The following is a 70,904-nucleotide window of genomic DNA, read 5'->3' on the forward strand; positions in this document are numbered from 1 at the left end:
ACTGGCAAATGGCAAAGCCCAAGTGCAAACCAGTGTGGTCAAACCTCAGACCTGGGCCACTCATAGCAGGAGCTGACTATGGGGTTCACCAGGGAGCTGGTCTGAAGGCATGTTAGCCTAAGTCTCAGAGGCTCCTGGGTACCTGACCCTTGCTTCAGTTCCACAGCTCAAGTTCAGGAATATTCTTGGACCAGGCTTTGCCAGCCTGGGGAAGTTGAGGTAATAAATGAAAGCTGCTCATGCCAGAGGCTACTGTATATACTGTGCCCTGGGGGGTATTGTGCATTGCTTGACTCAAAGATCAATGAGATAGGCCGGGCGGGCGCAGTGGCTCACACCTGTAATCCCAGCATTTTGGGAGGCCAAGGTGGGCAGATCACTTGAGGCCAGGAATTCGAGACCAGTCTGGCAAACATGGTGAAACCCTGTCTCTACTGAAAATACAAAAATCAGCCAGGTGTGGTGGCACATGCCTGTAATCCCAGCTACTCGGGAGGCTGAGGTACGAGAATCACTTCAACCTGGGAGGCCGAGGTTGCAGTGAGCTGAGATCGTGCCACTGCACTCCAGCCTGGGCAACAGAGAGAGACTGCATTTCAAAAACAAACAAACAAACAAACAAACAAAAACAAAAAGATCAATCAGATAAACTTAGCCAGACAAGCTGGTCCCCCTACCGAGACCACACTCCGTGCACAGAACTTCTTCAGGCCCTGGGGCCAAGGTGGGGGTAACTGGGCTTCCATAAAGTTTAAAGGGATCTTCATACCTGTAATTTGGAGTCTGGAAGGTTGTACCTCTGCCAATCTTCATGAGGATTCACAGTGCTGACGTTGGTCATAAGGATTTGGAGAGATAGACCCAATTTGGTTTTCTCAAGTAGGGTCTGATCAGGTCAGACCCTGGGTCAAACCCATCAGGGTCTGGTCTTTCTATTAATCCAAGCCAGTTCTTGACCTTTCTCAGTGGAATGGTCATGCACTCACATTTCTGGTTTCTCAAAGACTCATTTATTCATGTAACAAGTATCTATTGAGTGCCTCCTGAGTGCCAGGGAGATCTGTGATTATTTCACACATTCCCTACATCCTACTAGCACCCTCATACAGCAAATAGGAGCCAAGTGGAGCTGGTGTATGTGTCTCTGTTATTGCACCCTGAAAGTTAGACTCCAAACCCACATCCTCATTCCACGCAAAGATGTTATTCCAGAGACAGGGTCAGGTTCACTTCTGCATCTTGGATTTGGGGAAACCCAGATCTTCCTCAGAGAAGATAGCCTGGGTGGAGGGAAAAGCCTGGTTCTATCATTAGAGGTTCAAGGCACCCACCACCTACTAGCTGGGTGATCTCTGGCAAGTTACTGAGACTCAATGCCTCATTTGTAAAATCAGGGAATAAATAACCTGATGTTACAGTGTCAAGGGGAGGACCCAGTGGGGCCTTGTGTGTGAAAGTGCTGTGCAAGCTGGGAAAGGCAAAGTGGATTTGCTTTCCCTTGCTGCCCTGTTCTGAGCCCCACCTCTGCCACTCCCTTCTCTGAGCTCCAGGCCTGCAGGCTTGGCTTCTTTCTCCTTCACCGAACCTTCACAGTAGCTCTGCAAGGGATTACTGTCCCTTCTTTACAGTTGAGAGAATTGACGCTCAGGGAGATGCTGGGACTTGCCTGAGATCACTTGACTAGCAAATAACAACTGAGGTGGGACCCAGATCTCTCCGGCTCCTGAACCTCTATCCTCAGTCCTCAGTCCAGGAAACTCTGAGAATTTCATATTTTCCATTCTGTTCCCCTCCTCCTTTGCCTAGATGGCTGAAATTGATGGACCTTCCACCATGAGCTCCACCCAGGCAGGCTGCCACTGGATACTTAGTGGACAGAGCCCCTTCTTGCTGTGGATCCTTGGAGCTCAGGGAGAAGATGAGGGATTTAGTGAGAGGGCACGTGGGCTTGAGGGGGACAGAGCTTCAGTGAAAGAGGAGAACTGCTAGATGGGGGAACAAGGGCTCTCTATGGGGCCCTCCTATCAAGGGAGGGCAACAAAAGTTCTGTGAAGGGAGCGAGAGCTTGGTAGGAGAAGGGCTCAGGTGGAAAATGGGAGTGCAGTGAGGAGACTGGGGGATGAGTGTGGAAGGTTGGGGAGCTTGGGGAGACCCATCAACATCCCCCCTGTGTCCCCACCTCTCTGCTGCTAACAGAGCAGGGGAAAATACCTAAGGGAAATGCTGAGGCAAGAGGCTGGAAAAGGACAGGCTGAGGCTGAGCCTCAGGGAGGCGGGGTGCAGCTTCCTCTTCGCGGAGAGGCTGGACTTGAACAAACCCAGCCTCCTACACAACCGTGGAGCCAGGGCGAGAGAGACACAGAAGGAGCAAGTGACCCAGGGAGACAAACACTTGGAGATACTTGGGGCTGAGTTTGAGCAAGACTCCCTAACCTGTGCCTGGACGAGTCTGATGTCCTGTGTGGCCCAAGAAGAACTGACCCAGTGTCTGGAGCTCCCACCATTATTGCATCCCTGCTGTGGCTCACCTGCTGCTGTCTCCAGGAGCCCATGAGAAGATTTGCTTCCTCTCCCCTGCTAAGCTCCAGGTCCTGAGATTGAATTAGGGGCTGGAGCTCACTGCACTCCAGTAGTCATGGGACCCAGGATAGGTAAGTCCGAACAAATTAAGGAAGGGGCATGGAGAGCGAGCCTGGGGGACATGTTCCCAGAGAAAAGGGTGAGGCCGTAGAGCCAGAGTGGGTGGGATGGGTGCTCACAGGTGTTGGCACAGAGCCAGGCACATGGCCGGAGCTCAGTGAAGGTGTGTTAAATGAATGAGTGAATGACTGGAGGAGCAGGAGGGGACACTATTTACTCAGCTGGAGCCAGGGAACCCAGCCAAACCTCGTTGATGAGGCCGAGACTTAGAGGACAACAGAAAGACAGGCCCCTGACCCCCTCTTCGAGCCCTGTTTCCCCTCTCGAAGGAGACAAAGATAGAGACAGACAGAGCAGAGAAAAAGAGAAAAGTGTAGTCAGACAGTGCAGACAGGCAGGCTCAAACGAAGAGGCACACAGGAGGTCGGAGAATGCAGTATCAACAGGTATCAGCGGGAGAATGCAGGGAAAGGTAGGGAGGTCAAACCGGGAGATAGGGCTGCGGCAAAGACTAGGAGAGACAGAGAGACAGGAGACAGAGCAGGAAAGAGAATCAGACAGGGACAGGTGATGGAGAGCTACAGACAGACCTGCAGGCAGAGTCAGAAGATCCACCCAGAAGACCAGGGGATTGAGAGTGACCTGCAGAGACCTGCATGGGTCTCTGTGCAGTGAGGTCTCTTACTGTAGAGTGGGGAGGAGGCTGCAGGAAAAAGGTCTTGAAGCTCTGCCTGCAGGGTGACAAGGAATCACCTTGTAGCGAGGGCAGTGTTTCTGGGAACAGAGCACCTGGCCCAGCATTTCCTGGGAAGGCAGTATGGGTAGAAGAAACAAAGGATCTTTCTACTGGGAGAACTCCAGATTAGACGCCCTATAGCGGTCACCTTTGGCCTCTTTCCCAGCTATTGATCCTCCCCTGGGCTGTGTGAGCCTCACAGCCATTTGGGCAAGGCCCCACTTGCTCCCAGAAGCCCAGCAGGGAGAGCTTCATAGGCCATGGAGACAGACCCGGCTGAGGAGCAGCTGCAGGGACTCCAGGAGAACGCAGCCATGGCTTGGGGACTGCAGTATGGCAGGAAGGGTGGGATAGATGCCTCCTCTTAGGGCACCTCACAGGACAGATTAGAATGAGGTCAGATTTGGGTGGGATAGTTGCGGGGGGCGGTGTGAATGGGCCATTGACAAACCAAATTCCCCATCAGCCTTGGCTCAGTATGGATGGGAGGGATGGAGAGCTGGGGGGTGTGGGAACTAACTAGAGACTTTGGCTGCAATACGCCTCCCAACAAGTCCCTCCAGGACTATTTTTCTGTCCCCTGCAGGGCCCAGCTCTGGAATATTCTCCAGGTGCCCCCTGACCTCCCACACAGACAGCGGGAAGCTGACCCCAGCATCTGCCTGGTGGGCCATTGGGTGCCACCTCTAGCCTTGCTTCCCGAGACCCATTCTGGGCTGTGGCCAGGCTCACCACACTACTCTGAGGGGTGTGGGAATGCAGGTGGGGTAGGATACAGAGCCTGAAGCCTGGGAAGAGTCCCCAAGGGAGAGGGGGAAGCTGTCTCAGTCAGGGCAGACACCAGAGAGCAATGAAGGTCAGATCTGGCTCCAGCAGAGCCCCTCCACCCACTCACCACATACCCCTTAGGCAGCAGTTTCCCTGCCAGTGCCAGAGCAGCCATTCACACACACACAGTGTGACTCAGAGATTTCATTTTCCCACCTGTTCACCTTTGCTCAGGAAGCCCCTGCCCACATCCCATCCTGGTGATATTTGCCCTGTTTTCCAACTCTTCCAAATGCCAACTCCTCCAGGAAACTGTTCCAGATTCTTCCAGCTGGGGGTAACCTCTCCCATATGCTGTTTGATGACCATCTCTTTGAGGTTCATCCCTCCTTGTTTCCGGTATTGCTGTTCCTCTCTCCAGCCCATCTGTGTTCAAATGTAAGCCATTCTAGGGCAGACAGTTGGGGCGAGGGAAAGAACCAGCAGTCCCAGGTTCAAATTCCAGCACTGCATCACTGGCTTTAAGAGAACTCAGTGAAATGTCCTTCCCTTTTCAATAGGTGAGAAACCAGTGCTCAGAGAGGGCAAGCAAGGTCCAAGCTCACCCCAAAGTAAACAGCAGAGTGGAGGCCAGCCCCCAGGTCTGCCTGGTACCAGAGCTCTTCCTCTCCAGTACCAGAGCTCTTCCTCTCTGTGCCATTGCCCTTGTGCTTTCTCTTCCCTTCCACCAATCCTACACAGGGTGAGCATGCCAGGGAAGGAGATAGCACTGCAAATGCTTAGAAAAGTGACTACAACTCCATGTCTGTGGAGCTAGTGAGCTGCCCAGTACCGTTGGAGGAGCGGGGGTCACTGGGCAACACCTTGGGAAGTTAAGCCAAAGAAGCTGATGGGGCCCAGTCACAAGGAACTTGTATGCCAGGTTAGGCACATGGACTTTATCCTAAAGGCAATTGGGAGCTATAGAAAGTATCTGAGGAGGAAGTGGCCCTGCTTCAGTGGCCCAGAGAATCTGTGTCCTGGGAACATTCATAATAACCCCACTCATGTGTACAGTACTTTTTTTTTTTTTTTTTTTTTTTTGAGACAGAGTCTCACCCTTTCACCCAGGCTGGAGGGCAATGGCACCATCTCGGCTCACTGCAACTTCTACCTCCCGGGTTCAAACAATTCCCCTGCCTCAGCCTCCCAAATAGCTGGGATTACAGGCACTTGCCACCACACCCAGCTAATTTATGTATTTTTAGTAGAGATGGGGTTTCACCATGTTGGCCAGGCTGGTCTCGAACTCCTGACCTCATGATCCACCTGCCTCGGCCTCCCAAAATGTTGGGATTACAGGCGTGAGCCACCGCACCTGGCCGTGTGCAGCACTTTTGTGATGACAAAGCACTCTGGGCCCATTTTCCAAATGAGGGACAGGAGTTCGAGACAAGCCTGACCAACATGGTGAAACGCCCCCATCTCTACTAAAAAAAAATACAAAAAATTAGCTGGGTGTGGTGGCACATGCCTGTAATCCCAGCTATTCTGGAGGCTGAGGCAGGAGAATTGCTTGAACCTGGGAGGAGGCAGAGGCTGCAGTGAGTCGAGGTTGCACCTTTGCACTCCAGCCTGGGCAACAAGAGCGAGACTCCATCTCAAAAACAACAACAACAACAACAACAACAAATGAGGAAACAAAAGCTAGGAGGAGTTCTGTTACCTGCCCAAGGCCATGCAGCTACTCAGCAACAGAGCTGGGGCTCAAACTTGAGCCCCCCACTGGTAACAGAGCCCTTCCTGGCTTCCTCTTCCCCTCTTTCTGGACAAATCTGTACTGAAGGCTCCAATGTTCCCAGCCTGTGCCTGGTGAACATAGGCCTGAGGGAGCTGGCTCTGCAGGAAGCCTGCCCTGACCCCAGGGTCTCTGGTGCCAAAACAGCCTGAAGACGGTCATTTGGGTCACCTTGTGTTTGGAGCACTAGAGCTTCATGATCCCAGTGAGATGGGATAACATGGACCCCTTAAGGGGTCAATTTAAGCACAGAGAGAGATTAGCTGGGACCACATGGAGGGAACGGAGTATAGCCTTGAGACATAGCTGCCTATCACTGAGCCTCTGGCTCCTTGTTTTAGGCATAGGGAGACCCTCCCTCCAGGCCCTAGTTGCTATTTTTTAGGTCATCCTGGGTCTAGATGGGGTAACCAGGGTTACAACTAGGAACAGAAAGTCTCAGCTCAGGGTCCCTGACTGAGCTGGGAAACCACCAGAAAGTTTGCCTGGCCCCTCCACGACCCTGCCAGATCTCCTTCAAGAAACAACAGCTGGAGTCTCACAAAGCTGGACCTCAAGCATGCTATTGTCCTCCCAGCAGGACCTTGGGTGGTCTGCTGGGAGGAATTTCCCAAATATGACAGCCAAGCCCAATGCCTGGAGACACGCCCCCTTCCTGCCTTTGACTCTCTCTCCTCCAGAATGCTGGGCCAGGCCGAACAAGGAACTGGAGCATTCAAGGCCGTCATGCTGCCCGCATCCCAACTCATGTGCACCACCGCAGTCCCCACCCACAGACCCCGTGCTCCAGCCTTCTCTTCCCCTTCATTTAGTTTAGTTCAATTCAACAATCTTGTTCTTTTATTGAGATGAGTTTCACTCTTGTTGCCTAGGCTGGAGTGCAATGGCACAATCTCAGCTCACTGCACCCTCGGCCTCCCAGATTCCAGCAATTCTTATGCCTCAGCCTCCCAAGTAGCTGGGATTACAGGCACACGCCAACACGCCTGGCTAATTTTGGTATTTTTAGTAGAGACATGGTTTCACCATGTTGGCCAGGCTGGTTTCGAGCTCCTGACCTCAGGTGATCCGCCTGCCTCGGCCTCCCAAAGTGCTGAGATTACAGGTATGAGCCACCACGAGGCCAGGTGTGAGTCAGGCCTCGAAAGATAAGTGGTTTGCTGGGGAAGAAGGACACTCCAGGGTGAGGGTACAGCTGGTACAAAGGCTTTGAAGTGGAAAAGAACATGACGAATTTGGGGAATGGCAAGAATCTATTGGAGCCAGGGAGTAATGCTCACTACGGTGGGGAGTACATGGGATGGGACTGGCTTCCACTAGCCTTGACCTCCTTGGGACTGAGCCTGTACTCACGGTTTGCAGATGGAGCTGGAAGTTGGGGAGGGGCTAACCATTGTTGAGGACCACAGTATACCAGGCATAGGACATTTTCCTTTAATCCTAATAAAAACACTGGGAGATAGACACTGCTCACTCACTTACAGAGAAGAAAACAGGCTTAGAGAGGCTAAATCAGATGCCTTAGGTCACACAGCTACGATATGAAAAAACAAATATTTGAATCCAAAGTCTTCTCACCCAGAGGCTTTCAGCAGGGAACTAACATGATCCACCAGGACTGGGGGAGTACAAGACAACCTCTGCCCTGGGGGAGTTTATTGCCTAGTCAGGCAGATAAGAGGGAAACATAAGTAATGCAAGAGAGTGACCAGCAGAAATTGGCCTGGGAGGGGGGTTTTATGGAGGGAGAGATGAGAGATGAGCTGGGCTGCAGGAGCTTGGCAAGGGGATCTGTAGGCCCAGGGAATCCCAGGCAACTTAGGAGGTAGGAAGGGCCCAAGGCAGGGGCTTGTGGCTTTGAGGTTGGCTGCCTCCCACCCCAACACCTCTGGAGGGGGGTGTCTGCCATTATCATGAGGAATGCATTGCCCAGCATCTGCTGCTGGTGTTACCAGAAAGGGGTCTGGATCCAGACCCCAAGAGAGGGCTCTTGGATCTCGTGCAAGAAAGAATTCAGGGTGAGTCTGTAAGGTGAAAGCAAGTTTATTAGGAAAGTAAAGGAATAAAAGAATGGCTATTCCATAGGCAGAGCAGCCCCGAGGGCTGCTTGTTGCCCATTTTTATGGTTATTTCATGGTGATATGCTAAACAAGGTGTGGATTATTCATGCCTCCCCTTTTTAGACCATATAGGGTAACTTCCTGACATTGCCATGGCATTTGTAAACTGTCATGGCGCTGGTGGGAGTGTAGCAGTGAGGACAACCAGAGGGCATTCTCATCGCCATCTTGGCACTGGTGGGATTTAGCCGTCTTCTTTACTGCAAGCTGTTTAATCAGCAAGGTCATCATGACCTGTACCCTGGGCTGACCTCCTATCTCATTCTGTGACCTGGAATGCCTAACTCTTTGAGAATGCAGCCCAGTAGGTCTCAGCCTTATTTTACCCAATCCCTACTCAAGATGAAGATGGAGATGGAGATGGGTAAGAATCTCAATTCAACGGTTTTGGATTTTGTGGGGAGAGAGTCTGAGAATCTGAGGGCCACAGCCTCTTCCCTTGAAGGGCTGATCCATCTTTCAGGAAGTTTCTGTAAAGAACAATCAAACCATTTGCTTTGGACGGACAGTCTAGGAAGAGGAAAAGTATTGCTAATGAAGACAGTGAAACAGCAAATACCACCATGTGAATGTAGGCGGTAAGGTACAGTTGGGGTTTTTAGCTCTCAGGCTGAATGTGGGGATAGATGGTTTTCGTCCTCAGGAGATGCTTTCTGCACCAGGAAGGAGGGATTACAGTCCCTGCACTGTAGCTGGGGGCTTCAAGCCTGTATCACTGCCTCCTAGCCCACAGAGGGAGAGAGATGATCCAGAGCTGGATGAATGGCGATGTCAGGATGGAGGGGTTTACCTGGAGGAAGACCAGGTGTGTGTGGAAGGGGATGGATCCAGCTGGGCCGTATTGCCTCAGATGTGCTTGAATATTTATCAGGAAAAGAGAGCAAGGGCCACCTATATGCCAGGCCAGCTGCCCCAGAGGCCTTACCTCTTTGAGGTCGTGTAGAGGAGAAGAGATTTCTTGTCCTCACTCTTTGCTAGGCTGGTGGCTGAGGTCCCTATAACAAAAGAGAGCTTAACGGGAGAAAAGTATACACATTTATTTGGCTTTTAAAAATTTAATTTACTTTATTATTATTTTTACATACAGATGGGGCCTCACCATGTCACCCAGGCTACTCTGGAACTACTGGGCTTGGTAATTCTCCCACCTCAGCCTCCCAAAGTGTTGGAATTACAGGTGTGAGCCACCGCGCCTGGCCCAAATTTATTTAATATAAGTTTTACATGACGCAGGGGCCTTCAGAAATGAAGACCCAAAGAAATGGGAAAACGTGTGTATTCTTAAACTTTTTAGTTTTTATTATTTTGAATTAAATTAAATTAATTAATTAATTAATTTTTTGACACAGGGTCTCACGCTGTCGCCCAGGCTGGAGTGCAGTGGCATGATCTCGGCTCACTGCAACCTCTGACTCCCAGGCTCAAGTGATCCTCTTGCCTCAGCCTCGCGAGTAGCTGGGATTACAGGCCTGCACCACCATACCTGGCTAATTTTTTGCATTTGTAGTAGAGATGAGGTTTCACCATGTTGCCCAGGCTGATTTATTATTTTTTAATCATCTAGCCTAAAATGTCAAAAACTTTTGACTTTTTATGCCAAGTTTGATGAAGAAGTATATAGTTGTGGAGAAGTATTGCATGAAGAGGGTGTGAGCTAATGGTGATACACTTGGGGGAAACTAGCAAGGCCTGTTTGTTCAGATTCTTCTCTGTGTCCTTGCATCTTTAAAGTTAAGGCTGTTTCTTTTCTCCAGGTAGAAAGAGAGCAACTCTCAAATGAGGATTTTATGACCTGTTTCAGGGTGAAAGGCGGGAGAAGGTCAGAGTGGGGTGACTATCCTAGGTTTTATGACCTGCTTCTACTGTTTTCTCAAATGTGGCCAAGGTGCCATATTTGGGGAGTAGTGTGTCCTGAATTCCATCAGTAAATACTGTTATTTTCACCTTAAAAATGGGGAAACTGAGGCTCAGAAAGCTCAAGGGATGTGCCCAGGCTCACACGGTGGGCTTGTAGCACAGCTGGAGTTCCAACCTAGGTCTGAGGCCTTAAAGCCTATTCTCAGCCTCACATTTCCCTGAGATCTGCCCTTTGCAGCTGGGAGGCAGCCAAAGGAGGCAGAATCCTGGGCCTTTCCTGCAGAGAACAGTTTAAAGGAAGGTGGTCCTTGCAGTCAGGCTTGTCTCTGAAACCTTCCTCCTCATCACCCAGACTCAGGTGGTGTGGAGAAGGCTGACTCTACCCATGAAGGGCAGCCCCTTGAAGGGTGAGTCTCTGACTGACCAGATACCTGGGAAATGAAGTTTGTGGCTGACAGACTTTCAGGAACTTGTCTGATTGTCTTATGAGGAGCTGCAGGCGGGTGGCTGACTGACGGCCTGAATGGACAGCTCTCCTGAAAGACAGTAGCCCGCTGGCTGGCTTACCAGCAGGTGGACACGGTGTGCCTGCCTGAGTGATTAGCCAAGTGACCGACTGACAGTCAGGCACACAGACCTATTGCGGGTCAGCTCAGGCTGCAGGTCCCTAGCCCCTGGAGCCACCTGGCCTACCTGGGACCCCAAAACTTAGCTGCCCACCTGGGAGAGAGGGACTGGGTTTTTTAAACTGGGGCCTGGCTCCCTGCCCCCAGGTCCCCTCATTCCCACAGGCGACCACCTGCCCAGCCCAGGTTCAGTCCCATGGCCGTCCCCTCCTCCTGTCAGGGGTGGCCCCTGACAAAGGCCCCACAGAACAGGGCAGGGCCTCAGTGCCCTTCCACAGGAGGACATGCAGTCCTGGACTCGACCATCCTTCCAAGGGGAGTTCCGCCCTGAGTCAGGGAGGCGAAGGTTTGTTGTCAGCGCGTCAGCAGAGAAAGGCTCGGAGGAAAGGCTCGGAGGGGGTGGACAGCCTGCCTGACAAGCCCCATTCAGTGACCAACTGACCCCCAATACATGACTCGTGCTCCTCTCAGAGCCTGGAGGAATGTGGCCATTGCTTCCCTCCCCTGCCCAGAGGCACAGGCTGTGGACTTTGCCCTCCACAAACAGCCGTATCTCTAAAGGATAAAGTACTCCCAGGAAGGCTTTGAGCCTCGACAGAAGAGGCTGGGATTGAAGCTTCAGGGAGAGCCAGAGGTGAGGCTGGAGTGGGAGCTCACCTGAGGCAGGTGAGCAGGCTCCATGAGTGGGCAGGTGGGAGGCCAGGGGGCTGGAACTGGGGCTAGACAGGCTGGGGCACAGCAAGGATGCCTCCAGTATACCCAGGAAGCTAAGTGGAGGGTCCAGGGTCTGGCCTGGAGGCGGGGGCCTCACGTTCTGAGCCGGCCCACAGGTCTTCCACCCCTCTCCCCCATCCATTCCTTGGGTTTCCTTCAGAGCTGGGACTCCAGGTCAGGGACTTCTGCTCCCAGCCTCAGCTCCTGCTCTCTCACCTGGTTGGCTTGGCCCCTTGGTGGACTGGCACTGCTACCTATGAAGTGACTCGGCTAGGTTTGGGTGGGCCAAGACAGAGAAAAGCACTGCGCTTCTTCCCCCTGTCAAACTTGTACAAGGAGCATTGAGTGATGTTGAATTTAACACCTACCTGGGCTTGAGTCCTGGGACCAATGCTAACCAGCAAAGCTAGTTCCTGTGAGCCTGGGTGTCCTTATCAGAAGCACAGAGATAATAAGACACCAAAGGGACAGAGCTGTGGAGAGGGTTCATGGGCAAGTGCACAGAAAGCCTGTGGCACGGAGCCCAGACTACAGCAGGAAACCCACTGCGGCTGGTGAGAGGAGCTGAGGCTCAGAAATGGTCCCCTCCACCTCCTCTGGGAGCCTTTGCTTTGAACTGCCTTACTTCCTCCTTGCCTTTAAAGTGACTCCCACTGAGTGTCCCACGACACTCCTCTTCCCTAGGTCAATTTCCCATCTCCTCCTATCAGGTGTCAGTTTTGTTTCAACAGTTTCTTGCTTCCTCTGAGTGTTTATGCCCCCCAGAGGGACTCCTCCCTAGCCACACGCACTTCCATTTCCTCAGCCAAATTCCTCAACCTGTTTGTATAGACATTTCTCCAAAGCAAGATATACAAGTGGCAGTAGGCACATGAAAAGATGCTCAACATCATTAGTCATTAGAGAAATGCAAACCAAAACCACACTGAGATACCACCTCTACCCTATGAGGATGGCTATAATTGAAAAGACAGACAATGAAAGTATTAGCAAAGATGGAGAGAAATTGGAACATTGCTGGAGGGAGTGTAAAATGGTGTTGCCACTGTGGAAAATGGTTTGGCAGTTCCTCAAATAGTTAAACATAGAATTATTTTATATGAACATATGACCCAGCAATTCCGCTCCTAGGTGTACACCCAAGACAATTAAAAATGTATGTCTACATAAAAATTTGTACATGAATGTTTCTAATACCTGAAACTTGAAAACATCATGCTAAGTGAAAGAAGCCAGTCACAAAAGGCCACATATTGTGTGATTTCATTTATATGAAATGTTCAGAATATAGGCAGATTCATAGAGACAAAAAGTAGATTAGTGTTTGCCAGGGAAGAGGGAGGAATGGAAGGTGACTACAGATGGGTACGGGACTTCTTATGAGGGAATGAAAATATTCTGGAATTAGATAGTGGAGATAGTTGTACAGCTTTGTAAATGTACTAAAACCCACTGGATTGTGCACTTTTAAAAGGGTGGATTTTATGGCTATGAATTACATCTCAATTTTAAAAATCCTCAGGCTCCTAGGTACCTTGTAAGAGGAGCACAAAAACTTCACCTGTGGTGGTTCAGGGCCTCTGTAGCCCCCTCCCTGAGTTTGTCTTTCAGCCCTGGAGATAGAGTGAGAGTCCCCCAGGTCAGAGGAATCCTGAGGTCAATTTTCAGGCTCCAGAAAGCGTGCTGAGTGAAAGGAAACTCCTGCCGGTGGTGAGAGGGACATGAAACAATGGAGGCTTCCGGCAGGAAGTGGAGCTGCAGGAGGGGAGGAAGACCAAGGAGGCCTGGGCTGCCAGGAGGAGCAGGTGGTTTCAGTCTAAATGGAAGGGTGGAGTCTCAAGATTGGACTTCCAGGCTCCCCACTGAGAGTGAGCTCAGGAGACCCTGGGAGATGCCTCTGAAGGGGCTCAGCTTTCCTCTCATTGCAGTGAGTGAGATACTGATGCTTACCATAGTTACTATGTGAGGAAAGCCAACATGTGTAAAGGAGGCCAAGGGTCCAAGACAGCTCTGTGTCCTCAGTTATCACCCCATGGGCCTCTGTCCACAAGGGTGTTAAATGAGACGAGCTCAGAGGGCCCTTTCTGCCCTGACCAGCAACATGGTCTGATGGTGTGATTTGGGGATTGGCTGGTTAGCTCTGTGATGACATGCACAGGGGTTCCCTGTACAGGGGTTGAAATCTACTCCATTACACCCCAGAAAAGCCTTTATTCCCTGACTATGGACCTAGCCTTGACCCTGCACCTACCCCAGACCTCTGATCCTAGACTGAGCCCGACAGTCCCAGGCCCAGACTCAGTCTCCAAGAGCACGGGTTGTCTCACAAGCCAAGGCAGGCTGAGAGTCTTCACGGCCTACCCTACTGCTGGGGCCACTACCTGCAGGTTTGTTGTGTAGAGAGGTCAGCAGCTTCTCCCTAGAAGGGAAGTTTTGCTGGGAGCAGAGTGAGGTGTGAAATAGGTACCCAGTAGGTGTTGGATCAGTAGGGGCACAGGGATACACACCCTTTTAGGAAAGTCCCTTCCAGAACTGTGACCTAAGAATGAGGAAGGCTGAAGGTGATTTGATTCTCAGATTTTCATCAACCACTAAGAACTCTTCTTCCTGAAAGACCTTAGTTCTGAGGTCTAGGGCTACCTAATCAGGTCAGGGCCATTCTGTGGGATTCTATCTATTCTCTTTTCCTGGTTTTCTGTCCCTCAGGGCCAGTGAGTGAGGGACCCCAGGTACCAGACAAGGAAACCAAAGCCACAATGGGCACAGAAAACACACCTGGAGGCAAAGCCAGCCCAGACCCTCAGGACGTGCGGCCAAGTGTGTTCCATAACATCAAGGTACCTCTCAGGGCCTGGCAGGGGCCTCCGAGTCTAGAAGAGCAGGCTCTGCCACGTACTGGCTGTGTAATGCCAAGGAAGACTTTCTCTGAGCCTCGGTTTCCTCATCTATAGAATGGGTGGCTGTGAGGATCAAAGGGATGGTCTGCGAAAGCACTCAGCTGGGTTTCGGGCACATGGAAGGTGGCCAGTACATGTTCGCTTCTCCCAGAGAGGAAAGGGGTGCTCTTGGAGTAGTGCAGGATGAGGCACCCCTTGTTTCCCACTTTCCCAGAGAAATAGAGAAGTGCCCTGGGGATCCCGAACCTATGTGGATACTGGGAGTCCTGGCTCCACCAAGAGCAGCTGTGAACATCCAGCGTCCACTGGAGCCCACTGGGTGCCAGGCGCTGTGCCATGTGCCACTCACACGTGATCTTATTTAGTTCTCACAATATCCCTGGGAACTCAGGCTGTTGTCCTCATTGTACAGTTGAGGAAACTGAGACTCAGAACAGAGTGAATATATTAAGCTCTGTCATAAATACTCTATTTTTTAATCCTTTGAAGTTTTTCTTCTCTTAGGAATTCTCTTAGAGTTTTTCAGGAGGAGACTCCAGGCAGGCTGGGATGTTTGGGGTGGGGTTCAGTGTGTGCAGGTGGCCTCACAGTGCCACTCTGGGAGAGGACTAGTGGGGGTGGGATGGAGAAGGATCTGGGTGAATCTGGGATAGCTTCCCTGAGAGAGGGGCAGGATGGTGGAACTGAGAGGAAAGTCCAGCCCAGCCAAGGGGGGCTCTGAGAGTCAGAGGGGCTCCCACCATTCCTGGCCATGGGAAGACCCTACTCTTGGTCTTGTGGCTCTTTAATAGTCCCCAGGCTCCTGGAGTGTACCCAGGACAGCTTTTCTAGTTTTTAGTCCTGTGTGAGAAGCTGTGAGCTACACCAGTAACCGTCTCTCTCTGCCCCCTACCTCCTCTGGCCTTTCTTCCCTTTCTCTCTTTCTCTCCCCTCCCTCCTCCTCTCCCTGTCTCCTTTGGTCTCTCCCTGTCTCTCTTCTGTTGGTCACTCTCCCGCCCTCTGTCTCTTTCTGTGACTCTGTTTCCCCATCTCTACCCCTTGCTGCTGTCTCTGCCTCCTTCCCCCTCTTTGTCTCCTCCTGCACCGCCCACCTCTGCCTGCCTCTGGGTCCCCCTACAGCTGTTCGTCCTGTGCCACAGCCTGCTGCAGCTGGCGCAGCTCATGATCTCCGGCTACCTAAAGAGCTCCATCTCCACAGTGGAGAAGCGCTTCGGCCTCTCCAGCCAGACGTCGGGGCTGCTGGCCTCCTTCAACGAGGTACAGTCCTCGCCCAGCCACAGGGGTGGACACTGAGGGAGGCTTGCACCGCACCTTCCACAAGCCTCCCCTCTCACTACCCCACCTTAAGGCCTTCCCCTCCCAGTGCCCTCAGGCAACCCCTGTCCCAGCACCTACCTGACACCTCAGAGCATTTGCAGCTGTCTTCTAGGACCTGGACTTGGCTGTCTCCCCTTGGGAACCTCTAAAGGGTCAGGTCCTGGGATATTTCAGAGCTAGCCAGGGTCCGCATATCCACCCACTCCCACTTTGTGTCCCTCACCTTTTCAGGCACCCAACTATTGCCTGTCCCAGGAAGGAATCAAAGAAAGCCACTTCAACAGTAGTGAGAGAGGCTTAAATCGCATCGAGAGAGAGCGGAACCTCTGGGCCTTGGGATGGTGGGTGGAGGGATACCGCAGCGCAGGGTGTCTGTCCTTAGAACTGCCTGGGGATTCACAGGCCTGTGGGGCCCGCAGCCAAGCAGGGAGGAGCAGATGAGCTGCTTTGGGTGGATTTGGAGATCAGAGTCCAGCTGTGCCCCAGTCCTTCAGTCCTTCCCCCACCAGATGTTTTTACCCTGAAGGAAGTTGTCTTTCTCCCCTGTCCCCAGGGCAGATTCCCATGAAATTCTCCCTCCTTGGTAATGTGTCATATTCCTCACAACCCAAGGCCGTCCAGCTGCAGCGTCCCCAGATCCTCCTCAGCACCCGCCTCAGAGGTGGGAGGGGAAAGTCCTTACTTTGCTCTGGGAGCTTGGGCAAGTCACTCCCCTGTCTCTGGGCCTCAGGGCCCTATCTATGGATACGGCCACTATGGAGTGTGGCTGTCCTTTCCAGGGGCAGCCATCCCCTGGCTCCACCGCTGATACTGCCCCACTGCCCCAGTGAGGAGTATCTGGGACTCACCCACGGTCACCAATCAATAAGCAGCAGAGCCAATGCACCGCCTGCTCATGGTGGCGGAGACTGTCCCTGCCCTGCATGCACTGAAGTCCCCTCCTGAACTCACATCCTAGGACTGTGATCCTAAGGCTCAAAATGTCAAGCCTTGGGCCAGGCACGGTGGCTCATGCCTGTAATCCCAGCACTTTGGGAGGCCGAGTTGGGTGGATCACTTGAGGCCAGGAGTTCGAGACCTGCCTGGCTGACATGGTGAAACCCCGTCTCTACTAAAAATGCAAAAATTAGCCGAGCATGGTGGCGCATGCCTGTAATCTCAGCTACTTGGGAGGCTGAGGCAGGAGAATTGCTCGAACCTGGGAGGAGGAGGTTGCAGTGAGCTGAGATCACACCATTGCACTCCAGCCTGGGCAATGAGTGAAATTCCGTCTCGAAAAAAAAAAAAAAAAAAAAAATTCAAGCCTTGACCTGGCTTTAGACTTTGTTTATGACACTCCTGAAACTCAAAATCCCTTCATTCAATGGCCCATCCTTCCCCATGTTCTAACATGGGGTCCAATCTGTGTTCAAAAATGGAATTGAACTCCTAGCTTTCTCCACTCTGCCCTCATTTCTCTCCCCTAAGGGGGCAGTGCGGCCCTTCCGAGGGGGACCCAGGAGAGGGACCCAGATGATTTTTATTCAGCCCATTATTCAGATGGGCATACGGAAGTTAGAGACAGAGACAAGGATAGTGCAGGCCCCCAGCCCTGGGCACTGTTCCACCTTAATGGGTCACCTTGTCCCTTTGCAGGTGGGGAACACAGCCTTGATTGTGTTTGTGAGCTATTTTGGCAGCCGGGTGCACAGACCCCGAATGATTGGCTATGGGGCGATCCTTGTGGCCCTGGCGGGCCTGCTCATGGCTCTCCCGCACTTCATCTCGGAGCCATACCGCTATGACAACACCAGCCCTGGTAAGAGCAGCAGGGGCTGGGCAGGAGTGGGACGTGAGCCTGTGCATTGCTTTGCGCTGGGGCCCACCCCACAGGCGTTCATCGGGCAGGATACACCCCAACACCCCAGGACAGCTGCTAGTCCCCCACCCAACCTGGCTCCCCAGACCCCAGCCCAGGTGGGTCTCTGGCAGACCTGGGGAGTGGGGTAGGAAGTAGGCCCTGCGCAGAGGGGTGAGGGCCTGCTTGTATATCACTGTGGGTTTTTTTAGGTGAATTTACAACGCAGCCTACTTTGAGGTCCTGGCAAGCAGTAGACCCTCAGGAATTGCGTGTGTAATAATAATAGTGTCATATACTACTTACTATGCACCAGACACTGCTCTAAGCACTTAATTTGTAGTTGTGCATTTAATCCTCATAAAAGACATTGGGAAAAGAAAGAATGAATGAGTGAATGAACAAATTTTAAAAATGAAAGAATTCTGGACAGGAATGGTGAAGCCATGTTCAGCCCAGTGGGATTTTGTTGAGGCCCTACTTGACAAATGGATGCCTGTCTCTTACAGAATGACCCTAACAACCTGATCATTCACTTTATTCCTTCCCTCTCCTACCCACTCACCCACCCACCCTCTCACCCATCTGTCCATCCATCCATTCATCCATTCATCCATTATCTATCCACCCATTGATCCATCCACCTACTCATCCATCTATTTATCTATTCAGCCATCCAATGGGACACCCAACAAACTCTTAATGCTGCCTACTTCGTGCCTGGGCCTCTCAGGGGAATCAGTCCTTTTTACTCTAGGGAGCTCCCAGCCTGGGAGAGGAGACAGACAAGACAAAAAACAATTGTGTGAGGAGGGAAGCACAGGGGTGGGAGGAGCCCACACCCCAGCCTGGCATGGAGGAAGCCTTCCTAGGGGAGGAAGACTGTCAGAGAGCAGGTTTCCTCCCTCATTCTCCCACCAGCTCACACCTCTGAAGTCCCACTCTGTACCAGACCAGAGGCCAGAGATAGGGGAGAGAAGATGAAGCAGACATGACCCAGTGGGGTGCAGGGTTGGAGTGAGCACGGGCAACTCTGCTACAAGGTATAGAGCCCAGGACCTTGGGAGGTGGCCAGAGGAGGCCATTAGAGCCCTGAATAGGGGAAGGACCCTGGCAACTGGAGGGAGCTGGAGGGGCTAGAGGAGGTGGCACTTGAGCTACAGCTTAGAGAGAAGGTGGGAGTTGCAGGTGGAGGGGAGGGCATGGGTGCAGAGGCAGGGAAATGGGAAAGCCCAGGGCGTGCATGAAGAATGCAGAGTGGTTCTCTAGGCCTGCATGGAAACTTGTCAAGAGAACTGCTTGGAATACCAAAAAATAATACTTCCTCACATTTCTTTGTACAGAATTTTCACTTTACAGATGTTTTTCTGTGCAAGGTCACGCATGTTCTTCATCCTTACTACCATACAAACCCCTCTGCAATAGGTGCCCCTGAATCCTCAAGCAAAGCCCTTCTGTCTGAGCCTCCATCTTTACATCAGCCCAAAGAATGGGAGAGATTCGGGGATCTCCAAACTCCCCTCCTGTTCTGACACTCCAGGCTATTCCATTCACTCATTCTTCATCCAATACTGATGAAGTTGTGTTCTGTGCCAGGCCCTCTGCAGGGCACTGGGGACACAGGGATGGGGAAGGCAGACATAACCTCTCTAATAATTGTTGCATCTAACGTCTAGTAGGCCCCATGCCCAGGCACACTCACCACCCACCACTCTTAATGTTCATGACTCCAGGAGGCAGGAATTATCATTACTTCCTCACAAGTGAGGAAACCAAGGCTCAGAAAGGAGAGGAACTGCCCCAAGGACACACCCAGGTAGCCCTGCCTTAGCTGCTGTTCTGAACTGCTGAATTCTTCCGCTTCTGAATTCCTTATCTGGAGAACTTTGTTCTTTCTTTCTTTCTTCTTTTTTTTTTTTTTTTTTTTGAGATGGAGTCTCACTCTGTCACCTAGGCTGGAGTGCAGTGACGTGAACTTGGCTCATTGCAACCCTTGCCTCCCAGGTCCAAGCAATTCTCCTGCCTCAGCCTCCTGAATAGCTGGGATTACAGGCATGTGCCACCACTCCCGGCTAATTTTTGTATTTTAGTAGGGATGGAGTTTCTCCATGTTGGCCTGCCTGGTCTCAAACTCCTGACCTCAGGTGATCCACCCCGCTCAGCCTCCCAAAGTGCTGGGATTACAGGCATGAGCCACAGCGCCTGGTCAAACTTTGTTCTTTCTTTCATTTGAAAGATGAAGAAACCAAGGCCCAGAGTGGGTAAGGGCCTCTGTCAAAGTCACACAGCAAGTCCCAGGCAGCCGCCGTGGAAAGCTTCTTTCACGTTCTTGACCTTGGTTCACATGGCTCTTTGCAGCCCAAGGGAGTGGCTCTCCGCGCTGGGTTGACACAGTTCAGAGTCCCAGCTCCATAAATGGAGGGCCGCAGAGAGAAGGCTGCTTCTACAGCCACATTTGGGATAATAATAGTGTGAGGGTCTCCTCAAGTTTGCTCACCAAATATTGGTGAGCTCCAGGGAACAAATAGCAGGTACTAAATTAAGAAATTCTTTTCTGTACTCCGCATCTGTGTCCCAAGCTGACACTGAGCCCTCCTGCAAAGTGAATGCCAAGGGCCCCAGGGCCCTCCACAATCCAGCCCCAGCTGCCCCACCCTGTTCCACCGTGCCTTCAGCCCTGGCCTTGCCCTCACACTTTGTGATCTAGCCATTCTGAGCTTCTCATTCTCCTGGCACGGTGCCCTTTCAAGTCCCTGGGTTTTGCCTGTACTGTGACCTCTTCCTGGAACACCCCTCCCCTCTGTCTTTTTCTGGAAAATCGTGTTTATTCTTCTGGACCCAGTTCAAACTGCACCACTTTTGACCACCCCGCCCCACCCAGGGGCCACCGTTGCTATGGCACTTGCAAATGCATCAGCTCAGAAAGGCGGTGTAGGGCAGTTTAAGAGCATGGACACTGAAGCCAGACCTCCTGAGTTCCAATCCTGGCCCTGTCCCCTTACTAGTTGCTGTCTAAGCATCAGTTTCCTCACCTATGAAACAGGCGTAATGAGAGCACTCACCCCTGAGGTTTGTCGTGGGGCTCAAATTATTTGTATACACAGCACTTAGAACAGTACCTTCCCCCGGGGTAAGTGCTATTTAAGTCTCAGCTATTGTTGTAATATTTTTTCATTGTCATCTCTCAGAGGATATGCCACAGGACTTCAAGGCTTCCCTGTGCCTGCCCACAACCTCAGCCCCAGCCTCGGCCCCCTCCAACGGCAACTGCTCAAGCTACACAGAAACCCGGCATCTGAGTGTGGTGGGGATCATGTTCGTGGCACAGACCCTGCTGGGCGTGGGCGGGGTGCCCATTCAGCCCTTTGGCATCTCCTACATCGATGACTTTGCCCACAACAGCAACTCGCCCCTCTACCTCGGTGAGGACCAGTGCCATCCCTTGGCCTCTGAGGGTCAGGCCAGGCTCAACTAGGAGGAAGAGAGACCCAGGGTTGGGGCTGGAGATGGAGTCCCTGACCCCTGCCGCATCTGGCCAGTAAAGGTCCAGGGAAGCCCTGGAGAGTTCCCCATCCCTGACTACGGGAGACAGAGTGTTCTTGCCCATCAGAGACTGGGCAGGCACTGGTCTGCAGAGGGAAGCCAGGGCCAGAGGATCCTAACTCAGGCTTTGTGTTGTAGGGATCCTGTTTGCAGTGACCATGATGGGGCCAGGCCTGGCCTTTGGGCTGGGCAGCCTCATGCTGCGCCTTTATGTGGACATTAACCAGATGCCAGAAGGTGAGCCTCAGGAACACATGTTTGCTAGACCCTAGCTAACTGACTGCCACTCTCATAGGAGACACTGAGCCAGGGGACCTCGGTTCAAATCCTAGCAGCACCACTGACCTTGGGCAAGCCTCTTAGCCTCTCTGAACTTCAGCTTTCTCATCTGTGAGATAATCTCTGCGCTGTCTGTCTCCTAAAGCTGTGATCAGAGTCCAGTGAGATGGTGGAGATAAACTGTAAAGTGCCATCAGATGAGGAACCGTGGTTGCCATCACTACTATTACTAGGAGTCTTCGCCTTGTTCCACACCCCACCTTCACCAGGCCCTCAGCCCCCTGCTCACACATGCTGTGGGGCAGGTGGAAGAGTGTACTCTCTTGCCTGTAGGGAGCCTCTGTTTTTAGGGGAAAACAAGACTTGAGTTAAACAGAGAGGACAGTGCACACTGGAGAGAACTTGTGGAGCAGAACTTGGTGACTCAAAAGTATTACTCTGGGCCTCTCTCAGATGGGACATTTACTGTGACCTCTAAGAACCCTTCTAGTTCTAACCAGCTCAGAGTATAGGAAACTGCCAGGGGCACCATTTGGGAAACAGTAGTCTCTGGTCCAGGCAGTGGTCAGAGTGGGCCAAGGAGTGGGACTGACGCTTGGTCTGAAGGTGGCCAGGAGGGAGGGGTGTTGGGGGTTCCGGGGCTCTGGAGTCCTTGGAGAGCAGTAGGGTACTCCTGTTAGAGCATGTCCCTGTGGCATCCCAGCTCCCAACTCGTCACACCAAGCAGCTCTAGATGTGCCTCCTGCCTCCTGCCTCCTGCCTCCTGCCAGTCTCACCTGCAGACTTTCTGCCAGGTCCTGGGAGCCTCAGGTGACGTGTGTGTGGCTGAATGAACATGCAGACGCTGCTTTTTGTTCCCCAGCTTTTGCCCACAAGCGCCTCCAGCCCGAACAGGTCTGCGCAGCTCTGAACAGCAGCCACTAGGGACAGCCCTGCCCCGCCCACTTTCCTTCTGGAAGGCTGGGTCCAGAGTGTGGGCTCTGGCTGCAACCCCTCCCTCCCCTGAAAGAAAAGTCCTGGGAGTCAGGGGTTCCCTAGATTTCCCTGACACACCTCAGCTCCATGCAAGGGGGTGTGTTTTCTGACTCTGTTGACATTGTCCAGGCAGACGGGGCATCTCCACAGGCAGATGTGACGTTTCTGTGGACCGAACTGCCACCTTGAAACTCCGTTCTCTATGGAGGATTTCACAGGGTGGGCAGATCACGCCAGCTGCAGGCACAGACTGATATGAGAGAAGCAGAGGGGTTGGAGAGGGGCATGTGTGAGCTCTCACCAGCCTGACATGGAGGCAGGGAAGATAACAAGTAAGGAGAGAATCAAGTCTAATCAGTGCAAAAGCCAAACCCATCCCCGGCTTTACAGGTACATTTGCTAAGTGCCAACTGAGTCCTTTGGTCCCTGCCTGGGAGGAACTTAGGATCAAGCACCAGGGGAACAAGCTCTGTATGTGGGGTTGGTATATCAAGGAGCATTTGGTTTTTCTTGTTGTTTTGAGACAGGGTCTCACTCTGCCCCTCATGCAGTGGCACAATCCTAGCTTACTGCAGCCTTGGATGCCTGGGCTCAAGCAATCTTCCCACCTCAGGCTCTTGAGTAGCTGAGACTACAGGTGTGCACCATCACACCTGGGTAACTTTTTAATTTATTTGTAGAGACAGGGCCTCACTATGTTGCTCAGGGTGGTCTCGAACTCCTGGCCTCTAATGAGCCTTCCACCTCAGTTTCCCAAAGTGCTGGGATTACAGGCTTGAGCCACTGCACCCAGCTCGTTTGTATTTTTATGAAGCATTTTTGGATGCTGTGGAAATTGAAGGAGAATGTACGCAACTCAGCCTTGGGATTAAGAAGTATGACGGGAGCTTTGTGTGTTCCAGCCAGGAGGTATATCTGGGATAATCTAGTCCCAATTAAACCTAGTGGGGGATCAAAATCATCTGGTGAACTTGTTAAAGGTACGGGTTCCTTGGTCACCTTCCCACCCCACTCTGTGGTCATTCTAAGTGGGTCTTTGGTAACGCCAGGTATTTTTGACAAACATCCCTGGGCATATTAATCATCATGAAGGTCTGAGAAACACAACAGTAATCCTAACCACTCATTTAAGAATAATAATCACAATAGCAATGAGAAGGAGGAAGAGGAGGAGGAGGAGGAGCAGGTACCTATATGGCACACACTCTTCTAAGTGCTTCACATCTATTTCGTTAATTTTCATAATAATCCTATGATTTGGAAGCTACTAATATCTATATTTCACAAAGGACAAAAACTGAGGCACAAAGAGGTTACCTAGGTTGCCCAAGGTTATGAGTTAGTAATGGAATTCAGACCCAGCAGTTGACCTCCAGAGTCCATGGCCCTGACCACTGGACTACACTGCCTTAGTAGTTGAAGAAGCCAAGGCTCAGAAAGGGCCAAGGACTTGCCCAGGGTCACACAGAACACACCTGGCAGAGCAGACTGGAACTCAGGTCTCCTGACTCCTAGCCTGGGCCACTTCATGTCTCAGAGGCCAGTCCCAGGATGGCAGCTTAGAAGTGACAGCCTATCATCCTGACCCTAATGTCACCATGCTCTTCTCTTCCAGGTGGTATCAGCCTGACCATAAAGGACCCCCGATGGGTGGGTGCCTGGTGGCTGGGTTTCCTCATCGCTGCCGGTGCAGTGGCCCTGGCTGCCATCCCGTACTTCTTGTTCCCCAAGGAAATGCCCAAGGAAAAACGTGAGCTTCAGTTTCGGCGAAAGGTCTTAGCAGTCACAGACTCACCTGCCAGGAAGGTAAGCTCCCTCCATGTCACCTGACTGGGTCCAGGCTCCAGCACCACCCACTTGTTCTCCTTTGTAACATTACACTTCGGCTGGGCGTGGTGGCTCACATCTGTAATTCCAGCACTTTGGGAGGCCGAGGCAGTCGGATCACGAGGTCAGGAGATCGAGACCATCCTGGCTAACATGGTGAAACCCCAGCTCTACTAAAAATACAAAAAATTAGCCGGGTGTGGTGGCGGGCGCCTGTAGTCCCAGCTACTCAGGAAGCTGAGGCAGGAGAATCGCTTGAACCCGGGAGGTGGAGGTTGCAGTGAGCCGAGATTGCACCACTGCACTCCAGCCTGGGCGACAAACAAATACTCCATCTCAAAAAAAAAAAAAAAAAAAATTACACTGCATCTCCGCTGGGCACTATACTTTCTGCCTGGGCTCCATCACATCTTTCTGACAGCCTTGCACAGTGAATATCACCTGCCATCTCCACAGCTGAGGAGACCCAGAGCCAGTGTTGGAAAGTGACTTACCCAAGATCACAAAGCCAGCAAGCAAGGGCAGCGCTGGGATGAGAACCCGCACCTTTCTGAGCCCATGCCCCTCATACTAACCACTACAATATGGCCTCTGTGCTCATCACTTAAAGTTTTTGTAAATTCTGAATGTGCCATAGGAATGTTAAGAATTGGGAGAGAGGGTAGGACGGTCTGGGAAGACTTCCCTGAAGAGGAGGGATTTCAGCTGGACTTTGAAGGATGTGTGGAAGCACAGAAAGGAGAGAGGAACAGAGATTCTAGGCACAGAAACATCCTGCGTGAAGGATTTGGCTGTAGAAATAAACCTGGTCCTTCCGGGGACAGTGAAGGGAATAAACACGCACAGAGTGCAGGCCCCAGGCAGGATCTGAAGAACAGTCCATGGCCTCCACCCTTCCAGTGGGCACAGTCTAGGGAGGACACAGACTCACGGACAAGTCACGACCGGTGTGATGCTCCAGGGGTATCTAGAATCCTCCTCCTCCACTCTTGGGGCAGGTGGGTCTCTCCTCAGAAGAGGATACAGAGGCCCGGCCCAGTGGAGGGATTTGCCCAGGGTCACAAAGCTGGTAGGAGAGGACAGGATCATGTGAGCCACTAGGCAGGATAGCCATTCTGGGCCAGGGACTTCCAAGTTTTCCAGATACCCACAAAAACATGAGGCCTGAAAAACAACAAATTGGCTTCAAATTAAAAAGAAAATGACAAAATAGAAACAATTTTTAAAGTTTATTTATTTGTTTTTATTTTTTGAGACAGAGTCTTACCCTATTGCCCAGGCTAGATCTCGGCTCACCGCAACCTCCAACTCCCAGGTTCAAGCGATTCTCCCGCCTCAGCCTCCCAAATAGCTGGGATTACAGGCGTGTGCCACCACACCTGGCTAATTTTGTATTTTTAGTAGAGATGGCATTTCACCATGTTGGCCAGGCTGGTCTCGAACCCCTAACCTCAGGTGATCTGCCCACCTCGGCCTCCCAAAGTGCTGGGATTACAGGAGTGAGCCACTGTGCCAGGCCTAAAAGTTTAATTACATGCCAGTAATGTCAAGTTCATTAATTTTTTTAATACTTATACACATTTCATTACATTCTGAAAATTTGTGCATTAGATTTCCTCTTTCTCAAGTACAGGAGGTGGCTGTTAAGAAATCATAGACAATCATAAATTAAGTAACTTACTTGTTGCTAAGTAATTCTAATTTCAAAGGGACAATTTATAAAAATCCTGTTGAATGTTTTTGCTGCAAGAGCATTTCTGTGGCAGGTTGATGCATTTGAATATGTTTGGAGAGGGTGGGGGTGGGGGTGGGGAGAGAAATGAGACAGCTCTGATGGTGGTCCAGGCCAGGTGGAAGCCGTGCATTGGCAGTGAGGGGATAGAGGTGCATCTGGGAGCTACCCAGGTTGGGGACTGCACATAGCTGTCCTGCTATGGGATTCCCCAAGACAGTGATGAGTTGGGCTGATGCTGGGATTGGGTGCAGCTGTCTCAGATGCAGGCGGAAGCAGCTGCCAGGGAGTGAGCACTTTCAGGGGAAGAAGACAGTTTGGAACCACAGATGGGCCTTTCTGATTCTGCCTAGTTCAGGCCAAAGTTCCGAGAAGATGAAATTCCTAGAACTTAGAGGTGGAGTGATGTTTATAAAGGAAAGAGAGAGAGCCTATATTGCTGGTTACAGATGATCTCCAAATTGAGTCCTAAATTTGAACAGAGAAGAATGCCAGTTGAGCCACGGGTGGGATAGGTGACAGAAGCAAAGTTTAGGGGTGGGAGACCACGCTGGGCTCTGTCACATGCTAGTCACGTGACCTTGAGCAGCAAGCCACTTCCCCATTCTGTGCTGCTGTGTAAGATGCCGAGGCTAGGTTCCTGGAGCAATATCCTGTGCGCCTCAGGTTCTAGGTTCCTGGAGCAATATCCTGTGCGCCTCAGGTTCTAGGTTCCTGGAGCAATATCCTGTGCGCCTCAGGTTCTAGGTTCCTGGAGCAATATCCTGTGCGCCTCAGGTTCTAGGTTCCTGGAGCAATATCCTGTGCGCCTCAGGTTCTAGGTTCCTGGAGCAATATCCTGTGCGCCTCAGGTTCTAGGTTCCTGGAGCAATATCCTGTGCGCCTCAGGTTCTAGGTTCCTGGAGCAATATCCTGTGCGCCTCAGGTTCTAGGTTCCTGGAGCAATATCCTGTGCGCCTCAGGTTCTAGGTTCCTGGAGCAATATCCTGTGCGCCTCAGGTTCTAGGTTCCTGGAGCAATATCCTGTGCGCCTCAGGTTCTAGGTTCCTGGAGCAATATCCTGTGCGCCTCAGGTTCTAGGTTCCTGGAGCAATATCCTGTGCGCCTCAGGTTCTAGGTTCCTGGAGCAATATCCTGTGTGCCTCAGGTTCTGAGAATGCACGAGTCCTTGAGTCGGAGCTGCTATGATTCAGAGACTCAAATTTTAAGACCTGTGTCTCTATGATGCTTTGAAACCCTGGCTCCCCAGCTGTGAACCTGTCTGGCTGTCTGAATTCATTCTGTCAGCACACTGCGGATGGGGAGTGGGGAGGGACGGGGGTGAGAGGTTCTTTAAAAAGAAACAAGGGCTGAGAACATGATGATCTGCTTCCAGCAGCTCTCAGGCAATAAATATTGATGTGGGAGGAATTGTTCCTCCACCTCCCTGAGGCTGCCTTGGCCGGGTCTGCTTGCAGTAATGCCGGTTGGCCTGGCCCAGGAGGGCCACCAATGAGGAATTGAATAAACCAGGAGCAAAGGCCCAATGAGGCTGAATTGGCTGCCAGAAAGTCCAGGCCCCCAGACATGGGATGTGTATCTTCTGCAGGGCGAGAGAATGGGCAAGAGGAGAAAGTGAAGGGCGGAGCTAACTCTGAAATCTCCCCAGGCATCCCCTCCCAGGCTCAGGGCTCAGGGGTCCCCTAAATACCCTCTTAGAAGTAAATGCTGTTTTTAAAGGTATCCAGGAGATGGCAGTATGTAATACAAGAATTATGTGCCCCAGAGAAGGTTTCTGGCCTCGGTGTCTCTATCTGTCTAATGGGCAGCAGATCAGACAAGGTCTGTCGGCTCTGACAGGTTCAAGGCCATCTCCTCTAAATGACTCACTGTCTCTGGAGAAATATGTGAGCATTTTCACAGGGGAAAAGAGGGGTGCATTCCACAGCCCCTGCCCCAAGGAGGTCTGAGAAGGTGAAGGAAGGCCAGATGCAGAGAGACGGGGGATGATGAATGACAGCTCAGGTTTCTCCCACGGCCATGATTATGGGATTCTCTGCCTGGGGGGCAGGGGGCAGTAGCAGTCCCCACAGAGAAGAGCAGGACATGGGACTGGGGGAGGCCATGCAGGGAATGGGAGGTGACAGCAGCCCTACTTTCTTGCCTTTGGCTCTGTCCCTGTATCTGTGGCCTCAGAGCTCAGGTGCTACCAAGAGACCCTCATAAGAGTGACCCAGGACAGGCCTCACCTCCCTCTAGGCCTCAGTCTTCCTGTCTACAATCAGCCAGTCCCCAAGGTCCTGCTAGGCCCAAGGACTCCTGGCAGATGGCTCTGCAGGGTCTGTGGGGTAAAGATGGTCTCTTGAGGGCTCCCTGACAGATTCTTCGTCCCCATCTGTCCCTGTGGTAGTGGTGCTCCCATTCAGCCAGCAACTCTCCTGTGCTTGCCATGCCCTCTGGTCCTTCTGAGAACCTTCCCTTAGGGCTGGGCCAGGGGCTCAGAGGGGCCCAGAGAGCTACTTCCTGGCAGGCAAGCCTGTTCCATGAGGACCTCTGTCCCTCTCCAGACTCTGAGCACCACCAGACTCTGTGACCATAGAGACCAGGAGTCTGTGTGTCTGTTATTTCTGGAATATGTCTGAGAGGTTGGGATTCTAAAATTATATGGTTTTAAAGTCTGTGTTCCTAATAGAGCTTCTCAAGTACTTACATGATGCTGAAAGTCTGTGCCTTGAATGGTCTATGACTCCCCAAATCCACATTTCTAAATGGCTGCAATTTTGGCTAAGAGTCTGTAAGCCTGTGATGTCCATTGTCTCCCAGTCATTAACTTCCATGTACTTCTTCGGGAGAATTGTCAGGGATGGAGGACAGGAGTGTGAGGTGGCAATGGTCCTTCAAACCCAGAACTTAGGGCTGGTCTATTGGGATTTGCCCAGCCAGGAGGCCTCCATTTCCCTGGGACTTTGTGTCTCCACGGCAGCATCTGTGAGTTCTGAGGTGCTGCAGGCCTCCTAGCCCCCAGTGCCTCTTCTTTGCAGGCACTGCCTCTAGACCCCGCTGCATCTCACTGATGGAGGGATTGGCCCATAGAGGGTTAAAGACATGTCCAGAGGTTGGACAGCACCACGGGCCCTCGCACCTGTCTGTACAAAGCCAGGTCCTAGCGCCAAAGGGCTGAGGAAAGGCTCCCCCAGACCACCAGGTCTGCACATAGAGCTTCCTTTAACATCAATGGGGCTTGAGTGGTTTTTCGAAGTGAACCCCACAGAACCCCAAGGGTACCACCACAGGGAGGAGGAGGAGGGGTATCACCGAGCAGGGCTAAGGGCCTTCCATCCCTCTACACACATACACACACACACACACACACACACTTCAGTCTGAGTAGTTCTACTATTTTGTGTTTTTATACCTGTCTAAAGACTAAATCTAAAGAATAAGATTTCAATTGTGAAAAGAGTTCTCTTCCTAAAAACCAGCTGAGCTAGTCCAACACTGCCATTTGTCAGAGGAGGAGATTGAGGCTAAGGAAGAGATGAAAGGTAGTTGATCAGGCCCAAGAGGCACCATGCGAGCTTCCTCGGTGTCTAAGGCATCCTGCAGTGGCAGGGACAGGGCTAGACATGGCAGGGGTTACACGCATGTCATGCTGGAGGCCTGTTGACTTCAGTAGGGATGGCACCATGCTCGAGGGGCTGAAGAAAAGACCCAGAGTCAGCAAACAAGACATAGGGTTTATTGAGGGAACTTACATACAGGGTGGTCCAGTGGTGGTGGGCTGGACAGAGAATCACTACCATTTGTAAAAACCATGCAAATTATATGGCACCCTCCACCTGGCAACCTTCACTTAACCCAAAACAAAGGGCCTTGATCCTTCATACAGCCTGTGTTTCATGGGATGAGCCAGGGGTTCAGATGTTCTTCATAAATAAGAAATGAATCTCTGGGTTGGCCACTCCCAGATTTCTTAGTTCAGAACTCCAAATGAGGCTGGGTGTGGTGGCTCACACCTGTAATCTCAGCACTTTAGGAGGCTGAGGTGGGCACATCACTTGAGGTCAGGAGTTCAAGATCAGCCTGACCAAATGGTGAAACCCATCTCTACTAAAAATATAAAAATTAGCTGGATGTGGTGGCGTGCACCTGTAGCCCCAGCTACTTGGGAGGCTGAGGCAGGAGAATCGCTAGAACCTGGGAGGCAGAGGTTGCAGTGAGCTGAGATTGCACCACTGCACTCCAGCCTAGACAACAGAGCAAGATTCCATCTCAAAAAAAAAAAAAAAAGAACTTCAAACGCAAGTTCTGTTTAGACCAATCATTCTCAGGGTATGCTTAAGAAGCTAGTACAGTCAGGTGCGTCTACCATGCAATATGGCGGCCGCACCATACCAGCCAGGCTCTGCTACTTACTAATTCTGAAATCTGTAAAATGGGTATAACCATAACATCTGCATCTCGGGGTCTTTGTAAGAATGAAGTGAGGCAAAGTGGTGAGGTGGGTAGTTCAGTGCCAAAGCGCAGGTGCAGTAAACAGGAGTGCTTGTTCTTGGCATCTTTCTCCGAGCAGGCCAGCTCTTAAGGGGAAAACTAAGAGAAAAAGTGCCTTTTTTCTAAACTTATATGCTTTTCCTTTTTACATGTTTTTCAACTTTTTAATTTTTTTATTTAACTTTTTTTATTTTTTAAATTTGGTTTTTCAACTGACAAGTAAAAATTATATGTATTTATGGTGGAACATGATGTTTTGATCTATGTATGCATTGGAGAGTGGATAAATCAAGCCGTTTAACACATGCCTTACCTCACTTACTTATCTTTTTGTGTGTGTGGTGAGAACACTTAAAATCTACTTTCTTAGCAATTTTCAAGTATGCAATATATTGTTATTAACTGGACTCATCATGATGTACAATAGATTGCCTGAACTTATTTCTCCTGTCTAACTGAAATTTTGTATCCTTTGACTAACAACTTGCTCTGGTAACTACCCTTCTGCTTTTTGCTTCTATGAGTTTGGCTTTTTTATATTCCACACCAAGGTGAGATCATGCAGTATTTGTTTTTCTGTGCCTGGCTTATTTCACTTAACATGATGTCCTTAGGTTCATCCATGTTTTCACAATGACAGGATTTCCTTCTTTTTTAAAGCCAAATAGTGTTCCATTGTGTGTACGCACTACATTTTCTTTATCCATTCATCCATTGATGGATGCTTTGGTTGAATCCATATCTTGGCTACTGTGAATGGTGCTGCAATAAGCATGAGAGTGCAGATCTCTCTCCTTTCTTTTATTTAAATACATTCTTTTATTTGAAAATTTGTGTTTTTCCATTTTCTTTTTAAAAATGTTGTCATTTTTAATTTTTATGGGTGCATAGTAGGTGTTTATGTTTATTGGGTACATGAGGTTTTTTCGTTTTTTTTTTTTGAGACAGAGTCTCTCTCTCTCTCTCGCCCAGGCTGGAGTGCAGTGGTGCAATCTCGGCTCACTGCAACCTCCGCCTCCAGGGTTCAAGCAATTCTCCTGCCTCAGCCTTCTGAATAGCTGGGATTACAGGTGCCCGCCACCATACCCAGCTAATTTTTGTATTTTTAGAGGAGACGGGGTTTTACCATGTTGACCAGGTTGGTCCCCAACTCCTGACCTCAAGTGATCCACCCCCCTCAGCCTCCCAAAGTGCTGGGATTATAGACGTGAGCCACTGTGCCCAGCCTACATGAGATATTTTGAATCGGCATACAATGTGTAATAATTATATCAGGGTAAATGGGGTATCCAACCCCTCAAGAAACAAGAAAGAATTTATCATTTCTTATTTCTTTAATTTATTTTTCAATGTATAACCAATCAATAGAATGTATCATTTCTTTGTGTTATAAATGTTCCAATTATACTCTCTTAGTTGTTGGTTTTGTTTGTTTTGTTTTGTTTTTTTGAAACAGAGTCTCACTCTGTCACCCAGGCTGGAGTGCAGTGGCACAATCTTGGCCCACTGCAACCTCCACCTCCTGAGTTCAAGCAATTCTCCTGCGTCATCCTCCCAAGTAGCTGGGATTACAGGCTCCAGGCTTCATGTTGGCCAGGCTGGTCTTGAACTCCTGGCCTCAAGTGATCTGCCTGCCTTGGCCTCCCAAAGTGTTGGGATTACAGGCATGAGCCACCACACCTGGCCCTGGTCCCTCTCTTAGTTTTATTTATTTATTTATTTATTTATTTTGAAATGGAGTCTCTCTCTGTCACCCAGGCTGGAGTGCAGTGGCGCAATCTGTCTCTCGGGCTCAAGCAATTCTCCTGTCTCAGCCTCCCAAGTAGCTGGAATACAGGCATGCACCACCATGCCTGGCTAATGTTTGTAGTTTTAGTAGAGATGGGGTTTCACCATGTTGGCCAGGCTGGCCTCGAACTCCTGACCTCAGATGATCCACCCGCCTCAGCCTCCCAAAGTGTCTTAGTTATTTTTAAATGTGTAATAAATCCAGCTCTCTTTCTCTTTAATCCTGATTTCATTTCCTTTGGATATATACCCAGTAGTGGATTGTTAGATCAGAAGATTCTATTTTTAACTTTTGGAGGAAACTCCATACTGTTTTCCACGCTGGCTGTGCTAATTTACACCCCTACCAAACAGGGTGCAAGTGTGCCCTTTTCTCCACAGCCTCGCCAGCACTTGTTATCTGTCATATTTTTTATAATAGCCATTCTATTCTATTTTAATATATTATATCGTATCTATACACATTCAGGTGTGAGATGATATCCCATTGTGTTTGCATATGCTTTTCTATATCCTACTTGCACTATAGTCTATAAAAGGTTTGAGACAGCTTACACCACACAAAGGTACAGTACTACTACAACAGTAGGAATTAGGCTAACATTTATTACTTACTCTGCACCATGCAACGTTCTAAGACCTTTGTATGGATTATCTCATTTAGTCCCCATAACCCACCTGTGAAGTCGATATAGTTATTACCCCTATCTTATACCAGAGGGACTTGGGTAACAGAGATTAAATAACCTGATCACATAGCTAGTAAACAGTGAAACCAATCAATTAAGGCTAAGGAGCAGGAGAAATATAAATAAGAGTAAAAGGTTTTCAGAATGAGAGAGAAAAACATAAATGCATGGACCCATAAAGATTAATTCAGTTGATACCATTGAGCCATTTATTTGGTTCTGAGGTTTCTGGTAGCCAAAGGGAAAAGAAGCATGGCCAGTGGCATGAATCTCATTAAAAGAAAGCGGGGGCCAGTTGCCGTGGCTCACACCTGTAATCCCAGCACTTTGGGAGGCTGAGGCGGGTGGATCACCTAAGGTTAGAAGTCCGAGAACTGCCTGGCCAACATGGCGAAACCCTGTCTCTACTAAAAATACAAAAAATTAGCCAGGCGTGGTGGTGGGTGCCTGTAATCCCAGCTACTTGGGAGGCTGAGGCAGGAGAATCGCTTGAACCCGGGAGGCGGAGGTTGCAGTGAGCCGAGATTGCATCATTGCACCACTCCAGCCTGAGTGACAGAGCAAGACTCTACCTCAAAAAAAAAAAAGAAAAAAGAAAGCTAGGAGTGTGTTTCATTCTTCGTGGAAACTCAGCTCTTGCTGAAAAACACTCTCTTTCATGGGGTGGGAGGAAGTTAAGCAGATCTCTCATCCCCGTGGCTGCTTCCCTTGGTGATATGTGAAGGAACCTGAGGCTGGCAGAGGATTCCATATCACCCCAGAGTCCACACTGGCTCTGTGGGTCAAGGAACCTAGCCCCTGGACAAAGACTTCTTTTAATAGGAACTCAGTTCTCACCAAGGATAGCGCCTGGATCCCTGGGGGCCCAGCAGACAGGAGGGCCTTCCATGGGCTGAGCCACACACAGCACATGGTGTCCGGCAGGCTTGCAGCAATCAGCAAAGAGCCCCCAGAGGGGAAGTTCCAGCAGCCCTCTCCATCCAGGGCTGCTGACCCAGGCAAACACAGCCCAGATGGGTCACACTGCAATCCCTGCACTGAGCAGAGGCACGTTTCCTGTTTCTGGAGCCCGTTATTACTCAGCTGTCCTCAAAACAGATGAGGGGGCAAGTGGCAGAAATCTGTGGAGAACACAGGGTCAGGAGCTAAGGACAGTTAGGGCTCCCAATAGCCACAGAATATAGCCAAAATCTCAGCCTGGCCTTCCAAACCACCCAAGTCTGGTTCTGGCCCATCTTTTGGCCCCAGCCCCTACCCCAGCCAAGCACTGCTGTAATCAGGTTGGTGTCCCCACTGCGTCCTGCACAAGAGCTTCCACCACCATGCCTCTGCTTCAAATCTGCTCTCCCTTTCTATCTACCCAAACCCCAAAGCTCACTTCTCCCTGGATGCCACCCCTGACCACCCAGCCCCTGAAGGTCTGTCACTCCCCTCCTGTTCCACACCCCATGCTCTGTCACAGCAGGAGACAGGACTGAGACAGGGAGACTAGAGAACCTGGGTTTGTTTTGAGAGCCTGCTCTACCAATAACTGCCTGGGTGACACTTCCCCTTTTGGGGCCTCAGTTTTCTCTTCTGTAAAATAGGTGCAATAATAATCCCTGCACCAGACAGACCATTGTTGGAATTAAATGACATGATGGATATGAAAGTGCAGTGTAGCTGGGCGCAGTGGCTCACACCTGTAATCTCAGTACTTTGGGATGCCAAGGCGGCCAGATCACCTGAGGTCAGGTGTTTGAGACCAGCCTGGCCAACATGGTAAAACCCCGTCTCTACTAAAAATACAAAATTAGCCAGGTGTAGTGGCGTGTGCTTGTAGTCTCAGCTACTTGGGAGGCTGAGACAGGAGAATTGCTTGAACCTGGGAGGCGGAGGTTGCAGTGAGCTGAGATTGCACCACTGTACTCCAATCTGGGGGACACAGCAAGGCTCTGTTAAAAAAAAAAAAAAAAAAAGTGCAATGTAGACCAAATAAGAATGTTCACGTGGGAGCAGACGACACTGTGGTTGTTTCTACTCTTTATGAGAACAAGGAAACCAGGCAAGGAACTCAGAAGATTCTGCTTACCCTGCCCCTTCCTGATAAAAAATGTTGGGAAGTGATCAGTCTGTCCCCAGCCTGTCCTCCTGCTTCCTGGGGCAGCACTCACTCCAGCACTCTCTCTCAGCTGTCCAGGACCCTCCAACCACTGTGGCGCCCCTCCCAGATCACTCTCCCAGAGCTCAGACGGGACTCAGAAAGGAGCAAGGATTCACTGATTCTCTTTAAGGCAGCATGTCCAAAAGAAATGTTATATGAACCACATATGTTATTCTAATTTTTTTTGTCCACATGCGAAAGTAAAAGAAATTAATTTTAATAATACATTTTATTTAAGCCACTATATCTAAAATATTCTCATTTTAACATATAATAAATAGTAAAAAATTAATGATGAAACATTTTCCTTTTTTCATACTAAGTCTTCAAAATGCAATGTGTATTTTATGCCTACAGCACATCTCAATTTGGACTGGCCATATTTCAATTGCTTAGAGCCATACATGACAGGTGGCTGCTGTATGAGACAGTACAGCTCTAAGGTATAAATGAATAATCCAAGCAGGCTGCCTTACCCAAAAAAATAAGACATGGTAGGATTTCAGGTTCCTTCAAATCACACCACAAAGATGCCTCCTAATTCTTCCAGTCCCGCATCAGGGCTGTCTGACTCAGGGGGCTTAGTGGATAAAGTATGAGTTTATTATTATTATTATTTTTTTTTTGAGTCAAGATGTTGCTCTGTCACCTAGGCTAGAGAGCAGTGGTGCCATCATAGCTTACTGTAGCCTTGGACTCCTGGGCTCAAGTGATGCTTCCACCTCAGCCTCTTGAGTAGCTGGGACCACAGGTGCATGTCACCATGCCCAGCTAATTTTAAAATTTTTGTAGAAATAGGGTCTTACTATGTTGCCCAGGCCGGTCTCACACTCCTGGCCTCAAGCAATCCTGCTGCCTTGGCCTCCCAAAATGCTGGAATTAACAGGTGTGAGCTCAGTCAAAGCATGAGTTTTCTACTCAGGCAAGCTTGAGCTCGGATCTGAGTCCTGCCACTCTCTAGTTATGTGATGCTGAACAAGTTGCCTACCTTCAGAACTTGTTTGCTCATGTGTGAAGGAGTGTAGGACTTGCTGGCAGGTCCCAGTGAAGATGGAGCAGGCTCATGTATGCGTAGCTACCAGCCCATATACCAGTGGCTTGCCATGTCCTGGAATGGTAGTTCCGCTAGTGCTGGTGTGCTCTGTGGACCCTTTGCCTGTCTCGGAAGCATCAGCAGTTCAAGAACTCCCTGACGGCATGATGGCATCTCCTCTTGCTTTCATTTTTTCCCCCAAAAGCCTGGCATTGGCTACACCCACTGCTGGTTAGAACCATCTCTTGCACTCCTCTTTCAATTGATATTTACTAGATAACCACTATTTCGCCCCAGGCCCTTGCTAGGCACAAGAGTTTGAACAGAAAACAAGATAAACATGACTCCTGCTCTTGCAGAGCTCAGGGTCCAGCAGGGGAGAAAGGTGTCAAATAACGTTTGCCTCAGACCTAAAGCATGTATAAAATAGACATTCTTTATTTTACTTAAAAATCAACTTAATTTCTACTCTGAATGCCCATCCTGCCAGATCATCAAGAAATTCAATCTCAACCTTTCTCAGAGCTCTCTGACCAAGGTGAAGCAAAGGTCCTGTGTCTTACACAGTGCCCAAGCACCAGGGAGGCCTCCCCAGCAGACATCAGCATCAGCCCACTGTGGTCACTATGGTGATGCCCACTTGCCATCCTGGCCCATGTGGTTCCCTTACCATGCTTGGAGCAGAGTCTTGGTGAGGCTGGGAACCTAGGAGCCCAGCCTCCCTAGGTCAGCCTGCATCCTGCCCCTTGGAGGTGAATTGCTTCCGTGGGCCCTGTCTCAGAGGGTACGTGGCTCCTTGCTACTCATGGAATCCACAGACTGCTCTGTCTCTGCCTCATCCTCTTTTCCAGGCTTTATTTTAGGGAAGATGGTATTCTTTTCCCCTCATCCTCAGAGCCTCCCTCTCTACTCACATCCACAACACCCAGCAGAATCTTCTCAAGGGACTCAAGCTCTGGAAACAAAAGACAGGAAGGGAAATCTTGCAATCCATTACTGCTTTCTGCCATGCCACAAACATCCCCTGAGGACAGGAAACCTAGAGCCTGCTCCCTGCTGGAATGAAAGAAGAGAGAAGAAAGGGAAAAAAGCCCAAGGGAACACACACATAAATTAATATTTGAATGAATTGTCCTGCTGGGACAGGCCAGCCTTGAGCCAGCCAGCCTCAGGAAGCCAGGTTGGGGAGGCATGGAACAGGGGACCCCCACAAGGTTGTGGCTGACATGAAGGTTCTGAAATGTGGGGAAATCCAGCATTTGCCTCGTGATGATCTCAGAAAAAACGAGATGGGAGAAGAAAGAGAAAGTGTCAGACCCAATCAGAGTGTGAGTCCTGTAGGAACCTCACAGGCAACATGGGAAGAGGAGGCAGAACCAGGAAGCCCAAATGAGCACTCTCCAGCCCAACAGGTCCTTCCCTATGGCCCATGGCATCCTGGCCCTGGACGTGGGGAAGCCTCGGCCTGCACACTCCTAGTTACAGGGAGCTAACTTCCTCCCAGGGTAGCCTCTTCCAAACTGCTGTCCACACTGGGTATAAGTCTTTTTTTTTTTTTTGAAACAGGGTCTCACTCTATCGCCCAGGCTGGAGTGCAGTGGCATTATCTCAGCTCACTGCAACTGTTACCAGAAAGGGGTCTGGATCCAGACCCCAAGAGAGGGTTCTTGGCTCTCACACAAGAAAGAATTTGGGGCAAGTCCACAGAGTAAAGTGAGAGCAAGTTTATTAAGAAAGTAAAGGAATAAAGAATGGCAACTCCATAGGCAGAGCAGGGTGTTCCCGAAAGTAAGAGGAGAAACGCGTCCACCCTAGGTACAATACATGTTTATATATAGGATGAAAAAGATCATGGGGAGATGTGCTCTGCTACAAGGGTTTGTGATCAAGGATTTTCTTGATCACTATATTTTGCAAGAATCAATATTATTATATTTAAAGCAAAATTAGAAATGCTTCTGTTCTCCAGACATCTGGATATCAGGACACTCCTAAGTCTGGGTCTATTTAGTAAACATTATTAATCTGTTCCCTTAACCATAAACATCTAGAGGCTAAGAATGCCTGACTTTCTGGGAATGCAGCCCAGCAAGTCCCAGCCTCATTTTTCCTACCCCTCAGTCAAGATGGAGTTGTTTTGATTCTAACGCCTCTGACAAAATCTCCATCTCCCTGGCTCAAATGATCCTCCCTCCTCAGCCTCTTGAGTAGCTGGGACTACTGGTGTGTGCCACCACACCTGGCTGATTTTTATTTTTTATTTTTTTGAGATGGAGTCTCGCTCTGTTGCCCAGGCTGGAGTGCAGTGGTACGATCTCAGGTCACTACAACCTCCGCCTCCCAGGTTCAAGCGATCTTCCTGCCTCAGCCCCCCTAGTAGCTGGGATTACAGGCATGCGCCACATGCCCGGCTAATTTTTGTATTTTTAGTAGAGACAGGGTTTAGTCATGTTGGCCAGGCTGGTCTGGAACTCCTGACCTCAGGTGATCCACTGGCCTCACCCTCCCAAAGTGCTGAGATTACAGGTGTGAGCCACCACGACCAACCGATTTATTTTTATTTTTATTTTTAGTAGAGACAAGGTTTCGCCATGTTGCCCAGGCTGATCTTGAACTCCTGGGCTCAAGCGATCCTCCCACCTCAGGCTCCCAAAGTGCTGGGACTATAGCCGCGAACCATCACACCCGGCCTAGGCATAAGTCTTCTTCCAGGGAATTTTTTTATTTTAATCCTGACCTCAGCCTACAAAGAAAAATAACTAAATTACACTCCACTTGCTCACTTATATTCAAATGACCCTGTGCCCATAGCAACTTCTCCAAGATTTAGTTTCCTCATCTAAAAAGCGTGCACAGTAATAGTACCTGCCTCACACAGTTTTGTGGTAGAGTACTCTGGGCCCTTGGCCTTGGTTGCCCCCTTCCTTCAGGGTGTACCAGTGAAGTGCTCAGGCTCTGGAGCCAAGCTGTCTGGATTCAAATCCTAACTGGACCACTTATTATCTGTGTGAAATAAGTTGAAATAAGTTATTTTCTCTCTGTGTCTCATTTTTATCACCTGACAAAAAGGGATTATTATGGTATCTACTTCATTTTTTAAAAATGATTTTTGACTCTTATTTCCTTCTCCAAGTTGTTGGTAGGGACGTATACACTTCAGCAGGTTGTGAGGTTTCAGTAAGTTATGCATTAGTCATTAGAACAGTGCCCAGCATACAGTAAGTGCTTAGTAGGCATTAACCGTTATTTATCATTATTTCCTTTCTTATTTCTGACAATCAGAAGATGGTGATTGTGCCCCCTCCCTCCACACACGATATTCTCTTCCCCTCTTTTTCAAGAGTTGCACATGGGCCGTCCCCACCCAGGCGGAGGGACACACTCCCGGGCGTCCACGGGAATCTTCACAGCTTGGACCCAAAGCTGAGTCCATCCTCTGGGTGTGGCTTGATTCATCCAAGAGGAGCAGTGACAGTGGGAGTGAAGATTGACTGGATTGGTGTGTTGGTGTTTTGGGTAACATTGGTGGTGATGATGGCAGTGGCGATGGAGATGAGGCTGGTGATACTGATCTTGGTGAAGACAGTGGTAGTGATGATGATGTTAGAGACAGTGATAGTGATATTGATGATTCTGATCATCATCATGGTGGTGGTGATTCTGAAGGTTCAGGTGACAGCGATAACGATGATTGTGCTGGTGGTGGTGATCATGACAGAGACAACAATAACAATCGTCATATCATGATGGTAATGTCATGACTAAATTTGTCATTTAGTCACAACGATATGGGTGATGTGAATGAGGGTGACATTTAAGCAGAAAGGAATAGAAATGATGACGATGATTATGGTGGTGATTTTCCTAAAAATGTTGGTGATTATTATGATGTTAATAGCGGTCATGACAACTAACCCACGTGGATACTGGTGATGACAAAGTTTAACCACAAGAATTTTATTCATTCTTTCAAAACCACTTGTTGGGTACCTATAGGGCCAAGAACAAATGGAACACTGCAGTCCTCAGTTGCTCCTGAAGAGATCACAGGGCCCTCACCCTCTCCTCTCCAAGACCTCTCCTCCCCAGCCCACAGCCAACTCTGAGTGGGATCGCTGGCATCCAGCGGACTGTCCTTGGTTTTGTGTCTCCTTCAGGGCAAGGACTCTCCCTCTAAGCAGAGCCCTGGGGAGTCCACGAAGAAGCAGGATGGCCTAGTCCAGATTGCACCAAACCTGACTGTCATCCAGTTCATTAAAGGTAAGTCAGCTCAGACCAGGTTATGGGGAGCCAGGGCCAGAGAGGCCCTCCAGATTGTCAGGATCCAGTCCTTCCTGCCTCTCTTGATTCATCTTCTCTACCTGCAGACCCCTCATGAGCACCATCTACTCCTTGTGAGTCTTTGCACATGCAATCTTCTCTGCCTGGACCATCATTTTTTATTGCTTTCAAAACCTTCCCTATGGGCCAGGCATTGCGGCTCATGCCTGTAATCCCAGCACTTTGGGAGGCCGAGGTGGACGGATCACTTGAGGTCAGAAGTTTGAGACCAGACTGGCCAACATGGTTAAACCCTGTCTCTACTAAAAATACAAAAATTAGCTGGGCATGATGGTGGGCACCTGTAGTCCCAGTTACTTGGGAGGCTGAGGCAGAAGAATCACTTGAACCCGGAAGGAGGAGGTTGCAGTGACCCAAGATCACACCACTGCACTCCAGCAGACAGAGACTTCATTTCAAAAACAACAACAAAAAACCTTCCCTATCCCTCTAGGTCCAGCTAAAAAGCCACTACTTTCTCCACATGTCCAGCTCTCCCAGCCAGCAAGGCCACTTCCCTCCCTCTTTGGTTCTCAGAACCCTCAGGGCTTCTAGATCAGTTCAGATCTGAGCCTGTGTTCCTGAAGGTCAGGCCTGTGCTGGCTCATCTATGACCCTTCCTCTCCTCCCACCCACCGCTGAGCCTGCAAATGGGAGGGCATCAGGAAATTGTCAAATTCCCAGATGGCAGCATGGGCGGAGAGAGCTCTGGGCTAAAATCCAGAACCTGGGCTTTTGTCCCTGATCCCTGCTCCTTTCTGGGCCTCCGTTTCCCCATCTATATAGCCAGGAGTAGACTCAATGATCTAATGTCCTTGAGGCTATGATCCTGAGACTATGAACTCAGTCTATCACTAACCAGAGTACACATTATGACCAGGCCATTCTTTCTCAAGATTATGACCCCAGGAACATTGATTGAGTGCCTGCCGTGTGCCCAGCTCTTACAGAGCACTGGATGGCAGGTCAGAAGACTTGGATTTGAGTCCTCCCCCTAACGGTGACCAGTGTACAATCTTAAAGAAGTTAGTTTCCTTTTCTAAATTGAGCTTCCTCATCTGGAAGATTGGGTCAATAATCCTTGCTCTGCCTGTCTCAAGGGCTATTATGAGAATCAAATGAGATGAAAAATGGAAAGCCTCTTTATGCTATTAAAAAAACTGTACTTATATATAAGGTACAATTATTTCAATTATTATTCTTGTTCCACAGTTATTCTGACCATGCCCTAGGATAGTAAATTGAGCTGCCTATGGTTTAGGAGGGCATGTCCACAGGAGTTGCTTCATTCCTTACTGAGGATTTCTGCAACAGGAAGGAATTAGGTCTATTCTTGGGAAGAGCTTCCTAAGATTTGATGTTGGGGCAGGACATGATGGCTCACACCTGTAATCCCAGCACTTTGGGGGACCAAAGCAGGAGGACCTCTTGAGCCCAGGAGTTTGAGACCAACCTGGACAACATAAGGAGACCCTGCCTCTACAAAAAAAAAAAAAAAAAAAAAAAAAAATTAAAGAATTAGCCGGGCTTGGTGGTGCATGCCTGTGGTTCAAGCTACTGGGGAGGCTGAGGTGGGAGGATCGCTTGAACCTGGGAGTTTGAGGCTACAAAGAGCTGTGATCTGGCCGCTGCGCTCCAGCCTGGGTGACTGAGAGAAACCCTGTCTAAAAAAAAAAAAAAGACTTGATGTTGGGAGATCGGTAATCTAGCCCCCAGTTTTTTCAGCATTCCCAGGGAAAGACAGGGCTTGGACTCTGTGCATGGTGCTGGGCCTAGAGGCAGCGGCCGGGACTCCCTAGCCTCAGGCCACCCCCAGATGCTATTAGGCCCCAGCACTCTGCGCTGCTGAATTGCTTATTAATCACTGTTTGGGCTTCTGCCCGGAGGGAAGCTGCTGAAATTGGAACCTAGAGAAAGTGTTCTAGGCCAGATTGTCTCTGGTGGTTTCAGCTTCTACATGAGCCTGGAGGGAATCAGGGCAGGAGTGCCCTCAGGCCCTGTGGCTGGTGAGCCAGCCTGGCTTCGGCTGAGCTCCAGGGGCCAGTCTGACTCTAGGGCCTGGCCTTGACCACCTGGTGTCACAGGCAAGGCCGAGGGAGGAGGAACCATGGTCCTTCAACCGGAGGTGCCCTATACTCTTGGGGAAAGATAATCCCTGAGCTAGGAAAGGCCCCTGTCAGATGGGGGAGACAGTCTCTGAGCTGGGGGAAGCCCCTGTCTAATGCGAGAGATACAATCTCTCTGATGGAGGATACATAGTCCCTGAATGGAGCGAGACCCTGCCTTGTCTGATGGAAGAGACCTGACCTCTGTGATGGAGAAGGCCCCGTCTGATAAGGGAGACGTAGTCCTTGAACTAGAGGAGGTTCCTGGGGGAGACATTGCCCTTGAGTTAAGGGAAGCCCCTACCTAATTGGAAGAAGCATAGTCCCTAGACTGAGGGAGAACCTGTTCTATTTGACAGAGGATACCTGGCCTCTAGCTGGGTGAGGCTCCTGGCTGATGAGGAAGACAGAGTCACTGACTTGAGGGAGGCCCTGGCTTGTCTGATGGGGGAGACACTGTGCTGTGCTAAGGGAAGCCCTGTCTCATGGGAAAGATCTGCCTCAGAGCTGGAGATGGGCCCTGGAATTCCCCTGCAGGTAGACCTATCTTAGTGAAAGGCATAGCCTCTGCCCTCCAGGAATTTTCCATCTATTCCGGCGCCATGCTGTGGATGCTGAGGAGAGATGGGGGATGGCTATAAAGCACACTGCAGTGATCAGTGCAGGAGAATGGACTGGAAGCAATCCATGAGATGGAGCCCTCTGGAGTCAGGCAGCCAGAGAGGCACAGGATGGGGGAGGGAGGATAGAAGGGAGGATGGACCTTGTACTAGGAGTCAGGAGACCCTAGGAAACTCCTGGCCTTAAACTGGCCTCTGGATGAACTTGGGCGAGCCCCTGTCCCTCTCTAGACTCTACCATGCAGTAGGGGCACCTATACAACCTGGACCATGCCAGATTGAAATTCATGGCTCAATATAAGGCCTCAGATGCCCTGGCCAGAGCAGCTCATGGCAAGAAGGCTGAGCAGCTACCTGGGGTCAGAGCGAGCCTCATACCTCTTCACTCTAATGCTAGTTAAATGCATGGTGTGCAGCAAGGAACCAGGGACAGGAGGCAGGCCTGGCACAGAAAGAGGGGGAATTCCACAGCCCCCACTCACCCCTCCTGAACTGTTTGTCTTTATTTTCTGGCTCCCAAGGAAACAGATCCTAGCCTGGCCCGGGGGGCTAGGGAACCAGCTGGCTTGGCCCTGCTCTGAGGACAGACAGAAATCTTCCCATGACAGAGGCCCTGGTCCTGCTGATGCAGGAACAGAAGGAGCCCCCACCTGGCCCAGAGAATCCCCATGGCCCCACCAGCCTGTCCTGGAAAGTGGTTTGCTCCTCTCCCTCCATACCTTGTATTTGACTTCAGTCTTGCCTACTGCAGGCAGAAACACATGTTAGTGGAGAGAGGATTTCATGTGTCGAACAGAAAGTGTTCTTGACACTTTCACCTGGGCTGCCCCTACCAATGAGCATCACTTGGCTGCTGGAGCCCAGAGAGGAAAGGACTTACCCACCCTTTTGTGCCCTTTAGTTTAGCAGACTTGCATTGGGGCAACCTGTGAATGAGGCACCATTTTAGGAGCTAGCAGGAGACTGGGGAGGTAATTTTTTGCCAAAACAGTCACTTTTTTTCCTACCTCCAAGCATTTGCCCCTCCTGGGCCCCTACTCAATTCCTTTTCCTCCTCGCTTCACCTCCCCAGATCCCCCCCCCCATTCTTTAGACCCTAGCTCTGTCCCACCTCCAGGAAGTCTCCCAGCACCAAGCAGACTCAGATTTCACCTTCTCTGGAGGTCTTTGATTCTGCCCCAGACATATTGACATTTGATCACATATTAGTCCATATATCCATTCATTCCTTCCTTCATTCCATGAATTCAGGTGCCTCCCATATCCCAGGCTCTGGAGATTAAGTAATTAACAGAACAAACAAAACCCCGTGATCTTTTAAAGAAGGCTTACATTCTGGTAGGGTGACAATAAAACAGCTGGATGAGTGAAAGGTATAGTACATTAGGTAGAGGGCTATGGAGAAATACAAGCTAGGGATAGGGAGGTCAAGGCAGAGGATTGGGGCCTGTGTTTGGGACGCGAGGGAGGATGAAGGCCTGGGAGTCTTGGAAAAAGCTGTAGCAGGACAGGATGGAAAGAACTGGGCGGGGCGGGGGAGAGGAATGAATACATAGAATAGAAAAAATGAAATGACATGGGATGGGATGGATGAAATTGAATCAAATAGGATGGCATGGACCAGAACTATATGGAACTGAATAGAATTGAATGGAAAAAAAAAACGCATCAAATAAGATACAGTCTAACTCAGTGGAACAAAATGAAACAGAATTTCAAAAATGAACTAGAACAAGGGCCAGGCGTAGTGGCTCAAGTCTGTAATCCTAGCACTTTGGGAGGCCAAGGAGGGTGGATTACTTGAGGCCTAGGGTTCGAGACCAGCTTAGCCAACAAGGCAAAACCCATCTCTACTAAAAATTCAAAAATTAGCCAGCATGGTGGTGCACGCCTGTAGTTTCAGCTACTCAGGAGGCTGAGGCCAAGAATCACTTGAATCCAGGAGGCAGAGGTTGCAGTGAGCTGAGATTGCGCCACTGCACTCCAGCCTGGGCAACAGAGAAAGACTCTGTCTCAAAAAAAAAAAAAAAAAAAAGGACTAGAATAAAAGGAATGGAGTCAAGTGGGATAAAATTGATTGCAATAGAATTAAGTGGAATGGGGCAGGTTGGAAGAAATGGAACCGCTTGAACTGAGCAGGGCAGGAGGGCAGTCTCTGCTGGACGGCTTGGCTGCCCTGCCTGCCCTGACCTCCTCTGCACTCACTCCCACAGTCTTCCCCAGGGTGCTGCTGCAGACCTTACGCCACCCCATCTTCCTGCTGGTGGTCCTGTCCCAGGTATGCTTGTCATCCATGGCTGCAGGCATGGCCACCTTCCTGCCCAAGTTCCTGGAGCGCCAGTTTTCCATCACAGCCTCCTACGCCAACCTGCTCATTGGCTGCCTCTCCTTCCCTTCCGTCATCGTGGGCATCGTGGTGGGTGGCGTCCTGGTCAAGCGCCTCCACCTGGGCCCTGTGGGATGCGGTGCCCTTTGCCTGCTGGGGATGCTGCTGTGCCTCTTCTTCAGCCTGCCGCTCTTCTTTATCGGCTGTTCCAGCCACCAGATTGCGGGCATCACCCACCAGACCAGGTGAGTGTGTGCGTGGGCACGTAAAGGCAAGCCTGGGAGGACGGGATAGGGAGGACAGGGTCCCTGGGCAGAGGCCAGGATGGCAGGGCGCCCCCTGCCTCAAATCTCGCCTCCCCACCTCTGCTTAACAGCCCTTTAGAGATTTGAGTCAAGCAGTGGGGTGCTCCAGAAGGCTCCAGGGTAGGTGTCAGGCACTACTGGAAGGGGCATGGATGAGACTTCAGGGGCAGAAACTCTCAAGCCCGGGAGGGTGTGGAGGCTGAGATAGGGCAGAGCCACCCATGGGATGGCATGTCTAGGGTGACCAAGCCCTGTGGGCCCAACAGAGATGAGCCAGAGGCTGCATCACAGGAGCCAGGACCCAGCTCAGCCAGAGGAATGGCCTGCCCAGGAGGGAGCATGCTCTCCATCCTGGGGATGAGAGGGGACGAGAGGGTGAGCAAGGGACTGGATGGCCTCTATCAGGGAGGCTGCAGAGGGGACTCAGGCACTGGGAAAAGATTGGACAGCAGACCTCTGATATTTTGGGTTTTAGAGCTTGGGAGCTAAAATTCTGATATTCCATGACTCTAAAATTACAGAATTCTTTTTCCACGTCTGTGAGGCAGCACCTGCCTCTGCCCTCCGAGAGGAAGTCTCTTGATTTCTATCTCTCCAATTCTCCCTCACACCTTTACCCTTGGGAGCCTTCTTGGAGAGGATGTTGGAAGTCACATTCCTGCTTCTTCTCCAGAATGATTTCATTTTTCCTGGAAACTGCTCCAGGCTTAGGTTGGCCCAACACTCAGCTAGAATTTCCCAACTTTCTCTGTCCCCACCCCTTCCTTGGCATCTTCTGCCTCCACCTAGGTGCCAGCTTTCATCACCAGGGGTACTCCTGCACGGCTGTCAGGGGCTCAGCTCAGGGCCAAGGAGCACTCAGCCCCTCCCCGTCTGTCCCAGGTCCCACCCTCGCTGATCTCTCCCCCATCTCCCCTCCCTCCTCCCCCTTTCATTCTCTGCCCCGCTTTTCCCACATAGCGAGGCAACTCTGCTCTCTAGCCTGGGGCCTCCTGTGTGCAGAGCCTTGTTCTAGGCACTGCAGCGGGGGTTTAGCCACCTCCTCAGGAAGTCCCCGGTCTGAGGAGGGAGACAGGTCCTCAGTCAAATGATTTTTAGGGTAAAAAGTAAATGGATATTTTATCACAATTTTTTAAATAGTGCATGGGAGAAAAAGTCAGCTTATCCCACATGCCCCATCTCTCTTTTCTTCTCCCTTTCACACCTTAGCTTTGACATCTCATGTCACCTGTGTTCTCATCTAAATTCTTGCGATTTATTCACTAAGCTCTGGGTTCTAATTCACTGAAGAGACCATTTGGGACCAACTGAGCTAGGCAAGAAGAACTTTCCATATTCCTGCACAACCGCAGGTACTAACAGCTGCAAGAACCAAAGGTCTCCCTTCGCTCAGCGTCTTCCCATGTTACATCTCACTGAATCCCCACAGGATCTCTGTAATGGGTCCTGTTATTAGCCCCATTTCACAGATGAGTACAGCAAGGCTCAGAGAGGTGAAGTCACCCCACAGCTGGAACAGGGTAGAGCCTGGACCCAGGATTCTCCCCACAGAAGCAATCAGCTCCAGGTGGTCAATGACAGCGAGGAGCGGAGGAAGGGCTCCCTAGCTCTCTTATCTGCTCAGCCTTCCAGCTGCTAGCAGAGGGTTCTGGGAAGTGCTTCACCCTTGGCAGAGTCCCCTGGCACTGCCTCCTGATGGGCCCTCAGCTCAGACAGTGCCAGCCTTCCCACTCCCACCCCCACCCCGAGGGAGATGTGCCAAGACGTTGTCAGACACACACAAGCACTGTCTGGCAGAGGAGGAAGAGGAAATATTTTGTGGCCGATGATCTTCCTTCCCTCTCAGATGGAGTGCCCCCTCACCCCAGGGAGGGAGAGGAGCTCACTTTGCCCCATGCCCCACTTCCCCACTCCACACCCTGGCTAGAGACTGTCTCCAGCTCCTGCTCACCCTCTTCCCCATGCAACTGACATTTCACTAAGCTCCAGTCCCAGCCTCAGTGATCATCCTGGGCCTCTGACCCACACCCACCCCAAGCCCAAGACAGGGACCTCCAGCTTCCGCCTCTGGCCTCCTCTGCAGCCTGGCCACTGGACCCCTGTATGACCCTGAAAGGCGCAGCCTCTCTGGGCCTCTGTCTCCCTGGCAGGTTAGCTGTGCTCCCCCCTAGCGTGAAGCCAGGTGACACTGTGAGTCCCAGGGGCCACCTCCCTGCCCTCCTCCCAGGGTGACCTCCCCCTCAGACTAAGCCTCCCTCTGACATCCTGCTCCTGCCCACCTTCACCTTGCTCTGGCCACCTGGAGCTGGGGCACCTCGGGGATTTGGGAACAGGCCCTCGGAGGGAGGCAGGTGGGACTAAAATGTGCCCTGGACACAGTGAACAGGCTGGTGGGAGTGAGACTGCAGGATGGCCATGACAGGCAGAGAAACTGAGGCCCAGTTTCTCCAAAAATCATTGATTTTTGGAGAAAGGAAGCTCACTGAGGGAAAGATACTCTTCATCTGACTGTAACTTCTGGGAGGAATTTATCTTGTATACCCTGTAGAAGGGTCACTGAGGTGCAGAGATGTTGGAAGAAGCTCAAAGGCTTGTAGGATTGAGGGGGCCTGTCTCCATACTTGCCCACCTTCATTGCAAGGATCTCACTATCACCATCATCGGGCAGCCCTGATGGTGAAAATCCTCTGTGTGGAGCTGAAATCTCTGGCCATTGCTCTCAGCTACAGGGCCGAGGAGGCCCCAGCTAGCAGCCTAAGGGAGGGAAGCCAGGCCAACCCTACTGGCCTTCTCTCCCACCAGTGCCCACCCCGGGCTGGAGCTGTTTCCAAGCTGCATGGAGGCCTGCTCTTGCCCATCGGACGGCTTTAACCCTGTCTGTGACCCCAGCACTCGTGTGGAATACATCACACCCTGCCACGCAGGCTGCTCAAGCCGGGTGGTCCGGGATGCTCTGGACAAAAGCCAGGTGAGTCAGGCCTCTCGTGGCAACCTCTGCCCGTCAGGGCTCTGCCTGCCCTGTCTCTGTGGGCCTGTCACACTCTCCACTTCTCCAAGCTCTCACTCTGTAGCTCTCTTCTCTCTGCCTCTCTCTGTTGGCAGATGTAGAACATTATTCTCTCAATAAGCTTTCATTGGCTGGGCGCAGTGGCTCATGCCTGTAATCCCAACACTTTGGGAGGCCAAGGCAGGCAAATGACTTGAGGTCAGGAGTTCCAGACTGGTGAAACCCATCTCTACTAAAAATACAAAAAATTAGCCAGGTGTGGTGGTGTGCAACTGTAATCCCAGCTACTCAGGAGGCTGAGGCAGGAGAATCACTTGAACCCAGGAGGCAGAGGTTGCAGTAAGCCGAGATCATGCCATTGCACTCCAGCCTAGGCAACAAGAGTGAAACTCCATCTCAAAAAATAAAAATAAAGCTTTCATTGCCAGCCTGGTCCCAGGACACAGAGGTGAATCATTCTGGCTTCCAGGTCTCTGTGCAGGGTAGATGCAAAAGGAAAGAACTCACAGGAATTCCAGAGGTGCTGATAGGTAAGACAACTGGTCCCTACAAGTACATACAAAGATGAAAAGAGACACATCTCACCTGGGTGGGGGTGGGCCCAGAAGACTTCACGGGAGGTGGCATTTGTGCCAGACATTCAAGAATAAATGGGTAAACTAGGACTTGGGAGGGAAGGGCTTTCCAGGCAGGGGGAAATGCCCTCAGCAGAGGTTTGGAGGAACACACACGCGCAAGCATGCACACACACTATTTCTGTTGGAGCAGAAGCACAAGGGTTCATGAAGGGAAGGCAGGGCCCAGAAAAAGAGGGGCCTTGAATGACAGGCCAAGAGTGGGGACTTTCTGGAGAGCAGTGGGGAGTCATGGATGGGTTTTCAGCCAGGGAGTAACAAGTTCAGATCAGTGTTTGATCACGCTTGAGGCCATAGTGTGGGGGCAGGTGAGCAGAGTACAGGATAGGACACAGAAGGCTAGCGAGCATTCAGTCAGTCAGTCAGTCAACAAACTTCACTGATCTCTTCCTCTGTGCCAGGCCCTGTGCTGGGAGCTGAGGACTCAGAGCCAAGGGGCCCAGTGGGGAAATGAAGGCAATGTAATCAGCAGCAGTGCATTCTGAATCTTAGGAGGGCTAAGACCAGCCGGTTCCTCCTCCCCATTTTCCTCAGTTCCCCAAAATGACAAAGGGGGACAATATCTGCCTTCTCAGGCCCCCAGGCTGTAGTGAAGCCTGGGGGATTTGTGGAGGCAGTAGCATCAGGCTGGTGGTTATGACATCTCCCTCTCTCCAGAGTCCTCCCACCTCCCACCCTCATGCTAGGCATCAGCATCTAAACCCGAGGCTCCTCCAGGGAGAGACCTGGGCTGCACCGGCTGGTGCAGAAGAACCTGTTGATGGTGCATAGTCCTTCAGAAGCCAGCCAGGCACCACCTGGGCCTAAGAGCCCTTCCAGAGGCCCCCAGGCCTTGGCAGGTGGAGCAGTGAACGCCTGTGGATATGGGAACCGATTCAAATCCCTCTTCTGCCTCTAACTGACTCTGTTACCTTAGGCAAATTATTTAACCAGTGCCTCAGTTTCTTGGTCTGTAAAATAGGGGAGATATTATTGAGTGCCTACAGAGCAGGAATGTGCTGAATAAATGCTTTACCTGGATGACTTCATTAACTAGTAAGCAAAGCGCCACACGTTATCCATGAAAGCACATAGCACAGTGCCTAGGCAATTTTAAATACTCAGTAATACACATTCCTATTACACCCATTGTACAGATGAGAAATGGAGGCCCAGGAAAGGACCAGACATTGCCCAGAGTCTCAATACCAGGGCTGGGACTAGGCACCAAGGCCCTGGCCTCCCAGCCAGCCCCCTCTTTGGAGCATCACGGAGGCTTGGATTTAGGTGCAGTATTTGGAGGAGGGTGCAGCTGAGACTGGGCCAGCACTCAGGGACTGTTGTCACACTGGCCTGGAATTGTGTCTTGACATGTCTGCCTCCTTGGATTGTGAACATCTTGGCTCAGGGATGGGTGGCTCAGCGCCCAGCACAGCTGCTCAGTAACAGCTTAAGAGTGCATGAGTGAATGAGGTAAGATGGGGCAGGTGGGTGCCTGTACAGGTGTGGAGCTGAATGCTCTGGGGGAATGAGACTCTGAGGCAGCAGAAAGATTGAAGTCATTCATAAGAAAAACTTCCTGCCATGGAATTAGATGAATGTGAAGGGTCAGGAAAAACCCAAGTGAAGCCTCCAGACTTTGTGTTCATCCCGGCAACCCTGTGCTTCTGAGAAAAGGAGCAGGGGCGGATGCCTCTCTCCCAGGAACCTTGCCTTAGCATTTCCATTTCTTGTCCCTCCATTGTATCTCCAACCTGTAGTTGGAGGTTCAGGGGCCACTTTTCCTGCAGTGTAAGATGATATGCACTTAGCGGTCACACAGCTTGTGTGAAGGGTCTTCAGACCCTTGTGTGAAGGATCAGCACAGCTTCATCATGCACATTGGCTCTGCCGGCCAGTGGAGAGTGCCTGGTCACCCAAGCCTAAGTGCTCACATGCTCACTTTCTCTTGCCTTTCTCTGATTCCACCTGCTAAGTAACTTCAAATCTAAACCCATTTATCCGTCCACCCCCAAGTCCACTCTATGATGGGCCCCTTGGCCTGCCTCCCTGATCTGGTCCCTCCTCCATGCAGCCCCCAGAACACCCTTTGTACCATCCAGTCTCATCTACCCCTTGCTTAAAATTCTCCCAAGGCCCCCAGCATCCACCTCTGGGATTCCTAACCCTTTCACACTGGGAAGTGTCTGCAGCTGCCAGGGCTGGAGGTGAGAGGTCCAGAGGGCTCCAGCTGCCCAGGCCAGCCAGCCACTTCAAGCGTTGATAGGACTAATCCCTGCACACCTGTCTCCCATCTGAGGCCCTGTGTGGCTGGGGCACATAAGTCTAGAAGCTCTGGTCTATGGGAAAGTAAAGAGAAGCCCAGGCCTCTTGGCTTGGGCTGGCTTCTATCGGGTGCCTGCAGGCCCTAGCAGTCCAGATCACTTCTCAGAGTCCTTGGCTGGAGGTTTCCCTGGCTACCTAGGGAGTGAGTGCAGGCTGGGATCAAACACTCCAGGGGGCCAGCCCGGGGACGTGACCAGCCTGGGGATGTTTTCTTACAGTTGATGTGTAGAATGTGAGGGAATGATGCTCTCCTGGGTCCCTCCCTCTTCTTCTCTACTTTCTCTCTGCTTCCTTCTCCCTGCCCACCACGTCAGCCCAGGCTCAACTTGCGCGTAGACAGCCCTTGAGGTGCCTGCTCCTCAAGCTGTCTTTGCTCAGACAACGGGTCAGGATCTCAGACTCTCAGCCAGCTCTACCCCAACTGGCTGCGGGACTTGGGCCTCTCACAAGCCTTCCCTCTGCAAGCCCTTGGCCAGCTGCCTGCCCTTGGAGGCTCTTGAAGTCTCTTCCTCCTCTTCCCACTCCAGGTTTTCTACACCAACTGCAGCTGTGTGGCGGAGGGCAACCCCGTGCTGGCAGGATCCTGCGACTCAACCTGCAGCCACCTGGTGGTGCCCTTCCTGCTCCTGGTCAGCCTGGGCTCGGCCCTGGCCTGTCTCACCCACACACCCTCCTTCATGCTCATCCTAAGGTGAAGGTGGGGGCGGGGCGGGAGGTCCTTAACCACAGGCAGAACAAGGAATTCCAAGGGCGGAGTTCAAGAAAGGAGACCACTTGGGTGTCCTGGTCCCCACAACATGGCCTTAACTGTGTTCATCCCATGGTAACCTACTGAGGCAAGGTTTTCTCCCCATCTTGCAGATAAGAAAATTGAGGCTCAGAGAAGTTCAGGAGCTGGCCCCCATCATATAGCAAGTGTTGGGTGGAATAGTACTGGTTCCCTGGCCCAGAGCCCAGGCTCCTACTTGTCCAGGGGAGAGGAGGACATACCTAGGGCCGTGTCCTGGCCTCTGGAGGTGAGGGCATCATACCTGCAATGGATGAGCTGCAGGAGGTGCATCTAGGAAACCAAACTGTGTCAGTCTGGTGCATGATTCTGAATACTGCTTCAAGGCTACATACAAGTGCTTATTAGGTGCCCGCTGTGGACCCAACCCGTGCTGAGCACTGCCTTTTGGGCCAAGATCTTTGTGGCCCTCGTCCTAAGAATGCCTGCTGGTCCTGACAAATTGTCACCTGAGTTCAAAGTCAGGGTCTCCTGGGGTGAGGGCTGGGATAAGAGGACTGAGTGAGAAAAAAATGGTTTTTTTTTTTTGAGACGGAGTTTTGCTCTGTTGCCCAGGCTGGAGTGCAATGGCACAATCTCGGCTCACTGCAACCTCCTCCTCCTGGGTTCAAGTGATTCTCCTGCCTCAGCCTCCCTAGTAGCTGGGATTACAGGCACCCACCACCACACCCAGCTAATTGTATTTTTAGCAGAGACGGAGTTTCACCATGTTGGCCAGGCCAGTCTCGAACTCCTGACCTCAGTGATCCACCTGCCTTGGCCTCCCAAAGTGCTGGGATTACAGGCGCGAGCCACCACACTCGGCTGAGAAAAACAGTTTTTCTATTCTCTCACTCAACAATCAACCCAGAAGACTTCTGCGACCAGAAGTGTGGGGGTATTTTCCCACACACCAGGCACTCAATTAATTCTGCAGTGGACCCTAGCCAGCGTCCTCCAATTCTATTCTGACACGATCTACCTGGAGACAGCATCAGATCCCACAGGCTGAGCGCTCAGTCCCACAAGACTTCTCCTCCGCTTCCCATGCCAACCGCAAGCCCCAGGCTGTTTTACCAATGATTCTGACCGACCAGCCATACGCTGGGATTTCCACAGCCCCATCTTTGAGTTTGCTTTATTTGCTAGAGTGACTCACGGAGTTCAGGAAAACATCTACTTAATGTTTATCAGTTTATTACAAAAGATATTAGAAAGGATACAGATGAAGTGATGCATACAGCGAGGTATGGGGGAGGAACTTTCATGCCCTCCCTGGCTGCACCCTGCAGGGACCTCCATGTGTTCCGCTATCCGGAAGCTCTCCAAAGCTTCGTTATGTAGGCATGATTGATTAAATCACTGGATATTGGCAGTCACCTTAACCTTCAGCGCCTCTCCCCTTGCTGGAGGTTGGGGCTGAAAGTCTCAACCCTCTAATCCTGCCTTGGTCCCTCTGGTGACCAAGCCCCAGCCTGAAGCTACCTAGGGGCTGCTCACCATCAATCAACTCATTGGCATACAAAAAGACACTTCTCACTTTGAAGATTCCAAGAATTTTAGGAGTGTATGCCAGGAAGACCAAATACATATCTCACAATATCACAGGGACCTCAGAGCAAGATAATTTCCATTTTCCTTCCCCTGGGATTATTTTATTCACTATCTACTTTCTAGGAAATTAGAAGGGAAATGGAGCCCCTTGCAAATACTAGAAGACATGTAGATCTAGAACACAAGCTGGCCTGGGAGAGAAAATAGAGGAATCAGATGCCCAACAGGCAGCCTGACTAAAAGGAGTTGAGAACACAGCCTCAGGGCTGCGTGGATACAGGCCCTGACTGCTGTCAGCCATGAGATCTTGGCCAAGTTATTGAATCTGTCTAAGTGTCAGTCTCCTTATCTGTAAAATGGGGCTAATGTACACCTCGCTCACAGGAGTGATGTGGGGTTGCAAGGCAACGTTACTGAGCCCGTAGTAAGCGCTCCATAAATGCCGGCCACTGGTGTTGTCTGGCAGGAGCCAGAGGATCGCAGGCTGTGGTGTTACAGTGGTTGGGGATGCTGGGGAAGTGTCTGACTGTCCCAGCTCCAGGTCTTGCCAACTGTAGGAGTAAGGGGAGAATTTGATGGGACCAGTGGGTGGAGGAAGAAGAGTGATGTCTGTGACCAGAAACATACAGAGGTCAGCACAGGACCCTGATGGTCAGTGGGTGTGTTGTCTTGTATATGGGACCAGGCTCTGCAGGTTGAAAAAGGATGGGGTACGTCCCTGAGCCCCCAGCCTAGATCACCAGATGGGAGGGAGGCTGGCTCTGGGTGGTGGGAGAGAAGGGCATAATGAGAACCCTTCAACATTGATGCATGGCCCTTGGGGGCTGGAACCCCTCCAACCTCATGTTGCCCATGTCTCTGCTTGTTAGAGGAGTGAAGAAAGAAGACAAGACTTTGGCTGTGGGCATCCAGTTCATGTTCCTGAGGATTTTGGGTAAAGATCTTGCTTGGGACCATTGGTGGTGGTGATGGGATCCAGATGCCCACTGTGTGCCAGGCCTGGGGCACAGGCATGAGCGGAACTCAATCCCTGATCTTAGGGCTCACAAGCCCATGGGGTGATAGACCTGGCCCAGCTCTCCTAGAGCCGGGTATACAGGCAGAGTCTAGACAGCCCGTCAGGAAGCCACCTCGGATGCAGGGGTGGGGCGGGCTTGAGGGCCAGAGAGCCAAGAGGCCCCAGTAACCCAGAGCCCCTGAGGGGTTGTACGTGCCAGGGAGGGGGCAGGGCAGGACGGTGGGCCTTCTTTGTCCCCTGAGCACCATCTCCCTCAGCCTGGATGCCCAGCCCCGTGATCCACGGCAGCGCCATCGACACCACCTGTGTGCACTGGGCCCTGAGCTGTGGGCGTCGAGCTGTCTGTCGCTACTACAATAATGACCTGCTCCGAAACCGGTGAGACCTGGTTTGACTGCTTGTGGGAAGGGTGCTGGAAATACTCTCAGAGTCCCAGGCAGGATACCAGCAGGGAGGGGAGGTTTCATTTAAGTCTACCTGCTAGCTGACAGGTGTCATTATATATTCAGTGCTCAGCTCACCAGTCCTTCAAGCTAGACAGTGCCCCCCTCCTTTTATAGATGAGGAAAGTGAGAGTTAAAGCAAGTAGCCCAAGGTCACACAGCTAATAACTGGCAGAGCTGGGCGTTGACCACAGAGTCTATGCAGGAACTTGGGGAGAAACAGAGGAGCAGCCATGCTGCGAGAGGGACTTAGGGTGAAGGGCTGGGGAGAAAGCCCTGTCTAGGACACAGGAGGCCTGGGTTTCAGGCCCAGCTCTGTCTGCCTCATCATGGGACTTATCTTCTCTGGGGCTCAGTCTTCCCATCTGTACAAAGGGGAACTCAAAGGAACCTGAAGGCACAGAGGCGGCTGGCCTGGGATGGATGTGGAGAGGACTTGCTAGCAGGGCTGGGGACAGGGAGCTGGTCACTTTCAGCTCTGAGGAGGTGAGGAGGGCACAGTTCCTGTGGGCTGGGACTGTCCACAGGGGGCTTCCTAGAAGAGGAAAAGTCAAACAAGGGCTTTGATAGTTAAACAGGGGAGAGGGAATCCGTTTGTTCTTGTGGCAGGTGGGGCAATATAAAATTGTACTTGTCAGGCCCCCTGAGCCCTTGGGCTCAGAGAGAGGCAGGGCCAGCCCAGGCCACAGAGCAGAGTCCAGGACAGGGCGATGAAGATGGCAAGGCCTCTGCTCCCACCCAGGGCTCCTCTGCAGAGCCTCTCCCCCTCCTCCAGGGAAGAGCCCCAGCAGAGGTCAATGTCTCCCTGAGGCCTCAGTATCTCTGATTTCACAATGAGTGATGACTGCTGACGTCCATGCCCTGGCCTGGCAGCTCTTGAGTTCAAGGGTCCCCATTCTTTCCCCAGGTTCATCGGCCTCCAGTTCTTCTTCAAAACAGGTTCTGTGATCTGCTTCGCCTTAGTTTTGGCTGTCCTGAGGCAGCAGGACAAAGAGGCAAGGACCAAAGAGAGCAGATCCAGCCCTGCCGTAGAGCAGCAACTGCTAGTGTCGGGGCCAGGGAAGAAGCCAGAGGATTCCCGAGTGTGAGCTGTCTTGGGGCCCCACCTGGCCAAGAGTAGCAGCCACAGCAGTACCTCCTCTGAGTCCTTTGCCCAAGATTGGGTGTCAAGAGCCCTGTGTTCCATTCTGGCTCCTCCACTAAATTGCTGTGTGACTTCAGGCAAGACACCTATCCTCTCTGAGCCTTTGCTTGCTAGTCTGAACCAAAGAGTTGTTTGGGCGTTTGCTGTGTTGGCCATTTCTGAAGCAAGAGGGTCTTCCTCCTCCTTCCCCCAGCCAGCCAGCTGTCCTGCAGCCAGGCTTTCCTGGGTGGAAAGACTGTATACCTTTCCCTGGGGCCCTAGGATAGCAAAGTGAGCCATAGTGGGCCAGGCTGTCCTCCATGCTGGGCCCCAGCGCAGGTCTGCACTCGCCTGGATCACCCTCTTTGAGCCTTAGCCATCTCCTGTCAGGTGGGAATGAACTTGCCAGCCTTCAGGCTCGCTCAGCTGTGACCATCTGTGCGATCAGGGTACACTCAGATCTCCTCCCCAACTCCAGCAACCTTTAAGACGTGTCCCTTTGGCGCCCCCTGGAGGCAGAGCACTGAGCTGGACCCTGGGTAAACTCCCGCAGGGAGGACGGAGCTGGCCTCAGGTGTGGGACACCCAGACTTGGCAGGGCCTTCAAGAGGCCTGTGTGGGGGCCCCAGGAAGCCTTAGCTGAAGCGGGGAGACTCACTCTCCATCTCAGGAAGTTCTAGCCCTTGCCCTCAGGGAGCCACGGTTGAGGGTGAGGCCCAACACCTGCCTTAGGGCCCTGGGTGGGCAAGTCTGGGCCCTGGGGTAGGGAGGGAGACTCAGGCCCACACTTGGGTATTTTCTAATTTCAGACAAACACACACTCAGCGTGCAGTCACTGATTCCTACACATTGCCAAGATTTCACACGTGACCAGGGGCCACCAAAGTCCCTGTGACCTTTGTAACTAGGATCCTAATTTCTCTATTTTCTCCTGGGTGCCTGGGTCTGTGTCACCTGGGGCAGTGTGGATAATGTTTAGTTCTGTGACACTGTTTTTTGGGGGTGGCACCTGGTTCTCTGATGCCTGGGCTGGCATCAGGCCCAGGACTGTAGAGCTGGGAGCAGTAAAGCTCAGCTCTGTGTAATGAGTGATGCTATAGCTTGCTCGGGTCTTATGATCCAATCCTTTTCTACATCAGGCCTTGTTTTGTTTTATGGCTAGTCTTATCTGGCCTGGTTATTTCCCTGCAGGGAGGAGAGAGTTTGCTAATCGGCTCCCAGCCCAACCTATTACCACCCCACCTCTCTGGGACCTGCTGCTTGGGAAGCAGCAGACAGGGAGCCACCAGCAGTGGCTTCCTGGCCCTGTGCTGGGGGTGGGGGGAAGCTGGGGGCACATGTGGCCCTTGCCTTCTGAGAAGCTCCCAGTGCCAGGGCTTTGAGACTTTCCCACATGATAAAAGAAAAGGGAGCTACAGAAGTTCCAATTCCCTTTTTATTTTGCTGGTTGGTATCTGTAAATGTTTAACAAATATCTGAGCATGTATGTATCAATGCCAAGAATTGCAAAGTATCCTTCAACAATATGAGGCTTTTAGGATGTTTATATTCCTTCATCCCTCTTGTTTCCCAGGTTTTGCACGGAAAAAAGTCTGGAATTATAGATACGGCTTATTATTAAATTTGTTCTTGCATAATGTCTCTTCTATTACAAAAATTCTTTCTTTATAAACTGCATTAGAGGTTTGCAACAACCACATCATTTCCATTAACTTAGATTTAAGTTTTACTGGATTCATTGCTCACCATTATTGCTTGTATATTACATCTTTTCCAATCTTTATATTCTTGTCTAATTTTTGTTTGACTGAGTGCCTTCTTCTGCTAATGGTTTCAAAAATGGAATAAGGTCACGAGGATTTCTGAATTCTCACCTTTCCAAATTGTCATTCACATTTTATAGAAGAGGAAACTGGCTCAGAAAGCACAAGTAACTTCCCCAAGATCACACAGAAAATAAATGATGGAGCCAAGGTTGGATGTGTAGACCTTGTGGGAACTGAAGGTTTTATAATTTGAGGAGCCCTCTTTAAGAAAAATATACAAAATTATGAATATAAAATTAGGTACAAGGTACCTATATTTACCTATAATGAGAAAAGAAATCAAAACAGATACATCACACAATCCCCCCAAAATGCATAATACTTTTATTAACTGCCCTGCATAACCTCTAAGACACATTTTCTCCCCCAGATGATTAGAAGAATTTTCCACAGACTAGCTTCTGGCTCTGTACATTTCAAACCTGGTTTCTCCTGTTTCTTCTCTACTGCCCGTATACTTCCTGGACTGGGTGCCATGACACACATTCACATTACGATATGACCTCTGCATATGGCAACTTAATATCACCATGCCAAGTAAGCTGGGCAGTGCGTAGAATTCCTAGAAGCTATTCTCTACACAGAGATTACTAGCAATGATTTATCTATACACAGAGAACCACATAAATATTAATATATCCTCTGTTTCAGAAAACCACATAAACATATCCCAATGAACCCAACTCAAATCAGTCCCCCACTCAGCTTCCCCTTTGTCAGATCCCAAAAGTGCCCACGGCCACTCCAATTATCCCATATAAAGGAAAATTGAAACACAAGGGAAGTTGGAGTGGGAAGAAAATAGTAATTTTCATTGTGGTTAAAGTATCTTACTTTTGCAAATTTTACAAAAATATGACAACATGAACACATCGCTGAGGCCCTCCCTGGATCTGGGGAGAGTCCTGGACGCTCAAGCTGCATTCACATCACAGCGAGTCCGCCTCTTGGTTGAGCCAAGATCTGAAGGAAAAGACGAGGTCCTTGTGCCTAAAGTCTTCCAAACTGGCCATGGTGAGGAGACTCAGGAGTTACCCAAGAGAGAAATGGGTCGAGAGCCAAGGGGTGGAGCAAGTCAGAGCCAGAGGGGTTTTCCAGGCCCTGTGGGGGTCCCAGGGAAGTCCTCTCCCCTAATATAGCCTCTGGTCAATGAAGAGCCACAAGCATTTGCATCTGCGAGCTTACTTTCCTACCCTGTGCCAGAAAGCTGGGAGGAGAAGACATTAAGTCTCCCTGCTAGACTGTGCTGGTGTAAAGTCAGCAGAGGACAGTACTCAGACCAGAACTGACATCCTGATGCCTAGGTTTCTTTTCTTGTAGACCCTGGGAAGGTCTGGGATGCTAGATGCTGGGAAGTTCTAGGGCAGGCAGATGACCTATCAGGAGCTGGCATCCAGGGGTCATGACTGACATGCAGATAAGTGAAAGAGAACTCATGGACATCCTCACCATTGCCTGGAGGTGTTGAATTCTTTCCTCTTCACATACCTTTGCTTATGCTGTTCCCTCTGACCTGGGTTATCTTCTTCATCCCCATCCCACAGCTTGTCTCTCCATCCCCACTTCATAAAGTCCTACCCAACCTTCCAGGCCCGGCTCAAAGGCCACCACCTCCAGGAAGGCAACATGGTATAGGCAATGAGGGGCAAGTGAAGACCACCTCTGGGGATCTGATCAAAGACATAGACTCTCCACTAAACATCAAACAAAACACACACACAGACATATACACAATTGTGCATATGATTTCAGAGGCTGAAGACCATATGATGCCTGGGTGTAGACCTCCTAAGAATCCCAGGTCCCCAGTCAAAAGCCCTTAATGGAGTGAAAAGATTATAGAGTTGTGGAGAGAGTCAGGCTTGGGATCAAATCTTGACTCTGCTACTTATTACAGTGTGACGATGAACAAATGATTTAACCTCTCTGCACCTCAGTTTGCTCACTTGCAAGTGAGGTTGAGCATGCCTGGCTCCTATCTCCCAGAAGCTGTGAGGACCGGGTAAGATCATGTACCTGCTCACAGGCACCACACCTGATGATCAGGATTTGTAAGCTCCCTTCCCCTTCTGTCCCTGAAAAAATTTCATAAGCACATAGAGCATCTCGGTGGGAGGGGGAAGTAACAACAGAGGGAGGAACACACCTCCTCTGCCCTACCCTGGCCACAGCTCCGTTGTCCCCAATCTCTCCTCCACTGTCAGCCAGGGCTCAGCCAGCCCAGTCTTATCTCTCCCCACAGCCAGCTTGGGACAGCTTTTCTCGACCAGATTTACATTTTTATTGATTTTCTTTCTCCCTCCTAGAGCAGTCCCTCCCTTCTACTTCCCCTTTGGCTATCAAATGGGCTTACCCTGGGAAACAGCAGTTCTGGGTCTGGCCAAGAAGTGATGGTTCAAGGTTGGATTCATTCACCCTTCCTTCCTTCATTCATTCAACCACTCACATGAGCAACATAGCCTACATGTCTGCTCTGTGCCCTCCTCCTGGCACTGCTGGAGACACAACCACATGTCAGATACAGTCTCTACTCAGGAAACTCTCAGTGTAAACAGACAAGCTGACAAACAGTAACAAAAGCATGAGTAGTCATACAGGAGAGGGAAGAAGAGGAAGCTAAGGACTCTTCCTGGGGCCAATAGGGAAGGCTTCCAAGAGGTTATATCAGACCTGGTGTTAAGGATTAGGCAGGACTTCCTCAAGTGGACAAGGTGGAAATGGGTAGGAAAAACAACAGGACGAGCAAAGATAGAGAGAGGTGTGTCTGAGATACAGTGACAAGAGCAATGTGGCTGGAGGGCACTGCATGTGCAGGGCAATCAGGAGAAAGAAGAGAGCAGAGGCTGGAAAGACCAGCAGGGACCAAGCATGGAGACCCAGCTGAAGGTGTGGATGCTTTCCTGAGGGCAAGGAGGAACCCCTGAAGCATTGATGGATTATTCCATTGGCCAGTTATTTTAAGCAGGGAGTGACATGACAAGATTTGTATTTTGGAAAGGCCGCTGGTTGCACCATGGGGGCTTCAAGTGGAAAAGAGAAGCTGAAGGCCAAGAGCTCAGGCAGGGGGCGGGTGCAACAATCCAGAGAAGTAGGAGGACTACAGCCGGGTCAGGAGAGGCATCCTAGAAGTGGGACATCTAAGGTCAGTTTTGAAAGACAAGTGGGAATGCACCAGGAGGAGAAGTTGGGAAGGGTGTCAAGGCAGAAGAAACTGCACAAAGTAGACAGAAACCTCCTGGCAGGCTTGGGGTATTTTCACTAGTTTAGCAGGGCTGCAGCATGGCCTAAGAGAGAAGGCATGGGGAGGGTGAGGCTGAAGAAGTGGGTTGATGCTCTCAATGCCACTCAGTGTTGTCCACCTCCCAAACCTAGCCCCAGGTGAGAGAGGAGAGGGAGCCCTCACCTCTGTACAGAGGTGGCTGTACAGGTCTGAGCACTAGGTCAGGAGTGCTCCTTAGTCCAAACAAACCCTTTTGTGTTTACTACATTTCACATTTTACACAGTCCCTTTACACCCCGTCCTCATGGTTTCCTGGTGAAGAAAGCAGGAAAGGGATTATTATTGCCATGTAATAGGTAAAGAAACTGAGGCCCAGAAAAGCGCAGAAACTTGCCCAAGGTCACTCGAGAGCCCAGGTATCCCCTTCCTAAGACTCCCATGTTGTTGCTAATAAACCTACTTGTCCCTGAATCACATATATACAATAGATGTAGTAAGTGCTGACTAATGTGGTTGGGATGAAAAAAACGGGGGAGGAGAGAAAACACATCAGAGAAAGAGGTTTCCTTTTTATGTCCTCATTTCCTCAGCCTTCATCCTGCAGCTGGGGACATTCCAGCTGGGAAAACAGAACCCAGGTCCCTCTGCTTTGGAATCCAACAGACAGGAAGGCCAATCCAAGCTCTGCCACTTACCAGGCATGGGAAGTCACTGCACTCATCTGAGCCTTGGTTTTCTCATCTGTAAAAGGGAGAAATAAGCTTCACCTATCAGAATTGTTGAGAGGATTTAATGTGATAAAGTAGCAATATAGTAATCTACTACTGAGTAATAAATTTCCTGGCTGACACAGTGGCTCACACCTGTGATCCCAGCTATTTGAGAGGCTGAGGCAGGAGGATCACTTGAGCCCCAGAGTTTGAGACCAGCCTGGGCAACATAGTGAGACCCCATCTCTCCAAATAATAATAATAATAAAAAAGAAACTTAGCCAAGGGTGGTAGCACCCACACCTGTAGTTTCAGCTACTTGTGAGATTTAGGTGGGAGGATTGCTTGAGCCCAGGAAGTCAAGACTGCAGTGAGCAGTGATTGTACCACTGCATTCCAATCTGGGTAACAGAGCAAGGCCCTGCCTCAAAAAACCCCCAAAAACCAAAAAACAAATTTTCCCAAAGTTTAGCAACTTAAAACAACAAATATTTATTATCTCATAGAATTTCTGAGGGTCAAGAACCCACAGATGGGCTAACTGGAAGGTGCTGGATCTTCATGAGGATTTCTGATGAAGTTGTAGTCAAGCATCAGCCAGAGCTGCAGTCATCAGAAGGCTCAACTGGGGTGAGAGGATCCACTTCTAAGCTCATTCGATGATTGCTGTTGGGCCTCTGTACCTTGTTGGCAGTTGACCAAAAGCTTTGATTCCACGTGTCTTTAATGATCTAATATTGGAAGCAACATACCGTAACTTTTGCCATATTCTCTTGGTCACGTAGACAAACCCTGGTATAATGTGGGAGGTGAATACAAAAGGGCATGAATACCAGGGGGTATGGATCATTGGGAGCCATTTGGAAGCTGGCTACAACAAGCACTCAGACCAGTGCCTGACACACAGTAGGTACTTATTCATTAGTCGCTGCTATAACTCTTGCAATGACCTATCACAGCCTGGTTGAGAAGATAAGATCTGGACATGATAAGGTGAGAAATCTTCGGCAAAGTGAAATGTAACTTGAACTAAACTAAACAATGTTCAATTACATTAGAAGAGGGTGTGCTGGACAAGGCCCTGGCAACCAGGGAAGACTTCCTGGCAGAGGTGGAGAGGAGGTAGGAGGGCAATCCAGAGAGAAAACAGAAGGTGAGTATGGCAGGTGGTATTGGTTGCCTTCCCATGGCAAATGCTCTCTTCTTCATTCTGGTAGCAAGGTGCTCAGCCACAGGGATGATCCAAGGCAGCAATGGAAATGCCTTCCCCTTTGCCAGAGAGTGGTCCAAGAGTAGACATGTGACCTCGTCTTAGTCAATGACATGTTTGGGGATAGTCTGCTGGGAAAGCTTCTCTCCTGGATAACAGAATGATGTGAAGGGAGAATACCCTTTTTGCTATCATGCCCTTTCTCCCTGCTTGGGAGGACATGGTTCCTGATGGCACTCAGTCATCTTGCAATTACAGGGGTAGTCACCCTTGAGGCTCAGAATGGGAAATGCCTCGGTCATCAAAGACATTGTTGAATCAGCAGACCAATCCTGGTACCAACTTCTTCTGGCCTCATTAAGAAACAAAAAGTTTAAGCCACTCTAAAGCAGGTGACCTCTTTCCTTGCATCCTAAATGATTCAGTGAGAAAAGTATCGTGGTTCCCTCTGGGACTATTTTCTTTTTCTGAGGAAGACAGAGGGAAGAGTGGAATGGGAAAGGGCCCAGGCTGGGAGGCAGGCCTCCTTGGTCTAACCCCAGCTCTGCCTCTAAGTTGCTGTGTAATCTTGAGCAAGTCCCTTCCGCCTCTGGGCCTCCAATGATTACAGCTAATATTTATTGGCTGTTTACTGTGTGCCCAGTGCTCTTCTAAGATCTTCCCTTGCATCATCTCATTCAATCTTCACAACACCTCTGTTATGTCAGTATTACTATTATCTTTATTTTAGGGATAAGGAGACTGAGGCCCAGAAACATGAAGTCCAGGATCCTGACTATAAAGCCATATTGCCTAGCAGTAAAAGGAAGTATCCAGACAAGGTGACCTCTAAGGGCCTCTTAAGCTCAAATATTCTTTCATTTGCTGTCCCATTTCGAGCTACATGATCAACAAGCCAGCTTAGCCTAGAGAAGAAAGAAATAAGGGCTGTCTTTAGACATCTGAAAAGCTGTCATGTGAGCAGAAGATTAGACTTACTCGGGATAGCTCAGAGGACATGAACTGGACCAGTGTGGGAGCACGACAGGGAGATAGAGTGCAACTTATATAAGGGAAAACTTTCTAGCACCATTTGGCAGGGGGCAGAGCTATGCCCAGATGTGATGACTCCCATGTCATAAAGGTTATGCAAGCTTGTGTTTGATAATGCAGTATTACTGACAAAGGTTTGAGCAGGTATGGGACTGAATGGCATTAGACTTGTGGTAGGAATTAAATGGGATAACATATGAGATTACTCCTAACATCATGACCAGTGCAAATAGACAGGATCAATAAATTATTGGGTTCTTTTTTTCCTTTTTAACACTGAGATTCTTAGATTTTAAAATTGTCTAATATGGAGTTTTGGCTCTCTGGCTCTAATATTTTACCGTTCTATAATTTCTGTGATTCTTCCCTGCTAAGATGCTATGATTTTAATACTAGAACTTTCCATAATTGTGTGGCTCTAGAAGCTGAGAAGCCTATTATTTTTATAATTTAATAGTCTTTAGCTTTAACAATTCAAGTCAATAAAGTGTCTGTCACCAGCTCCAGAAATACAAGGGAGTTGCTCCAAATGCTGTGGTTCAGTGGCCTGGACACACATTGGGCTCTTCCTTCTGCCCACTCTGTCATTCCACCATCATCCTTCCACCCCAGCCTCAAGCTCTCCATTCCAACCAACCCTCCTCCCCAATTCTGATCCCATCCACACTCCGCTGTCTCCCAGCCTACGAAAGAGGTACATTACTCTCTACCTGCTGGCTACTGTTTATTAAACAAGAGTCTTCACTGTGGCCAGGCTTATACTTATTTCAAAAGTGATATAAAAAAAGGGAAGACATGGTTATGGTTCTCATGTGGCCTAAGGTCTAGAAACACATGTCTCTTGCTTTCCTGTTAACCCAACTCAAAGGTACCTCTTCCAGGAAGCCTTCCATGGTTGACACTAAATCTCTAACACCAACAACCTCAATTTGAGTGTGAAATGTGAAGATCTGAGTTCCTTGGTTGGTTATTGTACAGACCCGTAACTTGTCTGTCTATCCTGTCTCCCTGATTATATGTGAGATTTCCCCCTGAATCAAGAGTTTGTCTCCTCAACCAGACTGGGAATTTTACAGAGGAAGACCATGTCTTCTCCATCAGACTGGAGGCTCCATGTAGACATGGGCCAATGTTCCCTTGTATCATACTTGAGTAGAGCTAGAGGCACAGTGATGTTCCTCTATCAGATCAACAAATTCCCGAAGGCAAGTATATGTCTCTGCCATTGGACTAACGATTTCACAAAAGCAGAAGCCACACCTCCCCTTTAAGATATGGAAGTCCTCAGCTAGGCGCAGTGGCTCCGGCCTGTAATCCCAGCGCTTTGGGAGGCTGAGGCAGGCAGATCACCTGAGGTGAGGAGATCGAGACCATCGTGGCCAACATGGTGAAACCCCGTCTCTACTAAAATACAAAAAATTAGCCAGGCATGGTGGTGCGTGCCTGTAGTCCCAGCTACTCTGGAGGCTGAGGCAGGAGAATCACTTAAACACGGGATGCAGATGTTGCAGTGAGCCGAGATCGCGCCACTGCACTCCAGTCTAAAAAAAAAAAAAAAAAAAAAAAAAAAGATACGGAAGTCCCTTAAGGACTGTGCCTCCACCCTCTGGCTGGGGACCCTCTCCCTGACAGCAAGGAGTCTAGGGCTCTGCCTTCTCTGTGTATTCCCTCCCTCTATCCCAGCCCAAGACTCTGGCCATAGGAAAAAGTATTTTTCTTAAAGCAGATAGACAAATATATGGAAAAGGAAAGGTTCAGGAGGCAGAATAGAAACTCGAGCCTCTCCCAACATGTCCAGACCCTCTCTTGGTCTCTCCTAGACCCTCTTCTAAGAGCTACCGTCCCTTGGCCAGGAGGGGGCCTCTCCCAGCTCCTCCCAGCAACTCGGAGCAGTAAGTGAAGATGTCAGCACCTTGGACAGCGCCCAACCCATTACAGGACGCGGAGCCAGCGGAAGCCGAGCTCTCCACCTCCCTTAGCCTCTGGGTGATGGATTTCCTCTCTTCTCAATTTGATTAAAGCCCAGTAGATAACCAGAGCGCCTTGTTCCTTTCTCTTCTCCCTTCCTGATGAACATAATTAACTCCGTCAGGCTGGGAATGCTTGCTCTTAAATACTGCCTGCCCAGCCCCCACCCAGGCATGAATCAGTAAAATAGACAGAACACTTGGAAGATTCACACGTTTCTTCCTAGGGAATGAAAGTTGGAGAGGAAGCAGTCTCTGAGATATACAGAGGCTGTGAATGAAGGCTGATATGTGGTGTTTGGGTAGAGAAATCCCTAAACTGGAAGTCAGGAAGTTTAGTTTAGTCCTAGCTTTGCCACTAATCCAGATATGATCTAGGCAGGTCATGTGCCCTTTCTTTCTGAGCCTGTTTTTCCATTTGCAAGATGTATATTGGTCTAGATAATATCAGATGCTGAGTTCAGTGCTAATGTGCTATGGTGGAAAAATCTTTAAAACAGAGGGGGAAAGGAACTTGCCCAAGGTCACACAGCAAGCTTATGGCAAAGCAGACTTTAATTCATGGCTCCTGGCTTCTACCCCAGTGCAATTTCCACAAACTTACCCCTTCATTCATATCACAGACTTTCTTGCCTGAAGATGGAGGCTAAGGAAGTTAAAAACAGACAGGATTGCATTAATTGGTGTTAGCAAAAGAAAATAACATTTAACATATATGTAAATGCCAATCTCTCTGAAGAGAACAGAGAGCATGGCATAAATAATTAAGATTATGGGGAAAGGATCACCTGATAGAGACAGAAAATCAACCCCACACTCAGAGAATCCCAGAAAGGTTTTGTGACTTGCCCAAGGCCATCTAGTAAGGCAGCTCTTGAATCTTTTAAAAAGAAAGTGTGAATTCTTACCTTAATTAAGTGTTGGTGGTGCCCCTGTCAGAGAAGGAGAGAGAGAGAGATAATATGAATCAGCAAGTATGTATTAGGTTGCTGAAGTGTGCCCAGCTCTCTACTAGGCACTTTAGGAGGGATATAAAGCATAAGATATGAATGCTGTTCTCTAGGCACTATGTCTTTGATGTTTTGCTTCTTCTACTTGGAATGACTTCCAATGTACCCGTGTATATCCAAATACTGCTGTTTTGTCAAGGCCCAAACCAAATGTCTCTCCTGACAGGAAGGCATCCATAACCTCATCCAGAAGCCACTTCCTCCTCCAAATCTCCAAAGCATTTTCTTTGTTCCTATTTTATAGTATTTCACACCATTTGCCTTATCTGCTCCTATTCCTTCACCTAAGAAAAGGAAAGAGAGAGAGAGAGAGAGAGCACAAAATACTCAACACAAGATTCGACATGCCATAGAATCTCAGTAAAAAATGGATAGATGGGCTGGGCATGATGGCTCATGTCTGTAATCACACCACTGTGGGAGGCTGAGGTGGGTGGATCACCTGAGTTCAGGAGCTCGAGACCAGCCTGGCTAACATGATGAAACCCCGTCTCTACTAAAAATACAAAAAATTAGCCGGACGTGATGGCGCATGCCTGTAATCCCAGCTACTTGAGAGGCTGAGGCAGAAGAGTCACTCAAACCTGGGAGGCGGAGGTTGCAGTGAGCTGAGATCATGCCACTGCACTCCAACTTGGGCAACAAGAGCGAAACTGTCTAAAAAAAAAAAATGGATGGAAGGATGGATGGATGATGAATACAGATGTATGGGTGACTAGGAAAGAGGGTAGATGAAGGGATGAATATGTGGATGAGTGAGTGGGTGGGTGAATGGATGGATGAACAGATAGGGAAGTATATCATTGGTTAGGAGGGTAGAAAATTGATTAAATGTAAGTGGGTTTGTGGATGAGTGGGTAGTTGGACAGGTGAATGAGTACTCTATGGACAGATGAATGGAAGGGAATGTGGGAGGTTAGTTGGGCTGGTAAATGTATGGGTTAATATATAGTGGTTAATGCATATTCTCACTTATAAGTGGGAGCTAGACAATGAGAACACATGGACACAGGGAGGGGAACAACACACACTGGGACCTGTTGGGGAGTGGGGGAACAGAGAGCATCAAGATAAATAGCTAATGCATATGGTGCATAATACCTAGGTGATGGGTTGATAGGTTGCAACAAACCACCATGGCACATATTTGTCTGTGTAACAAACCTGCATATATATATGGTTGGGTAGTTGCATAGGCAAACAAGTAGATGAATAATTGCATCATTGTATGGAAAGATAAATGTCAGAGTAGGTGGAGAGAAGAATTATTTGTTGGGGGGACATGGAGATGTTCCTAATATGTTTTTCATAGAAACTTTCCATTGCTGGTGCCAGAAAAATTACTACAGGGGTTAGCTGACTCTGTGCTTAAGCTGAGTCAAAGTGTGTTAACACCCCCAAAGATCTCAGGCGATTTCAGGCTGTATCAATGGAAATCTAATAACAAGACCAAAAAGAGTGATGATTCTATCCTGCCCTGAGCTGTTCACACTTCCCTGGAGTCTGTGCTCCGCTCTGTACCTCTGAAGAGATGATGCCATCCATAGCTTGTGCATTGCTATGGTGTCCCCCCCAAAGTTCATGTGTTAGAAACTGAATTTCCAATGCAACAGTGTTGAGAGGTGGGGCCTTTAAGAGGGGATTAGTTCATAACGGCTCTGCCCTCATGAATGAATGAATATGGCTATCATGGAAATGGGTTCATTATTGCAAGAGTAGATTTGTTATAAAAGCAAGCCCTCTCTTGCTCACTCTCTCTCTCTCTTCCTCTCTCTATCTCTCTTTCTGTCTCACACACACACCCTCTCTTGCCCTTCCCCCCTCTGCCGTGGGATCACGCTGCACAAAGGCCCTCACCAGATGTGGACCCCTCAATCTTAGACTTCCAGAAGTGTAAGAAATAAATCTCTGTTCCTTATAAATTGCTTAGTCTCAGTTATTCTGTTACAGTAGCACAAAAATGAACTAAGATGTGCACATAGGAGATACAGTAGGGAGTAATCTATTAAGTCCACCAAATGAGGAACCAGTGAAAGAACCCTAAGTGTTCAGCCTGGAGAAGAGCCAACTCGGTAGTGGCAACAACTGTGTCCCAGGATCTGGCTGGCTGTCCTGGGGCATGCCCTATGTCCTCAGCAGCAGAGCTGGGTCCTAGGGGAAGTCACCAGGCTGGTGTCCCAGCCCCATGTGAAAAAGGACTTTCTCCTAGGTGGAGTCATCACATAAGGGAAGGACTATCCCAGGGCAGTGAGCTCCCTAATCCTGAGGGTGTACAAATAGGGCCTGGGCATCCTCTATCAAGGAAGCTCCAAAGTAGAGGCAGGCTTGGTGTGGAAAGTAAATTAAGGTCTCTTCCCAGCTAAAGTTAAATAATTTGTTCATCTCTTCATTTTTCAATGAATTAGGTTTATCTATGTCCTGTGCTCAGAACTGGAATGCAGGGAAGTTCTGTTCATAGCTAAGGGTTAGGGGGATCTAAGAGACAGACAGGGTCTTAGGGACTCTTGTCTTTCTCTATATGTAGGACAGGGGCTTGAGGAATGAGGAGTTCTGAAAATGTCCTTTCAAAGACCCAAATGACTAGGGAGGAGGAGGATCAGAGGCACTAAGAGCCAATCCATGACCCAGATTCTCTGTAATTAATGAGTCTACGTCACTGATGTGTTGGCTTCTGATCAACACCATCTCCCCAAACCCGGCCCCACTCTCTGGTATGAGAAGATTAAATCAATTAGGAGGAGGAGGAGATCTGGCTGGCGCTGGTTGGGGACAGCAGATAATTCACTTACATAACTGGGGATTGAGGTTTGGACTTGGTCCTTGAGTAGTGGGGGTGGATTCCAGACCCCAGGCCTTTAGAGAGGGACTCTGGGACTTGAGAGTGAATGCAGAAGAAGAAAGGGAGTCCAGGACAGGAGGGAGTTATGAGCCCAGGCTCATCTTGTATCTTCCTGCTAAGGAACTAATCCCTGTCCTCTGAGTTGGAAGAGGTCCAAAATGGAAAAATCACTGTCCAGTCCCCAAATGAGAGTGTCCCAGCCACCAGTATCATTGAACAATGCAAATCTAGCCAAGCCTCTCTCCTTAGCCTGGCATTCAAGGCCCTGCAACCTCTCTAGCTGCATCACCTGCCTTCAAAAAGTAGGTATGAGTGAAGAGGAACTACCATGTCCTGGCATTCCTTCCAGGCTAGGTACCAGCTAGGCCCTGGAGGTACAGAAGGAAACAAACCTGGTTCCTTCAGGGGTACTGCTTCATGGGGGGACACATACTCACAACACTCCGTGCCAAGTGGCAAACAGAGTTCTGCATGGGCAGGCATGGAGACAGCACAAGGGAGGGAGGCCTCCCAAGGCCAGTTCCAGAAGGCTTCCCAGAGGAGGCAGCGCTTGCACTCCCTGGGCCTTAAAGGAAGGATGGATTCGTGGGAGTTCATCAGGCTTCCCTGGTTGAGGGAGGGCTTTAGGTGGAGGGAAAAGCACGTACAATGGCATGGTGGGTGAGGTGGGTTGGCATGCATTCAGAGAACTATGAACGAGTCTTGTGGATGGAGCCTGGAGAGTGAGGTAGGGATGGGGGGTGCAAGGTAAGAGAGGTAGGCAGGCTGAGGTCTCCTTTTGATGGGATGCCAC

General features: G+C 50.1%; 1 protein-coding gene across 2 annotated transcripts; it reads left to right on the forward strand.

Annotated features, from left to right (window-relative positions):
* Positions 1-2,358: 2,358 nt before the first annotated feature.
* SLCO2B1 (solute carrier organic anion transporter family member 2B1) lies at positions 2,359-57,931 on the forward strand. Of its 2 annotated transcripts, XM_024254567.2 has the most exons (14): positions 2,361-2,651; positions 13,945-14,075; positions 15,255-15,392; positions 17,088-17,250; positions 20,478-20,711; positions 20,971-21,069; positions 23,702-23,892; positions 39,929-40,031; positions 45,030-45,387; positions 48,250-48,415; positions 51,921-52,084; positions 54,583-54,647; positions 54,989-55,109; positions 56,082-57,931. In XM_024254567.2, exons 1-14 carry the CDS (start codon positions 2,636-2,638, stop codon positions 56,260-56,262), a joined length of 2,130 nt encoding a protein of 709 aa, XP_024110335.1. In that variant the 5' UTR covers positions 2,361-2,635; the 3' UTR covers positions 56,263-57,931.
* The last annotated feature ends 12,973 nt before the right edge of the window (positions 57,932-70,904 follow it).

The sequence above is a fragment of the Pongo abelii genome, chromosome 9 (genome assembly GCF_028885655.2).
Source record: "Pongo abelii isolate AG06213 chromosome 9, NHGRI_mPonAbe1-v2.0_pri, whole genome shotgun sequence".
Taxonomy (NCBI): domain Eukaryota; kingdom Metazoa; phylum Chordata; class Mammalia; order Primates; family Hominidae; genus Pongo; species Pongo abelii.

Excerpts from the sequence above, each read along its gene's own strand:
- SLCO2B1 (XM_024254567.2), top strand. Across the intron at positions 17,251-20,477 it reads CTATGACAACACCAGCCCTG|AGGATATGCCACAGGACTTC; the intron begins GTAAGAGCAGCA and ends GTCATCTCTCAG. Across the intron at positions 23,893-39,928 it reads CAGACTCACCTGCCAGGAAG|GGCAAGGACTCTCCCTCTAA; the intron begins GTAAGCTCCCTC and ends TGTCTCCTTCAG.